The sequence below is a fragment of the Eleutherodactylus coqui genome, chromosome 13, assembly GCF_035609145.1.
Source record: "Eleutherodactylus coqui strain aEleCoq1 chromosome 13, aEleCoq1.hap1, whole genome shotgun sequence".
Taxonomy (NCBI): Eukaryota; Metazoa; Chordata; class Amphibia; order Anura; family Eleutherodactylidae; genus Eleutherodactylus; species Eleutherodactylus coqui.
The window spans coordinates 125,299,371-125,371,459 of NC_089849.1; the positions used below are offsets into that span (position 1 = coordinate 125,299,371).

Below are 72,089 nucleotides of genomic sequence, written 5' to 3' on the forward strand. Positions count from 1 at the left end.
CTGCCTGCTCGTCTCTAAAGATTCCGGCAGGGGGTGGGGAGCGGCGGGGGAAAGCGGGGAGGAACGGAGGGGAGATCTCTCTCTCCCTCTCTCCCCCCCGCTCCCCCTGCTTACCGCCGCAACTCACCTCTCACCTGCGCTGGCAGCCGAATCTTTAGAGACGAGCGGGCAGGTACTCGAATAAGGCACTACTCGCTCGAAAAGTTGTACAATCTAAGATAACATCTCTAAGCAACAATGTATGTTTATGTGAAAACAAGTTTATGAGGCATAAAGCCCGCCCTGCGTCATGTTACTATATAAGTTGTGACATATGTAATAAAGGTAGATTGCTTTGCACATAGTTCAGTCTGTGTCACTGCTTTCTCACGGTGGCCGCCATAACCACCTCTGGTTTTGAGCCCCATAGCATATTGACGGAATGATTGAATTTCCCTAACACTATCTATCTATCTATCTATCTATCTATCTATCTATCTATCTATCTATCTATCTATCTATCTATCTATCTATCTCCTATCTATCTATTTCTTATCTATTCTTCATCTATCTATCTTTCTATCATCTATCTTTCTATCTATCTATCTATCTATCTCATATCTATCTATCGATCCATCTATCTATCTATCTATCTATCTATCTATCTATCTATCTATCTCCTATCTATCTATCTATCTCCTATCTATCTATCTATTTCTTATCTATTCTTCATCTATCTATCTATCTATCTCATATCTATCTATCTATCTATCTATCTATCTATCTATCTATCTATCTCATATCTATCTATCTATCTATCTATCTATCTCATATCTATCTATCTCCTATCTATCTATCTATCTATCTATCTATCTATCTATCTATCTATCTATCTATCTATCTATCTATCTCCTATCTATCTCCTATCTATCTATCTATTTCTTATCTATTCTTCATCTATCTATCTTTCTATCTATCTATCTATCTCATATCTATCTATCTATCTATCTATCTCATATCTATCTATCTATCTCATATCTATCTATCTATCTCATATCTATCTATCTATCTCATATCTATCTATCTATCTCATATCTATCTATCTATCTATCTATCTATCTCATATCTATCTATCTATCTATCTATCTATCTATCTATCTCCTATCTATCTATCTATCTTCTATCTATCTATCTCCTATCTATCTATCTGATATCTATCTATTTTTTAATATATTTTTCTCATATCTATATACGTTCTATCTATTTATCTCATTTCTTTCCATCTCCTATTTATCTCATATCTATCTATCTATCTCATGTCTATATATGTATCTATCTCATATCTATCTCTTTTCTATCTAATTACTATCTATTTATTTTCTATATATCCTTCTCATATTTATATAAGATATATCAATCTATCTATCTTTATATCTATCTCATGTCTATGTATTTCATATCTATCGCGTATCTATCTATTTTTCTGTTTATCTTTCTCCTATCTATATAAGTTATAAATATGTGTCTTTCTATCTCATATCTATCTAATGTTTATCTCTCTTTTAGCTATCTAGTTCATATCTATCTATTTTTCTATATATCTTTCTCCTATTTATATAAGTTATATCTATTCATCTATCTATTTCATATCTATCTATCTATCTATCTCATATCTATCTATCTCATATCTATCTATCTCATATCTATCTATCTCATATCTATCTATCTCTGCCTATTTCCTCTATCTATCTGTATCGTTCTGTCTGTCATCTGATGTCTATCTATCTCATCTCCATCTATATCTCTTCTATCTATCTATTTCATACCTATGTTTCTAAATATCTTTCTCATATCTATATCAGCTTTATCTATATATAGCTATTTCTCATTTAACTATATCTCATCTATCTATTTCATGTCTTTTTATATATCTATCTGTCTCATGTCAATCTATCTCTCTTCCATCTATCTATTTTATATCTATCTATTTTTCTTTATATATTTCTCATATCTATATATGCTATATCTATGTTTATATCTATCTGTCTCTCTCATCTATCTATCTCATAACTATCTATTTATTTCATGTCTATCTTTCTTCTATCTATCAATTTCATATCTATTTATCTATATATCTATCTCATATCTATGTATTTCAGATCTATCTATCTCATTCCTATCTAACTGCATGTCTGTCTGTTTCATCTATCTATCTATCATATGTCCATCTATATCTCTTCTATTTTTATATCTATTTTTCTAAATATCTTTCTCATATCTATATAAGGTTTATCTATCTCTCTATTTCTCATCTATCTATCTATCTATTTCATGCCTATCTATATGTCTACCTATCTCTCATCTATCTATCTTTCTATCTCATATCTATCTTGTATATTTATCTCTCTTCTATATAAGTTATATCTATCTATATCATGTCTATTTATCTATCTATTTCATATATCTGTTTTTCTATATATCTTTCTCAGATCCATATATGTTATATCTATCGTCATATCTGTCTCTTTCATCTATCTATCTATCTATCTATCTATCTATCTATCTATCTATCTATCTATCTATCTATCTATCTATCAATCTTATGGCTATCTATCTATTTCTCTATATACCATTCTCATATCTCTATATTTTATATCTATCGATCTCATATCTATCTATCTTCATATCTATCTCCCTGTATATACTGTATATAATTGCACACGTTACATACAATTAATAGACGCATCAAAAACACATGCAGTTTTTAATAGTGTATGCAGTTTCTTAAAAACATAGATATGTGGTTTTTAAATACCTCATGCAGTTTTTTTAATGTGTTTTTCTTAATTTTGGTTCAAAAGTATAACAAAAAACATGAACACACCCTAAGGCCACTCTCACACATGCGTTCAGAAAATGCAGCTTGAAATTTTGGCATTTTTACAGCAATTTCGAGCGCGTTTTTGATCACATGGTACAGTTGTTGACAGCAGTTTTTTAAATGCACTTCATCATTTTGATGGATGAGGAGGTACATTAAAAAAAGTGAAAACACAAAAATATAATAAACTGCTCCTGAAAATCGTGGCGTTAAGAACATGAGCGCAGGTCTGAGCAGCCCCATTAAAATCAATGGGAGTGTTGGAAGCGGTTAGTACGGTACGTGCTCGGGGCGCCGTGCTAATATTTTTAAAAAGGGGTGTGAGAGTGGCCTAAGGGGCTACAAACAAGTTTTCATGTAGTGCTGGATTTAGACATGGGTATGGGAAAGGAGGGGGGAAGCCCTGAGTTGAAGTTTTGTACCTGGGCCCCTGAGCCTTTAGGTACGCCCCTGTTTACATAGTTATTATAGCGCCCCCTGTTACAATCCTGGGTATGATAAATGATGGGAGAGATCTCTGTACTGACCCCTGATATATCTATACATAGTTATTAGAGCGCCCCCTTGTTACAGTCCTGGGTATAATAGATGATGGGAGAGATCTTTGTACTGACCCCTGATATATCTATACATAGTTATTAGAGCGCCCCCCCCCCCCATGTTACAGTCCTGGGTATAATAGATGATGGGAGAGATCACTGTACTGACCTCTGATATATCTATACATAGTTATTAGAGCACCCCCTTGTTACAGTCCTGGGGATAATAGATGATGGGAGAGATCTCTGTACTGACCCCTGATATATCTATAGATAGTTATTAGAGCGCCCCCCCCTTGTTACAGTCCTGGGTATAATAGATGATGGGAGAGATCTTTGTACTGACCCCTGATATATCTATAGATAGTTATTAGAGCGCCCCCCCCTTGTTACAGTCCTGGGTATAATAGATGATGGCAGAGATCTCTGTACTGACCCCTGATATATCTATAGATAGTTATTAGAGCGCCCCCCCCTTGTTACAGTCCTGGGTATAATAGATGATGGGAGAGATCTTTGTACTGACCCCTGATATATCTATACATAGTTATTAGAGCACCCCATTGTTACAGTCCTGGGTATAATAGATGATAGGACTGATCTCTGTACTGACCCCTGATATATTATACATAGTTATTAGAGCGCCCCCTTGTTACAGTCCTGGGTATAATAGATGATGGGAGAGATCTCTGTACTGACCCCCTGATATATCTATACATAGTTATTAGAGCGCCCCCTTGTTACAGTCCTGGGTATAATAGATGATGGCAGAGATCTCTGTACTGACCCCTGATATATCTATAGATAGTTATTAGAGCGCCCCCCCCTTGTTACAGTCCTGGGTATAATAGATGATGGGAGAGATCTTTGTACTGACCCCTGATATATCTATACATAGTTATTAGAGAGCCCCCTTGTTACAGTCCTGGGTATAATAGATGATAGGACTGATCTCTGTACTGACCCCTGATATATTATACATAGTTATTAGAGCCTACCTCTCTGGCCTTCCTACCTCTCTGGCCGCTCTTTCAGTGTTTCCTTTGCTGGTTCTATCTCTGCTCCACTTCCTCTCGCTGTTGGGGTACCCCAGGGCTCGGTCCTTGGTCCCCTTCTCTTCTCTATCTATACTGCCCCAATTGGACGAACCATCCCCAAATCCGGCCTCCAATACCATCTCTACGCTGATGACACCCAACTATACACCTCCTCTCGTGAGATCTCTGGACCATTCCTCCAAAATATCACCGACTGTCTGTCCGCTGTCTCTAACACTATGTCCTTCCTTTTTCTCAAACTAAACCTCTCTAAGACTGACCTCCTTGTCTTTCCACCTTCTAACCGACCTCCCCTCAACATCTCCATTCCAGTGTCTGGCACCATCATAATCCCCAGACAGCATGCCCGATGCCTTGGGGTCACACTGGACTCTGACCTCTCCTTTACCCCCCACATCCAATCTCTGGCCCAAACATGTCACATGCACCTCAGAAATATTGCTAAAATACGTCCGTTCCTAACCACGGACACGCTAAAGACGCTCGTGGTTGCCCTCATCCACTCCCGGCTTGACTACTGCAACTCGCTACTCATCGGCCTCCCCCGCACTAGACTCGCTCCACTCCAATCCATACTAAATGCAGCAGCTAGACTCATTTTTCTATCCAGTCGTTATTCAGATGCCTCTGCATTATGCCAGTCGCTGCATTGGCTGCCCATCCGCTGCAGAACTAAATGTAAACTCCTCTACCTCACTCACAAAGCTCTGCATGGCGCTGCGCCACCATACATCGCCTCCCTACTGTCAGTACACCACCCAGCCCGCTCACTCCGATCAGCTAACACCCTCAGACTAAACACCCCTGTAATACGAACCTCACATGCTCGCCTACAGGACTTCACCAGAGCAGCACCCATCCTCTGGAATGCTCTACCCCAAGGCATCCGGACAATTCCCGATGCACGAAATTTCAGACGTGCCTTAAAAACGCACCTCTTCAGGGAAGCATACCAAATCCCCTGACCTAGTCCCTCGCCCCTCCCTATGGTGCTCCACCCTGTTTGCCTTCTAATAAATGATCTGTACATGAAATCCCCTATTGCCTGTGTTCCCCCCCCCCCCTGCACCTCCTGTACCTCCCCCAACCCATTTGTATCTAACCCAATGTACCTCACATTGTAATTGTTGTATTGTCTGCATTTATCCATGCCTGAAAGCGCTGCGGAATAAGTTGGCGCCATACAAATAAAGATTATTATTATTATTATTCTATGAGGTCTGTTGGTTAATATTAAGTCCAAAATGGCCGTCCCCCTAGTCAAGTCCTGTTCAAGTTGGGTGAGGTAATCATCTTTATTTATTGATAAAAAAACGTTTTAACTTTATGAGATCCGCAGGTTTCGGCTTCCCAGTTTATATCCGGATAGTTAAGTCCCCCATAATAATGACCTCTTTGTGATTTGCTGCTTCATCTACTTGCTTCAGTAATAGATTTTCGGTGGCTTCTGTTATATTTGGTGTCTATAAAAAAAACCCTAAACCTCAGACATTATTATTACTTCTAGTTCATCTACTTTATTGGCCCGACTTCTAGCATTAGTCCCCTTATTGGTCACCATACAGTTTAGAAGGTTTTGGTTATTTTTTTATATTACGTGTATCCTACTAACTGTTCTGTCAGTTCTAACTGTACTAACCCCTCCCACCACTCCACCCCCATTCCCATTACATAGTCACAGGTCTCTGTCTACAGTGTCCTCCCCCCAATCTCTGTGATTCCCCTTCCCCAGTTCCTAGATTAAACACTCCTCCAACCTTCTAGCCATCTTCTTCCCCAGCACAGCTGCCCCCTCCCCGTTGAGATGCCGCCAGTCCCTATGGTAGAGCCTGTAGCCGACAGCAGTCAGCCCAGTTCTTCAAGAACTCAAACCCCTCCTTCTTACAGTGCGAGCCCTGCATGACGCACCAGCGCGCATGCGCAGTACAGAGCATGATGCGCCGGCAGTGTCATATGACATAGCTGGCGGTGAGCGGGGCATGTATTCACGTTATACTTCCACTGTGCTACAGCGGAAATATAGCCTGTGTGTATTCCCACGGCAAATAGAACATGCCGCGGGGTATTTCACGCTGTGGAATTCCACAGCATGAACATTGAGCTATTAGGTTCAATAGAACCTAATCGCTGTGGTGTAAGGCCGCGGATTTCCCGCGGCGGATATCCATCCGTGGGCATTAGCCCTAACACAATGTATTAGCTAACAGATTACCATGACTTGTCATAAAACACAAATAAACACATACAGATAAAATATGGAAAGATGCACTCAGGAACTCGACTTATTCCAAGTCACACATTTTAGAAGCCGCACACCTGAGCAGACAGTCCGCGCACTCACTTGTGTTTGCTCCATATAGTATTTATCTGTAATACTTCTGCTGCTCCTCGGCTTAATCCTTTGCTGGATTGAAAATCATAAGATGGCACAGTTCATAACACAAGGTGTAGCAGGCGAAGGGGCAAGGAAGCTTGGGTGCACTCATTTCTTGCTGCTACATTAAAGGGGTTTTCCAGGGAAATACTATTGATGACCTATCTGTCCTCAGGATAGGTTATCAATAGTTAATCGGCCAAGGTCCGTTGCTCGGGATCCCCACCGATCAGCTGAGCGGCGCCTGCTGTCAGTCCCGCAATAACACAGAGGTTGGAGCGGGAGCCTCCATACCGACCTTGGTCTAGTGGCCGGCGCTTGTAACTGCAGGCAGGGATCCGGCCAATAAACTATTGATGACCTATCCTGAGGGTACGTTTTCGATAGCATTTCCTGGAAAACCCCTTTAACCTGATTTTTATATGAATTAATGGAGGGCCTGTTCACATCACAAGTCAGATTTCATCCAGGGGTTCTGTTCTGGTTAATGTCTATAATCCTGAAAATGGGATGCAGACAGAACCACTGGATGGAAGCTATTTGTGCCATTGTAGACCAATATGTTTCCGTTTCAGCAGGTTTCTGCTCATTTTTAGCATTCTGTTCTGGAAATTACTAACTCGTTGGACCATGTTAGTCTTTCTGGCACAGAATTTCGGAAATGACCGGAAACCTGGCAGAGAAGTTGTTTGTTCCTCCCAGGCCTCTTTAGTAATATCTAGGAGACCCCGGGCCTTATTCCATACAGTAATTCGAAGGGTGAAAACCCCGGTGGACGACTGTGGCCCCTCCCTTGTAGCGAGCAACAGGTATGTTACTAGGAAATGCCAATCTTTTTTAGCATTTGCTTTCAAGTTTTATTAAATCTGTCCAGCAGCCCATCTGTCTGAGGACGGTAAATGGAGGGCGCAATTGCTTTAGTTTTAATAACTGGCCTAGTTCCCTCATCACTCTCGACATGAAGGGGTCCGCTGGTTGGTAAGTATCTCTTTAGGAATTCTGACCTACTGACTAATGCCTTTACAATAACTTTGGAAGAAGTATTATACAAATAAATAGTCTCAGGGCAGTGAGTAGCATAATCCACTATTACTAAAATATGTTGGTGTCCCCAGGAGGACTTTACCAATGGATCAACTAGATCCATGTATATGCGTTCAAAAAGTACCTCAATAATAGGCATAGGTACAGGGAATTATGATAATGAGGCCTTGGACACTGTGGGCATGACTCGCAGTATTTCTTAACATCCCTATGTACGCCTGACCAAAAAACCCTCTATAATATCTTTTAGATGCTTTCTGGACCCCCAAACGGCCACTTAAAACATGACCATGAGCCAGATCCAGAATGGCCTTCAGACAATTGACTTTTTTATCGACCTGATACAGCAAACCAATTTCCAACACTATATACGGGAAAGTCATATTCACATTAGGTTCTACAAGTTCTACTCTTATATATTCCTTTGCCCTAACAAGGGTGGGATCTCTCAGTTGCTTTCTCACAGAGCCTCGACACCCCCAGGATCAGCCACAGAGATAAACGATCTATTTCCTCTTCTTCCATGGCTTCCCCCATTGTCGAGGCAGATAGTTCAGTTCGGTTTATCTGGGATGTCACAGGAACCTCATCCTTCGTTCCTCCATTGTTCTCCCACAAATTCCCAAAATGTGGAAAGTCTCCTCCCGAAATAACATCATACATCAGAACTGGTACTCCTCCTACTGTATGATGTGCCGTGCCCTGGGGACTGAATACATACAATGGTAGTAAGGTATTGGCAAGCAACGTCACAGTATAAAGATCCAATGTTCTGTATCAACAACCAGGCTGAGTCTGACCAGAGTCCCCATACTACAGGAATCCATTAACGCAGCAATATTTTGGTTATTGACCAACAGTTCCCATTAATGTCTCTGGAAAGCCTTGGTATAGGCTGCCATACATACCATCTGTGTGAACAGTCGTGCATTTCTCCACACCAATACAGTCATATTGCAAAGGTTCTGAGGTGATAGGACAGTCTAAGGGTAACACCCGAGGCTTTACTGAGTCTCCAACCTCATCCTCAGTACTTAATGACTTGTTAACCCCTTAGTGACCAAGCCTGTTTGCGCCTTAATGACAAGGCCAAGTTTGGAAATCTGCCATGTGTCACTTTAACATGGAATAACACCGTAAAGGTTTTTAATATCCAAGTGATTCGTTTTTTCGCCACATGTTGTACTTCATTTAGGTGGTAAAAATAGACCGATAGAATTTGTGTTTATTTATTAAAAGCGTCAAAATTGGGACAATTTTGAAAAAAACTGTCATTTTTTCACATTTTCAACTGCAATATCTCAAATATGTGCAAAAATAATATAGAATTTTTTGATAAGATGTATATTTCCATCTGTTTACATTGGACAAGTTGTTTTTTTAACCATTTAGGAGACGGACAAATTTAACAATAGTTATTAACATTTTGAGGAACATTTTATTTTCCGGCACCAAGCCAACATTGCAAAGGCTCCTAGGTGTCAGAATGATAGATCCCCCCACAAATGACCCCATGTTACAAACTTCACCCCTTACTATATTCACTGAGGGGTCAGGAGGATTTTAACCCTACAATTTCTTTTCAGGAATTAATGCAATTTAGAGGAGAAAAATTTAAAAATGTCATATTTTTGCAAATGTGTCATGTTAAAGACAGAATTTTTTTCCATAGTGCACATGAAAATGAGGATTTGCACTCAAATTAGATCCCCCTGTTTCTCCCGTGTTCAGAAACATACCCATTGTGGCCCTAATCTTATGTCTGGCTGAACAACAGGGCCCAAACCGAAAGGAGCAGCCGGGGGCTTTCAGAACAGACATTTTGCTTAAAGGTGTTTTAGGCCCCATTGCCCACTTGTAAAGCCCTTGAGCGGCCAAAACGATGGAGGACCCCCACAAATGACCCCATTTTGAAAACTAGACCCCTTAACGAATTCATCTAGGGGTGTACTGCGTATTTTGACGCCACAGTTTTGGAATGAATCGAAGCAAAGTAGAAGGAAAAAATTACAATTTTCATTTTTTGGCAACTGTGTCATTTTAAACTGTTTTTCTTTGTACAGCACACATAAAAATGAAGACTTTTACCCCAAAATATACCGTGTTCATAAACATACCCTTTGTGGCCCTAATCTTCTGTCTGGATGCACAACGGGGCCCTAACTGAACGGAGCATCAAACTTTAACTGTCTTTTAACTTTTACGTGATCGCCATTATCCATTAAATAACTGCAGTCACGTGACCGGGGACCACCCACTACGGCCGTCGGTCACTGCTCCAGGCTCTCGGCTACCTTTAGTAGCCAGAAGCAAGGAGATTTAAAATTTCCCGGGTCCTTCACAGCTTCTGCACTTGCGTCCGATATTTTGGCGATGGGTGCATGCGCCAAAGCTGGGGAAAGGTCTACGGATAAGGATCCCCTTCGGGGAACATTCGAGTGGCCTCAGTTAAGTAATTTCACCTCCCCCCACAGTTCGGATCTGTGATGGGAGGTGAAACTAGCTTTTTTTTAAACTTTTACTTGATCGCCGTTATCAATTGGATAACGGCGATCATGTGACCAATAACCGCGTGTTGCATCCCCCCATAAGATCTCCAGGCTCTCGGCTACATTTGGTAGCCAGGTGCGGGGAGATTTTTAATTACCCTGCTAATCTGCGACTTTTGCGCATGTGTCCACCAATTAGGTGACGGGCGCGTGCGCAGAAGCCGGAGTACGGTCCATGGATAAATCTGGGGACATTAGGTACCCAAATTCATCTCCTCTCACTGATATGATATGTGAGGGAAGATGAAACAAACTTTTTTTTTTTTTTTTTTTTTACAGTTTTCAACTTTTACATGATCACTATTATCCATTGGATAGCAGCGATCATGTGACCAGGAACCGCATACAGCGGCTCCCGGTGACAGCTCTCAGCTACTCATACTACCCGGGAGCAGGGAGTTTTAAAATTTCCCGGGCCTCCTGGCCCTCTGCGCGTTGCTTTATGACATCTGCCGCACAGGCGAAGATGCTTGTGTCAGGTCCTGCAGGACCGAAATGACGTGGGACATCGCGGAGGATGGGGGTGAGTATCCTCAGCTCCCCTTATGGATCTATAAGGGGAGCTGAAACTTTAACTTTTATTTACTTTACATTCACTTTAATGCAATCGCTGGTATCCGGTGGATACCAGTGATCTAGTGACCGGGGGAGGGGTCCCGCAGCCAGGGATAACAGCTCCAGGATTTCAGCTGCCTCCGGTAACCGACAGCATGGAGCTGTCACATCCAGAGCCTGCAGGGCTTTAATCCCGAGAGGAAGCATGCTTTTACATCCTCTGGGATTAAAGCCCAGCATGCCAAGACGTAAAAACACTATGGGCTGGTCACTAAGAGGTTAACCTTCCCCTATAGCCGGGCACAGTCTTACCACACATTCCCGAGGTCTTGGTCTACCGTGGGCCAGAGGCAAACTGCTGAGAGGGTCCAAACAGTCCTTCAGCTGCTGAATACGGTTCCACAAGATCTACGAGCAGCTAAGCCGTTTTAGGGTCTCCGTGACTGACCCATCTCTTCAGCACCGGCGGTAGTGCTGAGGTTGTGCATTTGTGACTGTGGTGGTCTGTACAAGTGGTAGGTCCACTGATGAACCCACTGGGCTCTAACCATTACCATCCCCCTCAAACAAGCCATCGTTCTGGGCTGAGTCCACCTCCAGATCAAAATAAACTTTCTGTACTTCTCCAGGCTGGTCTAGCGTGCTTCTGGCCAAACTTTACGGGATGCTATTGTGAAAGTAATCAATTAATGGTTTAAAAGCTTGTCATTCCTTGAGCCATATCGTCTCCGCAGTAGTTACCTGTCCTCCTTGTGATAGACGTCCTTGCGTTGTTCCTTCTTCTCTAGCTCACATAGCAGCTGGTGCCGCTCGTTCTTGGTATTAAAACAAAGAAATCCTATACCTCAGATGTGCTGGCGTTCTTCCCAGACAGTGCTCTTTGATATGGGAAATACTTTCTCAGAGATACGTTGTATTATATGTAGAGTATAAGCATATGATATGGGCATTTGCATTACCATTATAATCTATATCTGAGTTTACATGAAGAAGCATCCCTGAGCTTTCAACACATTTTCTCAAACTGTTCTTCCCCTTTTTTTCTGCTGCTTGCAATCCAATTTTAGGTATGGGGCATTCCGCTAGTAGTTCACTGTTCTGTACTTTCTTTCCCTCACTTCCTATGTTGCATTGCACTCTCTGGTCCAATCAGCAGGAGGCAGTATTTGAATGCCCACCCCTCTGTTTTCAAACATTCAGAGACATTCTGGCCAATTGGTTAGTAAATCCAAAGTCATGTGCATGCACCCAGAGACACCCATACTGTAACAGCAGAAGAGTCCGAGGTATGTGCCTATGCTCCTGATCTGTTTGTGGTCTCCATGGTTCTATTCTGTCTATGTTCCTCTCCTGACTCCTCTGACCTGTTCCATGCTCCACAGCTAGTCTTTATTTTGTCATGTCATCAGGGGCAAATTCAAAATTTTAAAAGGGGTATTTAAAGAGGGGAAATATGTACACCACAGCAAATGTTTTGACATTAAACCACACCTCTAATCAATACATAAACTGGGCCCTGGGACCAAGCTTATAACATAAATACAGCTCCAGAACCAAGCTAATTATGTAGGTACAGCTCCAGAACCAAGCTAATATAAAATGCTCTACTGTCATCACTGCTGCATCTAGCTGCCAACTGGTGAGTATTCTGGAAACTGCAACCTTGGGATCCTTCTGCGGTCCATACCTCCGTGCTGGGGTTAAGGCCTTATTCACATGAGCGTTTTTACTGAAGCATTGGTTTCCAATGTATGCATTTATTTAGATGAACGTTTTTTAGCTGCGTAAAAACGTCGCGCCTGGAGTTCTAGGACATCGGTGACCGAATACAGCAGCCAATTGTATACGCGGCCAGAAAAGATAGGTCCTGGCCTATCTTTTGGCCGATATACGCTGGCAGCTCCTATAGACTCCTATGGGAGCTACAAAAAAAAGGGAGAGGGAGGGAGTTTAGCTGCATGAAGCGCTGAGAAAACATTATGGCTGGCTCTAGGTAACCGTTAGAAACCATGCCGAGGATTTATGTCCACCAAGGGTTTCTTCAGCGGCTTATGTGATTGGACGAGAAAACGCTAATTTTGGCCTCAACTTGATCGTGGCTTTTTCCTGTTCACACGTTTTCATCTGCAATGCGGCCAGTGTGAAAATGCAATGAGCATGAAAATAAGGCCTACGGGTAAGACGATGGGGATGCCTTAAAACAGCGCGTGGTTTTACTTGTGCTATTCCCTGTGCAAATATGTGAAGAAATTGACAGTTTTTACCATTTTAATATTGTGGTGCCATGCTCTGGTGCCTCTTATATTAAGGTGCCAGCCATCAATGGCTTCTGTATTGTGTTACCAACTGGCGATGGCCCCATATCTGCTGTTAGCCAAAGATACCTAGCATCCAGCTAGCTGCTGACTCAGGTGCAGCACCCCAGAGGGATGACCCCGGACACTTGACTAGCATGCAGAGCTGGGAGGGATAAGTGTTGGCTTGTCACGGCAGCACTTATCAGGCTCTGGTCCCGGAGGGATGACATTCAGCCAAGGTCAGAGAAGGATTGCAGGCCAGCTTCAACACCCTGAGGATAGTGAATTGCAATAAATGGGCTGACGGGGGTAGTAGTAGTAATCACTTGTGATGCCACCGTTCCCACACAGCGGAAAAACAACACAGAGACTTGTGTATTGTACCTCAGGTCCCCAGGAACGGTTAGGGCCCAGTATAACTTTACTTAATGCATAAACTTTTACAAACAGGTATTCAAGGCAATGCAGGTACAATTCTCTTTAAGTGTTGACAGGCTAGAGCTCAGAGGTCAGGAAGGATACACAGGATGAAACCAGTCCTACAGTTCATGTTATCTGTATGGTACTGCTCCTGGACTGGGAGCCCTCCGGAGGAGGAAGGGGGATAGGGGTCACTCCGCAGACTCACTGGCAGACAATTATTTAAAGCAAAAGGCTTAGCATTAGCACCCTGCTTGGTGTATCTCAGTAGCATACCTCTGTGCGGTGATCCTGACTCTGGACGGCCGCAAAGGAAAAACCTGCAGTGTGAATTTGTACCTGTGCGATGGGTTCCTCTATACAGGACTATTGTAGATTGCTCTCACTCTAAGATTCTTGGGACTCACTCCATACACATCCAGACTTCACTTGCTACGGGATATCTCTCCTCTTCCTCCATCTTCACCTACATGGAAGCTGAAGGTGCTTCCATGTGGCTCTATGTTAGCACTCTCTCATAAACACAAGGTGTAAGACAGACCTCTTCCCGCTCTCAGGCACTAACATTTATACCTTCTGACACACCACATGACATGACAAACTTATACATGCAGGCAATGATTTTATTACTGTTAACCTCTCAAGCGCTGCAGCTGTGCAACACCCACACTGGTTATGACAGGACAAGATTTGCACAGTGCATCTACATAGAACAAAACATGTATGACATTTATGGAGGGGACCAGGATGGTGTTCTGGGCCACTAGACAGGGGCTACTCATGACTTACTATAGACAGGAACACAGAGCTCTTGGGGCCTCATTATGCCTGAAGAAGGATCCTGAGAGGTCAGGAAGCTGCTAGAACAGCATGTGTATTTGTTGGCTATTAAAAGCTCTCATATCTACAAGATTACTTGGTTTCTCTTGCTGGGAACAATCACACTTTGCTCTACTGGATAACACCAGACCAAACTTTTTTTCAGTGAACGTTAAATGTATACGTTACATATACATCACAAAAATGTAAAAAAGTATATAAAGGTACCGTATATACCGGCGTATAAGGCGACGGGGCGTATAAGACGACCCCCCAACTGTCACCTTATACGCCGGTATACAGTGGAGAAAAATAAATAAATTCATTACTCACCTCCCCCGGCGTTCTGTCGCGCTCCGGCAGGATGTCGCTCGCTCCGGCAGGCTGTCGCTCGCTCCTCGTCCCCGGCGCAGCATAGCTTTCTGAATGCGGGGCTTGAAATCCCCGCTTCCAGAAAGCTAATACACACGCCGGCAGCCATGACATCATTGAATGGCTGTGATTGGCTAAAGCACACGTGGCTTCAGCCAATCACACTATTCAATGACATCATTGAATGGGTGTGATTGCTAACACGTGCGCCTTCAGCCAATCACAGCCATTCAATGATGTCATTGAATAGTGTGATTGGCTGAAGCCACGTGTGCTTTAGCCAATCACAGCCATTCAATGCTGTCATGGCTGCCGGCGTGTGTATTAGCTTTCTGGAAGCGGGGATTTCAAGCCCCGCATTCAGAAAGCTATGCTGCGCCGGGGACGAGGAGCGAGCGACAGCCTGCCGGAGCGAGCGACATCCTGCCGGAGCGCGACAGAACGCCGTGGGAGGTGAGTAATAAATTTTTTTTTTTTTACACTTTTTTTTTTTTTGTATTACCGGCGCATAAGACGACCCCCGACTGCAGAGCAGATTTTTCGGGGTTCAAAAGTCGTCTTATACGCCGGTATATACGGTATGTAAAGGTGTGCCTCACTGCGATATACGAATTCATTTAAAAATGTATCTGTTAAGCATCCATTTGCCTGGGTTTTTACAAAAAAAAGTATACTAGTTTGCTGATATTGCTCTGTCTGTCTCACATATATGTTTTCTAGAGGGAGAAATATATTGTGCACTGTAGCATACCGTACAATACGTCAGGCTATAGGAAAACGGTAAAAAAAAAAAGTGTACGGTGTTTTTGCTGTTTTTCCATTTTTTCACAGTGTTCGCCATGGGGGTTGAATAATGTACTAACTTTTTACATGGGTCATTACAAACACAGGGATACCAAATTTGTGGTGATTTATTTTTATTTTTTTTACATACTAAGGGCAAAATCCAAAGAGCATTTTTTTGCACGCACTAGTAGAACCATTGATTCCCTATGATGTGTTCACATGTCTGTCTTCTACTGGCGCAAAATACTTGCACCTGCAAAAGCTAGGACATCTGTGCGCCGGGAAGGTCCGTGCTGCGCGTTAAGATTCCCCGCGGAAAGTCCCCTCATCACTGAACACTGTGACAGCACTGTCTCAGTGTTCAGTGATGATGGGATTCCCCGTGGGGGCAAAAGAATCCCCTGTCACTGCTGTGGCAAAGGACCGCATTGCCATTCCATTGCTTTCAATTCCATTGCACTAGCACCACCCCCATTGAAAGCAATGGGTACGGAGCTTCGGTCATGCACATTTTTAACATGTGTGCAGCACATTTTTTTGCACACATATATTTTTTACTATTCTTTAACACTTTTTTATATTGCCCCACGAGGGGACTTAAATGTAATACACTTGATCGTTCCTATAATACATTGCAATACTTCAGTATTTGCAGTGTATTGTACAGTCCTATAAGGCTCAGCCCAAGACTGAGCCTAATAAGCTACTATCGATGGCAGGCCTAGAGGCCATCTTTAAGCCTCCGGGTACCATGGCAACTCATCGAGACACCGAGATGACATTGCAAGAAGCTGATAGATGACAGAAGGAGGAACAGAAACGGAAAGGCTGTAGAGCGGATGAGATGACAATAATTAAGAGATTAAAAAGAAAATGGACAGTAAAAATATAAAGTTCAAGTAAAATGAAAGTATGTAAGTGTCTTATCTATATACCGTATATACTCAAGTATAAGCCCACCCGAATATAAGCCAAGGCACCTAAGTTTACCACAAAAAACTAGGAAAACCTAGGTGTCTCCAGTATAAGCCGGCACCCCCCGCAGTGACTTTCAGGGAAGGGCTTTAAATATAAGCCTTTCCCTGAAAATCATCCCTAGTTGTAGTAAAAAATAAAAAAAATCTATACTTACCTCTCCGCCACTGCCAGGTCTCAGGCGCGTCTAGCCACTTGGGTTCCGTTACTGTAATGAAGTTCTTTCAGCAGGTGGGGATTTAAGATCCCCGCCTGCTGAAAGGGTTGCGTCTGATTGGCTGAGCGCTCAGCCAATCACAGACAGCGCTCGACTATTTAGTGAATTCAATGAATGGCCGAGCACTGCCTGTGATTGGCTGAGCTCTGTGACCAATCACAGGCAGCGCTCAGCTGTCATTCAATGAATGGATGAGCGCTGCCTGTGATTGGCTAAGCGATTGTGATTGGCTGCCTGTGATTGGCTGTAATAAGGCCTTGCATGAATGCCCCAGATACAGTGGAAAACTGCAAAATTTAAAAAATGACAGTGTGAATATCTTATGATGTCATGAAGGACACAGAGGTTGGTAAAAATTGTTACAAAAATAAGTGGAAAAAATTACAGAATAAAATACAAATATATTACAAAAAAAAATAAAACAACTCGGCGCCCACGCCAAACTAAGCCGTGATCATAGCTGCCCTGTAATCCCAAATAACTTATATGGCAAAATTTCCAAAACCAAAATGGGGAACCCATTCCTGCAGTTTATTTTAGTTTCAATATATTCATTTTAAAAATAAAGTAAAAATTTTAAAAATCCTTTTTTTTGTACAGATTACTCTAATTAAACAAAAACTCTTATCTCTTCCGGTGATATTATATTTGTATCATCCCCTTTTTTTAACTCCGTCATTATAAAAACGCTCACTGTTGTCCTCATCCACTCCCGGCTCGATTATTGCAACTCGCTGCTGATCGGCCTCCCGCACCAGACTCTACCCTCTCCAATCCATCCTGAATGCGGCAGCCAGGCTCATCTGCCTGTCCAGCCGCTACTCGGACGCCTCTGCCCTGTGCCGGTCACTGCACTGGCTGCCCGGCAAATACAGAATTCAATTTAAACTCACTACCTTCATCCATAAAGCCCTCCACAGCACCGACCCGCCCTACATTGCCTCCCTCATCTAAATCTACCACCCAGTCCTAACTCTCTGCCCCACTAACTAAATCAGAGTAAGCACCCCTTTAACCTGAACCTCTCACTCCTGCCTCCAAGACTTCTCCAGAGCAGCACCAGTCCTCTGGAACACGCTACCCCCAAACTATCTGGGAAATCCCCAACACAAAACATCAGGTGTGCTCTAAATATGCACGTCTTCAGGGTGGCATATCACATCCCCTTAACCAAAACCCTCTGTACTCCACCTGATAACATGCTCCGTGCCCTGGTGTCTACAACTCCTGCTAGCCACCATCATCTGTCCCTTGCAGTCATAGATTCAGCCACTATACGGCTTAAGTCTGACCATTGTCTGTGTGTATAGCATCCCTCACCCTCCACCCCGCCATACCGTGCACCACTTCAGCCCTTTACCTTCTGTATCACCCCATTATCTGTAGTATGTAAGCTCGTTGGAGCCCCCCACCCCTACTGTCTCCATCAGCTGATTACTACATGTAAGGCCTCATGCACACGAACACACACAGAATCCCCCCGTGCCCGCCGCCTGCGACCCTGCGTACCTGTCAGAAGTCCTCTTCTTTCTTTATGCGGATGCGGCCCTGGCGCATATGCGCAGTACAGAGGACATCGCGCCGTCGCCTAGGTGATGACATGGAACTGCAACACGTCTGCAATGCTCATTGCAGAAGCACCGCGGGAGGGACAGTTTGCATTGACTTCAATGGAAGCCGTCCCTGCGTATCCGCTCTAAAAAATAGAGCACGTCGCAATTTTATTTTGGCACGAAGCGGCCACAAATAAAACCTGCTGGTGTGCGTGGAGAGAGGAAAGAATACCTCTGCAGCGCCACCTATTGGAAGGCAGCCTTCCTTTAAGCCAAAGTTAGACTTTTTATACAAGCCTTGTAACAATGACTGGGAATTAAAAGCCAAGCCAGAATGCATGTACAGTCATGGAGAGAGAGGAAGCTCCACACACGTCAGCAGGCACATTGTGCAGCGGATCGGCGGCGCCTGCTGACAGGAGCGGAATCCGCTGCTTAATGTGCATGAGGCCCAGCAGTGGTTTCTGTATCTTTGCTTCTTGTTTCTGTTCTCCCGTTTGTAAGCGCTGCGGAATATGTTGGCGCTATATAAATAAAGCTTACTACTATCTCATATATTGTTTGTGCCATTTGTCTGTCCTGTTAATACCCGCCCGGGAATAAATCCTTTTGCACTTGCAGACATGAATATAACCCCACCCGCCCGGCTGCTGCCCGCTGTTCCTATAGTCCTACATTACTAAAGCATTTGCCAGCGCCATCGTCCCCTCGGACATGCACATTTGCAAGTGCCTTTAGTTCTGCGTTTTTACAGATTGGTGTATTTTACCGTACTTTTTGCGTCCACAAGGCGTGTTTATTTGCGTGTGGCAAGCAAAGAAGCATCGAATGAAATGGCTAATTAGTCTTAAGTTCCACGCATCTCCTTGCATATTGCGCACACATTTGTGCAGGAAAATAGAGCAGACTGCGGTTTTTGCGCAACCAAAACATGCAGGAAAAATATATATATGTGAATGAATCCATTGAAATGAATCGGTTCTATTCTCTGCTAATCGTGTAAAGGAGCCCGCGGTCTGCACCACCTGCCGGGCTAGATATACATTGCACTTCCCCAGCTTCATTGCAGTTTTACTGGAAGGCAACTCCACGTGGAATCAGGTTGCTTCTCATTTGAATATGTTTTATGGATTTTATTCAGAATTTTAATTGAACTCTGCATATTAACCCCTTAATGTCCCAGAATGTACCTTTGCATCCTGTGCGTTCAGGGTTGGCATGGAGGGCCAACCCCGCTGTATACAATGCGGGTGCCGGCTGTTTCTTCCAGCCGCAATCAGCGTGAAATGTTGCTGTCTGTTCTGAGAGTGGCATTCAAATCCCCCAGCCGATTTTGGGGGTCACAAACATCCCTCAGTGATGAGATTGTGGGGTGCCTTTTAGTTGCCATGAAATCATTGGGAGTTGCACTTGTAATTTTGAGCATGGGCACTACACAGGGGGCGGCAAATAAATAAATCTACACCCAAATCCACAACATGTTAAAATACCCTAACAGTTCCAGACAGATTCCCCCTTCCCCGACAGGTTCGCTCCAGTAGTTCTGCTCACACTACGTCCCCTTCACTCTTAAAGAGGAACTGCATTTTCAGAAAACATTGGGTATGTTGTAGAGGCATCTCAAAAGTATTGATCATCGGTGGTCTCGCTGCTGAAGTCCCCGCTGATCTCCAGAATGAGGGGGCTGCGGTGCTCACCGGAGTGCTGTGCCCTCTCGGGTATGTTTGCTGGTTTTCAGCAGGAAATTTGTCAGCTGGAACACATTGCCCAAACTACTGGCATGATGTTATAGAGCTGGCAGAGCCGGGCGCACTGATATACAGTTTATAGGGAAAGATTCAGTAGAACTTGTGTTTTATTCATTTATATCTCTGGTCATTCTGAACTGAACAGTCCAGTGGGCGGAGCGGTCAGTGAGTGTACATTTAGGGGCAGCTGTCAATCACTGACAGCTCCGCCCACTGGACTGTTAAGCTCAGACTGTGCAGAGATATAAATGAATACACTACAGGTTCTAGTGAATGTTTCCCCATAAACTATATATCAGTCCGCTCGGCTCCTCCGGCTCTATAACATCATGCCTGCAGATTGATGATGTGCTCAAGTAAACAGATTCTCTTTAAATGTCTTCCTCCTGGTGCCAACACATTACTGCCAGCCAGTCTGTCCCCTTTACTGTCAGTTTCCCCACATAGTGCCAGCCACATCAACCTACTATTGCCAGTTTGCCAATGCCAGGAAGAGAAAGTTAAAAATGGTTGTGTCAGTATAAAAAAAAAGTTTTCTAACAGCAGCGCCTGTTAGAAAATTAAGAAGTGCACTGACCTCTCTTCAGCCCCCAAGGACACAGCCAAGCGGCTCCTGGCGGAAGTCCGGTGATCATTGCACCCAATCAGAGCTCACATGCCAGGCGCCATGATGCTGTAGCCTCTGATTGGCGGTAGTAGGGGCCACGGAAGCCACTCAGTTGTGTCCCAGCCGGCTGAAGAGAGGCAAATATACTTTTTTTAACTTTTTTTAAACAGGCCCAGCTATTAGAAACTTTTTCTTTTTTTGCAGTACCACAACCCATTCCAGCAGCTCCAGCCCAGTCTACTCAATACCCCCTTCAGAAATAGAAGAGAAAACAAACTATTGTGAAACGGGCAGCCAAATGCCGTTGAGTGGCATCACCAGCTGTGCCCATAGGTTCGACTTACATGGACTTTCCTCTATAAGCTCCTGTCTGCGTATACCTGGCCTCTGCAGAGCCCTGAGATTCTGCCACTAAAGCTTCAAAATATATTTGAGTATAAAATATCGAATGAAATGCAAATTTCCATTTACATGAAAGCAAACTTCAGGACTGCGCTTGAGGCCAAATATAATTACACCGAATCTTTAATATAGATTCGTTTTAAAGGGTGAATGCACCAGAATTAAAAGTAGAACCATATGCTTTATTGCTTTCAGGTTGCCATGCGGAGCCGGCAGGATTTTCACTCTCTTGTTTTACTTAAACGCGGCCATTGGGCGCCAAACATTCTTTTCATTTTAAGGCGTTAAAAGAAAATTTAAAGACTAATCTGCAGTTTGAAGAAAGAAGCCAATGACATTTACAAACAGCCAATATAGGCAATCGTTCAACACCTTTCCAGCAGTATAAAGAGCATTCGCTCAGCAGGGGGATATGCCGAAAGGAAGGAAATCTGAACTCCACCGAGAATCTGCGAGGGGATTGTATGTGAACACGGGTACAAAGGAAAAGGGCCGTTGTTTCCCATAGCAACTGGATTCCTTCTATTACATACATGTACTCTATATGACACCAACCCATTCTACAGGGGGGTAAACTGGGTGTACTCTATGCCGAGCACAATAATCTAAACCTGTCTCCAAACAGAGGAGGCGCAGACGTATTACAGATAGGAACTATGGAAACCAAAACCTCAGTGAGTGTGCGAGCCGTCTTGTAAGTGTGCCGTGTCTTAAGTGTGGGACTTTGGAAGAGAAACATTTAATTACTGCTTTTTTAAATTTTTTTATTTTTGCATATATATTTTCATCTAATGTATTTGTATGATCCCCATTTAATATGTGCATCATGATTGACAATACCGTCCGGTGTACATCTTGTGCCATGTATGCCATCCAGTCTACATCTTGTGCCATGTATGCGGTCCCCGGCTGCATACTGCTGTACGAGATGTGAGCAGGTTTAACATTTGGAAGCCCAGATCCAGGATCTAAATGGGCAGCTTCCAACACAGAGATTGATTAGCACCATGGGAAGGAGTTTGCTGCTCACTGAGTGCTTGCTGGGGTAGATGTGGGGGGTGGATGGTAATTTGGGAGAGCAGGGGGAGCAGGCAGCTAGCTGGGTGGAAGGAGGAGGGGTAGAGGGAAGAGAACAGGGAGGCTAGTCCTGAACTGGCACACCCCAACAAGTTTGCAAAGTTGGCAGATGAGGGGGCTGCCATTACAGGATTAGCATTGCAGTAGCACGACATGCCCTCTGAACGCCAGGAGGATGACTGCTCTAGTAAGAGGGGGACGGGAAGCACAGGGCAGGCTAGATAGGTCCTAGTGGTGGGGGACTCAATTATTAGTGGGACAGATAGGGCAATCTGCCATAAAGACTACGAATGTCAGTGTGTTGACTTCCTGGCACTTGAGTTACGCATCGCAGATTGTGTTGACAGATTACTGGGAGGGGCTGGTGAAGATCCAGCGGCCACGTTACACATTGGCACCAATGACAAAGTTAGAGGGAGGTGGAAGGTCCTTAAAAGGATTTCAGGGAACTAGGATGTAAGCTTAGAGCGAGCACCTCTAAAGTAGTAGTTTCTGAAGTACTACCTGTACCCCGTGTCACACCAGAAAGGCAGCTGGAGATTAGGGAGGTAACAAGTGGCTCCAGAGTTGGTGCAAGAAGGATGGGTTCGGGTTCCTGGAGAACTGGGTTGACTTTGCTGTTGGCTACAGGTTCTACCATAGGGACGGACTGCATCTTAATGGGGAGGGGGCAGCTGTGCTGGGGGAGAAGATGGCTAGAAGGTTGGAGGAGTGTTTAAACTAGGAACTGGGGGGAGGGGAACCAAAGAGATAGAGGGAAGACAATGTAGACAGAGACCTGGGAATAGGTAATGGGAATGGGGGTGGAGTGGTGGGAGGGGTTAGTACTGGTAGAACTGGCAGAACAGTTAGTAGGGATACACGTAATATAAAAAATAACCAAAACCTTCTAAACTGTTTGGCGACTAACACTAGAAGTCTGACCAATTGAGTAGATGAACTAGAGGAAGAATGTCTGAGGAAAACTACAACACCGTAGGAACAACAGAGACCTGGTTGGATGAAAGCTGTGACTGGGCAATAAACCTAGAGGGTTACAGTTTGTTCAGAAGCCCACATTATGGGATGATATATAGGAGGGAGATGAACATGTGGCGTCTTTATAGGTAGAGATCCATGGAGGGAAAAACAATCAAATACTCAGAGGAGTTTTCCATAGACACCAAATATAACAGAAGCCACTGAAGATCTATTACTGAGGGAAACAGATGAAGCCGCAAATCACAAGGAGGCCATTATTATGGTGGACTTTAAGCATCCGGATATAAACTGCGGATCTCATAAAAGGTAACACGTTTCTGTCAATAACTAATTACCTCACCCAACTTGTACAGGACCCGGCTAGGAGGATGGCCATCTTGGACTTAATATTCACCAACAGACCTGCCAGAACAACAGGGGTGCAGGTTGGGGACACCTGGGCAATAGTCCCAATAATAGATTTCCACAAGACCATTTTATCAGGGAGCTACTAAAATACTAAGCTTTAGGAAGGCAAAGTTCGATCAGCTCAGAGATGCCCTCAACTCAAAATAAGTCTACAAACAATAAATGAGAAATGTTTAAAAACTACTAAGTAGAGATGAGCGAACGTACTCGTCCGAGCTTGATGCTCGTTCGAGTATTAGCGTGTTCGAGATGCTCGTTACTCGTGACGAGTACCACGCGGTGTTCGGGTTACTTTCACTTTCATCTCTGAGACGTTAGCGCGCTTTTCTGGCCAATAGAAAGACAGGGAAGGCATTACAACTTCCCCCTGCGACGTTCAAGCCCTATACCACCCCCCCTGCAGTGAGTGGCTGGGGAGATCAGGTGTCACCCGAGTATAAAAATCGGCCCCTCCCGCGGCTCGCCACAGATGCATTCTGACAGAGATCAGGGACAGTGCTGCTGGTGCCGGAGCTGCTATAGGGAGAGTGTTAGGAGTATTTTAGGCTTCAAGAACCTCAACGGTCCTTCTTAGGGCCACATCTGACCGTGTGCAGTAGTGTGGAGGCTGCTTTTTGCAGTGTTGCACTTTTTTTTTTTTTTTTGGTATATCGGCCGTGCAGAGCATTGCGCCCTGCAGTAATTATACATAGTCCAGGGCCAGTAGTGGTGGTGAGGCAGGGACAGAAGACATATATTTATTGAATATAGGCAGTGGGCCTTTCCAAAAACATTTGGGGAAAAAAATCTATTTGGGCTGCCTGTGACTGTCCTCAGTGTACTGGGTCTGTGCTGGGTGTAGTTGTCCTCCTAATTCATATGCAGCCAGCTAAGTGTTACAGCAGGCTTGCGCAAAATTATTTCCTGGCTCTGCTGTGCGTTCGGTAAGCGAAGTCAGCCTCCAACCACAGGCCAATAAGCGGCACATTTAACTACAGCGTTCTGTTTCTGCACTACTGGTAATACACCATGCTGAGGGGTAGGGGTAGGCCTAGAGGACGAGGACGCGGAGGCCCAAGTCAGGGTGTGGGCACAGGCCGAGCCAGTGCGGTGGCCAGGGGTAGAGGCAGGGCCAGACCGAATAATCCACCAACTGTTTCCCAAAGCGTCCCCTCGCGCCATGCCACCCTGCAGAGGTCAAGGTGCTCTACGGTGTGGCAGTTTTTCACAGAGACGCCTGACGACCGACGAACAGTGGTGTGCAACCTTTGTCGCGCCAAGATCAGCTGGGGAGCCACCACCACCAGCATGCGCAGGCATATGATGGCCAAGCACCCCACAAGGTGGGACAAAGGCCGTTCACCGCCTCCGGTTTGCACCACTGCCTCTCCCCCTGTGCCCCAACCTGCCACTCAGATCCAACCCCCCTCTCAGGACACAGGCACGACCGTCTCCCAGCCTGCACCCACACCCTCACCTCCGCTGTCCTCGGCCCAATCCAGCAATGTCTCTCAGCGCAGCGTCAAGACGTCGCTAGCGCCACTGTTTGAGCGCAAGCGCAAGTACGCCGCCACACACCCGCACGCTCAAGCGTTAAACGTGCACATTGCCAAATTGATCAGCCTGGAGATGCTGCCCTATAGGCTTGTGGAAACGGAGGCTTTCAAAAGCATGATGGCGGCAGCGGCGGCCCCGCGCTACTCGGTTCCCAGTTGACACTACTTTTCCCGATGTGCCGTCCCAGCCCTGCACGACCACGTCTCCCGCAACATTGTACGCGCCCTCACCAACGCGGTTACTGCCAAGGTCCACTTAACAACGGACACGTGGACAAGCACAGGCGGGCAGGGCCACTATATCTCCCTGACGGCACATTGGGTGAATTTAGTGGAGGCTGGGACAGAGTCAGAGCCTGGGACCGCTCACGTCCTACCCACCCCCAGAATTGCGGGCCCCAGCTCGGTGCTGGTATCTGCGGCGGTGTATGCTTCCTCCACTAAACCACCCTCCTCCTCCTCCTCCTACGCAACCTCTGTCTCGCAATCAAGATGTGTCAGCAGCACGTCGCCAGCAGTCGGTGTCGCGCGACGTGGCAGCACAGCGGTGGGCAAGCGTCAGCAGGCCGTGCTGAAACTACTCAGCTTAGGAGAGAAGAACCACACAGCCCACAAACTGCTGCAGGGTCTGACAGAGCAGACCGACCGCTGGCTTGCGCCGCTGAGCCTCCAACCGGGCATGGTCATGTGTGACAACGGCCATAACCGGGTGGCGGCTCTGCAGCTCGGCAGCCTCACGCACGTGCCATGCCTTGCCCATGTCTTTAATTTGGTGGTTCAGCGCTTTCTGAAAAGCTACCCACACTTGTCATACCTGCTCGGAAAGGTGCGCCGGGTCAGCGCACATTTCCGCAACTCCAAGACGGACGCTGCCACCCTGCGGACCCTGCAACATCGGTTTAATCTGCCAGTGCACCGACTGCTGTGTGACGTGCACACACGGTGGAACTCTACGCTCCACATGTTGGCCAGGCTCTATGAGCAGCGTAGAACTATAGTGGAATACCAACTCCAACATGGGCGGCGTAGTGGGAGTCAGCCTCCTCAATTCTTTACAGAAGAGTGGGCCTGGTTGGCAGACATCTGCCAGGTCCTTGGAAACTTTGAGGAGTCTACCCAGATGCTGAGCGGGGATGCTGCAATCATTAGCGTCATCATTCCTCTGCTATGCCTCTTGAGAAGTTCCCTGCAAAGCATAAAGGCAGACGCTTTGCACTTGGAAACGGAGGCGGGGGAAGACAGTATGTCGCTGGATAGTCAGAGCACCCTCATGTCTATATCTCAGCGCGTTGAGGAGGAGGAGGGGGGGGGGAGCATGAGGAGGAGGGGGAAGAGACAGCTTGGCCCACTGCTGAGGGTACACATGCTGCTTGCCTGTCATCCTTTCAGCGTGTATGGCCGGAGGAGGAGGAGGGGGATCCTGAAAGTGATCTTCCTAGTGAGGACAGCCATGTGTTGCGTACATGTACCCTGGCACACATGGCTGACTTCATGTTAGGATGCCTTTCTCGTGACCCTCGCGTTACATGCATTCTGGCCACTACGGATTACTGGGTGTACAAACTGCTCGACCCACGGTATAAGGAGAACCTTTCCACTCTCATTCCCGAAGAGGAAAGGGGTTCGAGAATGATGCTATACCACAGGGCGCTGGTGGACAAACTGATGGTAAACTTCCCATCCGACAGCGCTAGTGGCAAAAGGCGCAGTTCCGAGGGCCAGGTAGCAGGGGAGGCGCAGAGATCAGGCAGCATGTACAGCGCAGGCAGGGGAACATTCTCCAAGGCCTTTGCCAGCTTTATGGCTCCCCAGCAAGACTGTGTCACCGCTCCCCAGTCAAGGCTGAGTTGGCGGGAGCACTGTAAAAGGATGGTGAGGGAGTACGTAGCCGATCGCACGACCGTCCTCGGTGACGCCTCTGCCCCCTACAACTACTGGGTGTCGAAACTGGACACATGGCCTGAACTCGCGCTGTATGCCCTGGAGGTGCTTGCTTGCCCTGCGGCTAGCGTCTTGTCAGAGAGGGTGTTTAGTGCGGCTGGGGGAATCATCACGGATAAGCGTACCCGCCTGTCAACCGACAGTGCCGACAGGCTTACACTCATCAAGATGAACAAAGCCTGGATTTCCCCAGACTTCTCTTCTTCACCAGCGGACAGCAGTGATACCTAAGCAATACGTAGGCTGCACCCGCGGATGGAAGCATTGTTCTCTATCACCATCAAAAACGTGGACCTTTTAGCTTCATCAATCTGTGTATAATATTCCTCCTCCTCCTCCTGAAACCTCACATAATCACGCCGAACGGGCAATTTTTCTTAGGGCCACAAGGCTCAGTAATATAATTTTTGTAAACAATTTTTATACATTTCAATTAAAGCGTTGAAACTTTCACCTGAACCAATTTTTATTTTAACTGGGCTGCCTCCAGGCCTAGTTACCAATTAAGCCACATTAACCAAAGCGATTAATGGGTTTCACCTGCCCTCTTGGTTGGGCATGGGCAATTTTTCTGAGGTACATTAGTACTGTTGGTACACCAATTTTTTGGGGCCCTCGCCTACAGTGTAATCCAATTAATTTTTTGCCCACCTGCATTACAGCTGACGTTACATCAGCTGTGCTGAGCACTGCAATGGGATATATTTATGTACCGCCGGTGGGTTCCAGGGAGCCACCCATGCTGTCGGTCCACACGGAGTTGTAACTACATGTGTCCACTTCTAAAGAAACCCAGTCTGACTGGGGCATGCAGTGTGGGCCGAAGCCCACCTGCATTTAACATGACATTACCTTTTATGTGCCGCCGGTGGCTTCCTGGCACCCACCCATGCTGTCGGTCCATAGGGACTTCACAATAGGGAGTTGTACCTGCCTGTGTCTATGAATTAAAAAGCCCGGTCAGGTTGGGGCATGCAGTGTGGGCCGAAGCCCACCTGCATTTAATTGGACGTTACCTCAGCTGTGATGGGCACTGCAATGAGATACATTAATGTACAGCCGGTGGGTTCCAGGGAGCCACCCATGCTGTGGGTGCACACGGAATTCCCATTGCGGAGTTGTACCTGCCTGTGACTATTTATAAAAAACCGCGGTCTGACTGGGGCATGCAGACACCTTGACAGAATGAATAGTGTGTGGCACATAGGTTCCCCATTGCTATGCCCACGTGTGCAGCTCCTGATGGCGGTGGCACAGGATTATATTTCTCATTGCTTCTGTACAGCATTGTGGGCTATCGCCCCTCCCCTTTTAAAGAGGGTCGCTGCCTAGCCGTGCCAACCCTCTGCAGTGTGTGCCTGCGGTTCCTCCTCATGGCAGACGCACTTATAAATAGACATGAGGGTGGTGTGGCATGAGGGCAGCTGAAGGCTGCGCAGGGACACTTTGGTGTGCGCTGTGGACACTGGGTCGTGCGGGGGGGGTTGGGCAGCATGTAACCCAGGAGAAGTGGCAGCGGAGTGTCATGCAGGCAGTGATTGTGCTTTGTTGGAGGTAGTGTGGTGCTTAGCTAAGGTATGCATTGCTAATGAGGGCTTTTCAGAAGTAAAAGTTTTTGGGAGGGGGGGGGGGGCCCACTCTTGCCGCTATTGTGGCTTAATAGTGGGACCTGGGAACTTGAGATGCAGCCCAACATGTAGCCGCTCGTCTGCCCTATCCGTTGCTGTGTCGTTCCCATCACTTTCTTGAATTGCCCCGATTTTCACAAATGGAAACCTTAGCGAGCATCGGCGATATACAAAAATGCTCGGGTCACCCATTGACTTCAATGGGGTTCGTTACTCGAAACGAACCCTCAAGCATCGCAATAATTTGGTCCCGAGTAACGAGCACCCGAGCATTTTGGTGCTCGCTCATCTCTACTACTAAGTTAAAGTCCGTCCCAGGATCCAGTTAGCAGTATGAAGCTTCGCTTAGACCATGGTACCAATGCTGCCATATACAAGTCTACTTCTCACGGTGTGGTCAGCTCTAGTTGTAGAGCGGCATTAAAGGATGGTAACGTTGTTACAAGTAAACCTCTACTTTGTAACATCACGCAGTTTAATCTATAGTCTATTACTTGTCCTTATAGTAGAACGCGTTCAGATTCAGAACTCCACTGACCAGACAGATCTACAACCTAGAAACATACTTGGCGCCATCAATCCTGACCGGGGTGCGGATCCTAACCTAATCTATAGATCAGCACAATACACAAATACGAAATGACACAGACACGCAAATAGCCAAATATCGGGTACAATAAAAGCTAGTAGAATATAGGGGGCTAAGCAGTAAAAGTGTTTGTGGGGGGAGGGGCAAAACAAAGCGCATTGTTACTGGGTCGGCAATCATGAGACATTTCTTCATCCTTTGTACAGTAGGTTGGCGGTCCGTGCGCTCCCCATATGCAGGCCTGCACCTGCCCTTTAACATGTCAGAGTATTGATCAGCGGGAGCGCCGCTGCTGCGACTCCTCATTGTAACACAAGCCAGCAGATGAGTAGAAGTGGTCTGAAAAGTTAGCACCCCTTTAAAACTTATGCCGGCTTGACAACAGTCCTGCATGGCTGAAGCATGTAAAAGTACTGATCAGTGGGGGTCCAACTGCTGAGACCCCCATCACTCGCAAGAATGACAGGGCACAGCACTCACCCAAGTGCTGTGCCCCCTTGGCCATAGTCGCTGGTTTTTGGCTCCTCTTGGCAGCTGAAGGCTTTCTCATAGGTGTATAGCGCCTTTATGTAGGCTGTCTTCAGCTGCCAGAAGCAGTCATGATGGATGAGGCGCACGGCACTCGGGTGAGTGCTGCAGCCCTGTCATTTTTGCAAGCAATGGAGGTCTCGACAGCGGGACCCCCACCGATCAATCCTTTTACAGGTCTCTACGACACGTAAAAAGTTTGCTGAAAGTGTAGTTACTCTTTAGAATCTGAAGCAATGTACTTTTCAGCCATGCAGGAATATTGATAAGCAGGTATACGTTTAAAGGGGCGCTGACAACGGGTTTTCAGCCACTGGCTTGTCTTAGTCTCATCGTTTCTGTAATATACTCAAATTAAAAATGTTGTTGCTTTACTGCTGTGAATCCAGTTTGAAGTCGCAGCCACTAGATGGTCTCCCATTCCAGCTTCTCTGCAAGTCACCATCTGTTAGGTACAGAGCTTCTAAAGTAACAGGAACATTTCCTTAGCAACAGGTTGAGGAGTTGCAGGGGCCTCCTGTGCACTCAGAGGCTGCAGGCTGACAGATCTGCAGACACAGGGATAATGATCTCCACAACATCTGCTTCTCCTGCTGTTACAGCATCTGTCTGTGCACAGTCGGATTACTCACCATTTAGCCAGAATGTCTTTGAATACCTGAATCATCCTGGAAAAGCAGAGAGGTGGGGGACATTCAGATATTGCCTTCCTACTGATTGGACTAAAGGGTGCAATGCAGCAGGAGAGGTAAGGGAAGGACAGTGAACACCTGGCAGAATGCTAGGCTCGCTACACACCCCTCCCTAAAAGTGGATTGCACACAGAAGAAAGATGAAGACCTAAAAAATCTGAATTTACAGACATGAAATGGTGCAAACCGCAGCAAACGAGCGGGTAAGGAAAAACCTGGTGCATCTGCAAAACTTGTTGAAAACTCAGGAACGCTGTGAATACAAGTGTAGCCATGCTCGTGTTTGCCTTATGCCTGCTGGACAAAGGCTCTGCATGGCTGAAACGTGCATTACTTTGCATTTTTAAAGGATGACGTAAATAAAGACTGCAGTTTATTCTACATACTTCTGCACCTTGGATGCAGCTATTCCTCCCAGTGCCAACTGCAGGGAGCCGGAATTGGAAGGGTCACTGAAAAATAGTTTTCTAATAAAACGTAACCCATTTTAATAAATGTAAAGGGTAACTAAAAACCTAAACTATTGATTGGTGGGAGACCAGGTGCCGAGACCCCCACAGTTGGTGCAACAGACAGAAGCGCTGTGTCCATCACTGCTTGGAGCAGCTTCACAGAAAGTCTATGGAGCCTGCATACCGCTCACAATGACAGCCAAAAGGACGGCACTTAGATGAGCACTTCGACCTAATCATTTTAGCGATCAGTGGGGGTCTCAGCTCCTGGACCCCGCTGATGAAATCTTCAGACATGTCAAAGTTTTGAAAAGGTTTAGTTATACGTCGAGATTATAGAACAAAACAATCCTCATTTAACACAGGGAGCTGAAGCTATAAAGCCCTAAAAGCCCTGACTCATCTAACCGTGGAGTAACCGCCATGAAAAAGAGCAATCCTGCTTGCCAACCTTGCCCTTGAAGCACCCATTTCCTAGTTGTACCCGAAACACTTTGATACTCCATAATTTTAGGCAGAAGGGACCAAAATCACTGCAGCTGATGACGATTATTGAACTAGGACACAAACGCAGGCTGAATGGTAACGGAAACCCTTGTTACCACATTCCAAAGTTGGAGGCGCAGGTACCGTATTTTTCGCCTTATAAGACGCACCCCTGTTTTAGAGCGGGAAAATAGGGGAAAAAAATCATTACTCACCTCCCCCGGCGTTCTGCGGCGCTGCTGCAGGCTGTCGCTCCCTCCTGGTCCCCGGCAGATCATTGCTTTCTGGACGCAGGGCTTGAAATCCCCGCCTCCAGAAAGCTAATACTGTGATTGGCTAACACACGCCATCAGCCAATCAATGACATCATTGAATGGCTGTGATTGGCTGAAGGCGCACGTGTTAGCCAATCACAGTATTAGCTTTCTGGAGGTGGGGATTTCAAGCCCTGCGTCCAGAAAGCAATGCTCTGCCGGGGACCAGGAGGGAGCGACAGCCTGCAGCAGCGCCGCAGAACGCCGGGGGAGGTGAGTAATGATTTTTTTTTTTTTTGACAGGAGGAGAAAAATCTTCTAACTGATCGCACATTTGTTTGTGCGATCGCGAAATGAACGCGCAATCGCGCTAAATAAAATCGCGTCCGCACGTTAAATTCACGATCGCGCTAAAAATGGCGATTGGAACGAATTTTCGGCAAATTCGCTCTATAAGACACAGGAACTTTCCCCCCCGCTTTGGAGGCTGAAAAAGTGCGTCTTATAAAGCGAAAAATACGGTAACTTCAAGAACAGTTCTTTTGCAGGTGATGGCTGTCTTTTCCTGTACGTTGCTTTACCTTCTGTCAGCAGTTGGCATCGTAAGCTCCGTTTCTCGGCCGGCTGTCCTGAAGTCATCAGCTTGTCTTAGGAGCTTCTTGTGGCATTATCTGCGTTCTAACACGCATGATCAGAGGTATCAGTATTATCTGCGCCCCCATACTTTACAGGGGATCACAACCCAGCTTGATCCTGGGCTTTTTAGCCTATGGGCTCTTCTACTCAATAGTGGGCCTCACATGCGTCTCCAGACCCCAGGAGCGCGGGTGCTGCATCTTCAATCAGCAGGTTACTGCATCGCTACCCCACTGTGCTGAATGTGTGGCTAACACACGGAACCCAAATATACCAACAGACTAGCTCTATATATGCAGAATAAAGCAGAGCCGTTTAACCCTTTAGCTGATGTACTAACTGGATGACCACAATATACAGCATCAACATGTCACACAGCAGGGTGTTTAGATCTCAGGGATGCCAGATGCCCGTCTCTGGGTGCCCCATGATGCCCCAGCAGGTACACGCCCCTACAGCTCCACTGACAATAATGCACAGTACATACCAGCCCAAGTTTAAACAAAATCAGTGTTTATTAATAAAACATTTTCTCAATGCATAAATATGCAGTACTGATGCCAGGAGTCTGCTGAGCCGTCCTTCCAGAATCCGATATAAAGCGCGACTGTACAGAATGCTACCTTAATGGTGCGCCACGCTTCTGATATCTCTAAGCCCACATTAATATTAACGTCTTACCATAAAAAGGTGTCACAATCAGGAGTCATGCATGTAGCGATATGTGCTGCAGGGCCAAAGTACTGTATTAGTACTACATATTACACATGTAATACAGACCAATGCTCTACAGCAACCACCTCTGCTGGTAATACACTGGCATGACAAGGCATCAGTAGGAGGCAGCAGCGAGTAACTCCGGACGGCAGACCTCATCAGCTGCTGCTTAAATAAGACAAACCATTCTCTCTAGCGGACGAGGCAGCGATGGCGAGCTGCTGGCGGTCAGATACGGGATTGAGGGGTGGGACAGGTCAGGGAAATGCTGGAAGTCAGCTGAGTAGGGTATGCTCTAGCGGTAGAGGAAGTCGGCCTGGATATTGGCCCCAATCTCTACCTCCCATTTGTCCCCGTTGTTTAACAGCTTCTCCTTGTTGTACAAGAGTTCCTCGTGCGTTTCTGTGCTAAACTCAAAATTCGGACCCTGCAAAAAAAAAAAAAAAACAGGTCACACACAACAGCGAACGGCACCTCCCTGTATACAGAACCATTATGGCTATTCCTTCCCCACTACAAAAAGTTACTAGAGTCCGTCTAGTTTGTGCTGCAGGTGGTCTACAAGGTCAGGGCGCTGGAAACCAGGCGGTTGCCCAGACTGACAATCCTTACAGTTACAGGCCTAGAGAGGACCATGGAAAGAGGCGGCGGAGCAACCCCAATATGTGCGGCTGCTACCAGCGCTTGTGCCCCGCATCCATGCTACATACCACAGGGGGCAATCTCCAGGATAGATGCCCTCAATTTACAGATTTGGCATTTCCAGAATTGTGATAAGGAATCTATATTAAGCACATCTATACGTATCCCGAAAACTACAACAAAATAGAAAAACTTTATTTTCCTGTTTTCCTCATTACACTAATTACAGCCAAGTAATCACACATCATGTCATTCCCAATGGTTTGTACTTTCTGGATGATCTTCCCTCATACAGGACTAATGAGCGGCCAACATGTCGACGTGAACAGCAGGTCAAAGATTTGCTTTACTGCAGCCATAGGAAGCTCTTGTATAGGAGGAGGTCGCTGCACAGGAGGGGGGAGGCCACTTATCCCCATCACCTTTTGTCAATAGCGTAAACCTGTTTTACCTGCCCAGCTCTGGAATATAGGGGTTACTTTATTGCAATTTCCCTCTGATTTTCCTGACTATTGCTGAGAATTGATGGCTGACTGCTCAGTGTGAGAACTGCAAGGCTTCAGGATCTGGTTTTCTTAGCAAATGAGAAATTGGGGGGGGGGGGGGGGAGGAGAAAAAAAACACACACAACAAAGACATAAATAGAAAGTGAAGTCAGTGTAATGGGTAAAGCAAGAGCCCTCTAGTGGTCAATGTGGGGAATTCCTGCATTTATGATGGACATTTAGGTCCATATGGTTCTTTGAGGAGTAAAGGGTGCAAGATCGTGGATTTTTCTACTATTATTCCATCCTTAGAGAAAAACCTTGAATGTTTGAAGCCACATCCATCGCAATGTAACATTAGTAATCTGGTAGCATGTGTCAGACGGCCACGCTAAAGCCTAAGCACTACGCAGGTAGCTTCAGACTACGCCGCTCTGCGCACTGGAGGAACTGGACCTTCTGGTAACGGACAGAACAGGGTCAATCACTTTTTAAGCTCCTTTTGTCCCTGACCACAAATGAGGATGATGCTACTATATACTACCAATCGGTATAGGAATCTCCGTTGTCTGTTCTTTATGCAGGGCCAAACGACTGGACAAATCTGCTACACAGTCAATCAGACGCTTCAGAAGGTTCCAGACCAGGCATCAGCTCTGGAGATCCTATCATTCGACAGAATTTTTTTTGTCAATGTACTGTAGGGGAATTTTGGGGGATTTTACAGTGCAAACCAGTTTGGCACTGCAGAATCTATGGACCCATTGAAGTCTATAGTGAGTGCAATGTCCAGAAGTCGATGTGCGTGTTTGTGGTCCTCTTTTTTCGGTCGGATTTACCTTAGTTTTACTATTTTCTATGGTTAATAAGTCACAAGTCGATAAAGTTCAACTTTTTTTTTTTTAGCACAACCACCATATGGATCCACTGGAAGATCCTAATTACACCAGGCACAAAATCCTAGCGGTGCCCCACTGCATAAACACATGGATCACTCACTTCCACTATAGCGTCCACGGGGCATGCCTCCTGGCAGAAGCCGCAGTAGATACACTTTGTCATGTCAATGTCATATCTTGTAGTCCGCCGGCTTCCGTCCGCACGGGGTTCAGCCTCAATGGTGATGGCCTTACATTAAAAAGAAAAAAAAGTTAGTTTACTAGATGTCAGATTCCCAAACCTACATGTGTGCATCCAGAAACAGCCATCGTCCAGGAACACTCGCACAAGTCTTGTGATCTGTATGTCGGCTTTACGAACGAGCACGCAGTACGCTAAAAAGGCTTCCGGGAATGTCGCACGAGGGTCCCAAGAGATTTCTAGCAATTCACTTTCCAATGACCACAGCCTCAAACAATATGGACAACCTTGAAGACTGTCGATGTAATAGTGGTCACATGACCGCTGGAACTACAGGGGGCAGGGAGACCCTAACAAAGTGGTCATGCAATTGTATCAATTCCCTCTTACCAATTACAATTACTAACCCTGTGAAACCTAGATCAAACATAGTATATTAAAGCCAAAACGTAGAATGGAAAGAGGAGCGCAGGTCCCAAATGAGGCCTTCCTTCTATTACATCGGGACACCTGAAATGGGCTCTCTACACCAGAAAGCGCCTTTAAACCAGTGAGACTGGGAGAATAATGTAATGAGTTTCATCAAAAAAACTAAACCAACAAGCCTATTATATGTAATTACAGGAGCATGTTAATTAAAAGGCTCCAGCCTTAAACTATTGAGGGATGTTTCAGCCATCAATAGTAATAGACTGTCGGGGGTTTGCCACCCAGAAGCTCCGCCAGACACCAGTTTGCTGGGCCAGAGCGCTCAAGCACAGAGCAGATTTCTGCAGGACACAGACAGCTCTGTTCGCACTGCAGTGGCCAGGCTTGGTATTACAGGCAAGGTTCTCATTAAATGACCTGTAATACCAAGCCTGGCCACTGCAGTGGGAACAGAGCTGTCTGCTTCCTGCAGAACAACCCCTTTAAGAACTCTTATACCATATATAGATGTAAAGGACATATTTGTAGTTTAAGGGTTTTGCATCTTTACCTGGGCAGGACATACTGCTTCACAGAGCTTGCATGCAATACAGCGTTCCTCTCCAGATGGGTATCTGCGCAATGCATGCTCCCCACGGAACCGTGGGCTCAATGGGCCCTTCTCAAAAGGGTAATTAATAGTAGCCGGCTCCCGGAACATGTAGCTCAAAGTCATTCCTAGGCCTGGGAGGGAAAGAAGGATGAAACTGGAGAACACAACTGCAAAAGAAAGCAGGAAAATGGTCCCTCGATGATAGATAAATGCGGTTTCACCAAGTCTCACCTCTAAGCAACTCTGTCCAAAGCAATGTCTGGGCAGCCCGGTCAGTCACAGACTTCAAGCTGGTATCTTCTTCTCTGGCATTCACATACTCTAATGGAGGCGCAAACAAAAATTACAGTTATCTATATTATGTTATATTATATGGCTCCATCAGAGGTACCATTTAAAAAGGCAAAAGATAAAGATCCCCCCACAGCCTCCTCTGTTAGTGACTGTTCGGACACTGGAGCGCCTCGGCCTATTTTAGTGACCAAAAAGGGAAGAAGGTGGATCCAGGAAACTACAGGCTTGTGAGCCTGACTTCTATATCAGGAAAGGTCTTTGAACAAATTATTAAACAGCATGTATGCAAGTACTTGGATGAGAATGGAGTAATTAACCAGAGCCGGCATGGGTTTATAACAAACAAGTCATGCCAGACGAATCTAATTTCAGTCTATGACAGAATCACCGACTGGGTTGATCAGGGAAATGCGGTGGATATAGTATATCTTGACCTTAGTAAAGCATTTGACAAAGTATCTCATACGAAACTTATTGAAAAAAGTGACCAAATCTGGGATTGACAAGGCAACTGTTAGGTGGATTCACAACTGGCTGAGTGATCGTACCCAAAGAGTGGTCATAAATGGCTGCACATCCAAGTGGAAGAATGTATCAAGTGGGGACCACAAGGCTCTGTCCTAGGCCCAGTGTTGGTCAACATTGTTATAAATGATCCGGAGGAGGGAATGGATAGGAAACTGATCAAATTTGCTGACAACACAAAGCTAGGAGGGATAGCTAACACTAGGGAAGAGAGAGAGAGGATTCAAAAAGATCTAGAAAAGCTTGAAAAGTGGTCGGCGACTAACAGAATAGTATTTAACAAGGAGAAATGCAAAGTCCTACAGCTGGGCAAGAAAAATGAAGAAAGCACATACAGAATGGGAGGAATTGGGCTAAGCAGCAGCACATGTGAAAAAGACTTGGGTATACTAATAGATCATAGACTGAACATGAGTCAGCAGTGTGATGCAGCAGCCAAAAAGGCAAACACAACTCTGGGATGTATTAAGAGAAGCATAGAGTCTAGATCACGTGAGGTCATTATCCCCTCTACTCTTAGTCAGACCTCATCTGGAATACTGTGTCCAGTTCTGGGCACCCCACTTTATACAAGACAGAGACAAACTGGAGCAAGTTCAGAGAAGAGTTACCAAGATGGTGAGCGGTCTGCAAATCATGTCCTATGAGGATCGGGTAAAGGATCTGGGAATGTTTAGCAGAAGAGAAGGCCGAGAGGAGACTTAATAGCGGTCTACAAATATCTGAAGGGCTGTCACAGTGCGGAGGGATCAGCTCTATTCTCATCTGTACAAGGAAAGACTAGAAGCAATGGGATGAAACTGAACGGGAGGAGACACAGATTAGATATTAGACAGTGAGGGGGATCAATGAGTGGAGCAGGTTGCCACAGGAGGTGGGGAGTTCTCCTTCAATGGAAGTGTTCAAACAAAGGCTGCACAAATATCTGTCTGGGATGATTTAGTGAATTCTGCACTGAGCAGGGGGTTGGACCTGATGACCATGGGGGTCCCTTCCAACTCTACCATTCTATGATTCGATGACCAGCGGGGGTCTTGGCCCCCAGATCCACATCAATCAATTCCACTGACATGTCACAGGTTGGGCCCTTTTGCACTGGCAAATATAAGTGCCTGCATTGGACTTCAGTTTACAATATGGCAAGGAAATTGGAGCTTGTTTAAAGCACCCTGAAATTACCCAGGCGGTGGTTGGCATGTAAAAGCCAGGAGTGCGGCATACGAGCGCTGCAGTCAGTAAGAAAAAAGCAGCAATGCAGGACAGCAAACTCTGGTGCAAGAGCTGGTATTAAAACATCCAAAGATGTGTCTTCATTGGCTCACATATCGTTAAAAGATAGCGACGTTTCGGCTACTCACTGTGGTCTTTGTCAAACTGCAGCCAGTAAGGGATCACAGCCCTTACATGCCACACTCGCGGCACAACTGCTGCCATCACTGAGCACTGATGCCAGTAGCATGGCACGGACCGCTGTGGCTATCGACTAGCTGCAGCGTTCACATGCTGATCACTTGGAAACAAGAGTGGTCAGGACTGCGGGGGCGCAAGCTCTGGATGGCTGGGGAGACCAGGAGGAGATTTCTGTTTTATACCAATGCCAGGGTTTTTCTTTAAACTCCAACAACCCCTTTAGCACATACGGATTATCAGAATTACCCCCACCTGTCTTTAGTTTTGTACGGCTAAAACAGAACTTGAATGAATCCTAACCCTTTTCTTCCATCAATCTCCCCACCAGGTACACCCCCGAGACACGAAGGAGGGCAATCCTAGGCGGTCACCACGGACCACCACAACCACAACTACCAGCAGGTGCAGGAGATCTGGCGAAAGCAAAAGGAAATTGTGCAAGCCTGGTGATCTATTTATCCTCCTGCCCAAACTCCCCAACCGCCTTCTGCTGACAACTAGATTGCTGCGCTTCCATGAACCCAGCATTATAAAGACCAGATCATCGCCCCCGATAAGCAAACGGCAGAATATTTACCCAAGGTGAAGCTCGATTTTACCAGACTTCCCTAAAGTCCAATGGAAACCGGCACAACACGAGGGCAGGCGTGGACGGAGGGGTTGCAAGTACAAAACGGTTTGAACTGGCTGGACTTCAGTTCCTCTTCAAGACACTGAAGGATGCTACAGCAGGGCTAAGGGCCAGCGAGACGGCTCTCCGGAGGGGCGCTCATCAGACCTTGTAACTTGTGTGATGTACATAAAGCTCTAGGCCGATGTCTGCAGGACGCTGCGTCCCCGCGGCTCCACCAGGGCTCCATACTACATACAAAGGTCCTACTGGAATCAATAGGTAGGATCACTGGATACCAAAACTCATTCCCTTTTTATGTTTTACTATTTTTAACATAAGATCTTTAAAATCTCCCATTTTCTGAGACCCGTCATTTATTGTTGAGCCAATGGGACGGCTTCCTGCCGGGACAGCTGTAGTTTATGGGTTTCATTACATACTACTTTTTGGATCACTTTAGTTTTCCTTCTCCTTTTAGAAGACAGGGTGCCCAAAAATCTGAAATTGTGACACTTGGCATTTACTGTGTGGGATGACTAATGGAACATCCTAATCGATCGGACACGGTGATACCAATTAGGTTATCTGCCTTTTTTAGGGAAAAGTTTATTTTTTTTAACTTTTTTTTTTCTATAGTCTACCACAAGCAGAGATCGTTCTACAGGAAAAGGACATTACAGCGTTGGACAAAGCGAGTTCACGCTCCTTCCAGCTTCATCAGCGATACAACCTGAGCTACAGCCGCTGTCAACTCTGGATTCCAAGTCAGAGAATAGAGATTCCCATCCGCCCCAGGAAAGGGGTTGCAGGGACTTTGTGTCAAGTTCTGTGATAAGGAAGGGTTAATAGTTACTCTCTAATTGTCACATAAAGGGTCTTTTTCCCCAGAAGCAGCGAGAATAGATGGGCACTTATTTGGTCACTTCTCTATGCAGTTTAACCCCGCAGATGCTGCAGTTATTGCTGACAGTGGCATCTAAATGTTTGAGCTTCTCTGTAAACATTTTTCCCCCTTACACAATGCAAGAAAATGCCAAAACAGCTGTTTTTAAAAATAACCATTTTCTGTTCGTCTCACTTCCCCAAAACAGGAATAAAAAGTAATCAAAAAGTCGTACAAAAGAAAAAAAAAGTGAAGCACATAAACAGGGTTGTCAGGTTGTCATTTTGTGGAAAGCCAGTGGGAGGCGCTAAAACAGTTAGAGCTAGTATAAGAGTTGTTATAAATAATATTATATATATACCCAAAAAAGTTCTAAACTGTATGGTGACTAATGCTAGAAGTGTGACCGATAAGGAGATCAGGAGGGGTATCATGTCTCCTTAGGGAGAGCACCTAGAAGGCGAGTGGAGACTTCTAAGGCCATGCATGCTCTTCTGAGATATATGCATACAAGGCAGATGGAACAATACCTCTGCAGCGCCACCTATTGGATGGCAGCATTCCTGCAAATTAATGTCCCACTCTTTACAATAATGATTGGGAATTGAAAACCAATCCAGAATCCATCCACAGACAGCTGTTTCGGGGTTTTTGCCCCTCAGTGTGCAGTAGGATTCTGGCTTGGCTGGTGAGAGGCCTGTGGCGTAGGTGTGGAAGGTTATCATCACCCCTTAAGGAGAGCACCTAGAAGACGATTTCAATGAGAAACACACTTGCAGTTACAAGTGCCAACCACTTCACAGAGGTCAGAGCCTTTTGTCCACCGCTGTGTATTTGAGGCGCTGTCAGCGGGCGCACAATCAGCTGCTCAGTTGGGATCCCGAGCGACGGACCACAATTGATCAAGTATTGCTGACCTATCTGGATTACCCCCTTTAAGGTCTTTATAGTGACGGGTCTGTTCCACTGGATTTGCACATAGCCAATGTGGTGCCAATATTCAAAAAGGGCTTGAAAAGTGACCCTGGAAACTACAGGCCGGTAAGTCTAACTTCTACTATGTGTAAAATGTTTGAAGGGTTTCTAAGAGATGCGATCTTGGAGGACCTCAAGGACAACAGCTGCATGACTCCGTATCAGCATGGATTTATGAGAGATCGTCCTGTCACACCAACCTGATCGGCTTCTACGAGAAGGCAAGTTCTAGACTGGACCGGGGAGTCACCAGATTTTGTGTATCTGGACTTTTCCAAAGTGTTTGATCTTGTGCCGCATAAAGGTTGGTATATAAAATGAGAACGCTTGGTCTGGGGGGGAATGTATGTAAGTGGGTAAGTAACAGGTCAGTGATAGGAGGCAGAGGGGGTTATAAATGGTACATACTCTGATGGGGGTCACTGTTACTAGTGGGGAACCACAGGGGGCAGTATTGGGCCCCATTCTTTTTAACATTTATTAGTTACCTGGTAGAAGGCGTGTGGAGTAATATTAGTATTTGCAGATGATACAAAACTATGTAAATATATAACAACATGAGAAGACAGAATGTGGGTACAAATGGATCTGGATAAGTTGGGGCAGTAAGGTGGTAAATGAGGGGTAACACTGATAAATGTGCGGTTCTGCACACAGGCAGGAAATCCATGTCACCATTACACACTAATGGGAAACCACTGGGGACACCGACATGGAGAAGGACTTGGGGGTTTTATAACTGTAAGCTTAACTGGAGCAACCAGTGTCAGGCAGCTGCTGCCAAGGCAGATAGGATCATGGGGGGCATCAGAGGAGGTCTAGGGGCGCATGATGAGAACATTATTCTTCCTCTTTACAAGTCACTGCTCAGACCACACATGGGATATTGTGGATAGTTTGGGGCAGCGGTAATCAAGGATATATCAGAGCTTGAGTGGGTACAAAGGGGGCAACTAAAGTAATAAAGGGAATGGGCGGACTACAATACCCAGAGAGGTCATCAAAACTGGGATTATTTAGCTTGGCAAAAATGATGGCTGAGGGCGACCTAATAACCATATATACATATATAAGGGGTCAATACAGAGATCTAGGACTGTAAGGCTGCCTGTCCACGGGCCGCAGGATACCGCCGCCCAGGAGCAGGAGCCAGCAGACGGATCTCTGCTGTTAGCCTATCTGACAGATAGGCTGACCGTGGAGAACTGCGGTAATTTTGCAGCATGCTGCGAATTGCCGCCAGCGAGCGTAGAATCGCAGCGATTCTCCGCTCGTGGACGGGGGTAAACGCTCTCCATAGCAACGCTATGAAGAGCTTTTACTGCGTTCCCCGCGGCCAGATTATCGCCACCGGGAACGCAATTCAAACCCGCTCGTGGACAGGCAGCCTAAGAAGAGGGCGCTCTAATAACTATGTATAGATATATCAGGGGTCCGTACAGAGATCTCTCCCATCATCTATTATACCCAGTACTGTAACAAGGGGGCGCTCTAATAACTATGTATAGATATATCAGGGGTCAGTACAGAGATCTCTCCCATCATCTATTATACCCAGGACTGTAACAAGGGGCGCTCTAATAACTATGTATAATATATCAGGGGTCAATACAGAGATCTCTCCCATCATCTATTATATGTAGGACTGTAACAAGGGGCGCTCTAATAACTATGTATAGATATATCAGGGGTCAGTACAGAGATCTCCCATCGTCTATTATACCCAGGACTGTAACAAGGGGGCGCTCTAATAACTATGTACAGCTATATCAGGGATCAGTACAGAGATCTCTGCCATCATCTATTATACCCAGGACTGTAACAAGGGGCGCTCTAATAACTATGTATAGATATATCAGGGGTCAGTACAGAGATCTCCCATCATCTATTATACCCAGGACTGTAACAAGGGGGCGCTCTAATAACTAGGTATAGATATATCAGGGGTCAGTACAGAGATCTCCCATCATCTGTTATATCCAGGACTGTAACAAGGGGGCGCTCTAATAACTATGTATAATATATCATAGGTCAGCACAGAGATCTCTCCCATCATCTATTATACCCAGGACTGTAACAAGGGGGCGCTCTAATAACTATGTATAATATATCATAGGTCAGCACAGAGATCTCTCCCATCATCTATTATACCCAGGACTGTAACAAGGGGGCGCTCTAATAACTATGTATAATATATCATAGGTCAGCACAGAGATCTCTCCCATCATCTATTTATACCCAGGACTGTAACAAGGGGGCGCTCTAATAACTATGTATAGATATATCAGGGGTCAGTACAGAGATCTCTCCCATCATCTATTTATACCCAGGACTGTAACAAGGGGCGCTCTAATAACTAGGTATAGATATATCAGGGATCAGTACAGAGATCTCCCTATCACTTGTTTATACCCAGGACTGTAACAAGGGGGCGCTCTAATAACTCTGTATAGATATATCAGGGGTCAGTACAGAGATCTCTCCCATCATCTATTATACCCAGGACCGTAACAAGGGGGCGCTCTAATAACTATGTATAGATATATCAGGGGTCAGCACAGAGATCTCTCCCATCATCTATTATACCCAGGACTGTAACAAGGGGGCGCTCTAATAACTATGTATAATATATCATAGGTCAGCACAGAGATCTCTCCCATCATCTATTATACCCAGGACTGTAACAAGGGGGCGCTCTAATAACTATGTATAATATATCATAGGTCAGCACAGAGATCTCTCCCATCATCTATTTATACCCAGGACTGTAACAAGGGGGCGCTCTAATAACTATGTATAGATATATCAGGGGTCAGTACAGAGATCTCTCCCATCATCTATTTATACCCAGGACTGTAACAAGGGGGCGCTCTAATAACTGTATAGATATATCAGGGGTCAATACAGAGATCTCTCCCATCATCTATTATACCCAGGACTGTAACAAGGGGCGCTCTAATAACTAGGTATAGATATATCAGGGATCAGTACAGAGATCTCCCCATCACTTGTTTATACCCAGGACTGTAACAAGGGGGCGCTCTAATAACTCTGTATAGATATATTAGGGGTCAGTACAGAGATCTCTCCCATCATCTATTATACCCAGGACCGTAACAAGGGGGCGCTCTAATAACTATGTATAGATATGGATTTAGTGCTGCAGACCTTTATATAATACAGGTAGTAACTTACTGAATGAATGCATCTGTGGCCCCAGGCTAAACGGTCTGATCTGTGCCTGAAAACACGAGGGACCTGGGGACAAAAACCAACACATATTATAATGCAGTGTGATATCCATCAGCCGCCCATAATGACTCCGGCCGGTGAGCCCGTGGGATTTCAGCCGTTTCTGTGTCCGGCCTCCTAGATTCCGATGTTGCAGAGTTTTGGACGGGACGCCTCTGTACTGCGGTAAGGTCACCGGCCGCCATATAAAGATCACCTCCTCTGCCCTACGGAGCCACCATGACGGCAGGGAGACAAACCAGCGCCCGTTACAGCCCAAACCGCAACTGTAGCTCAGCTGCCCCGGGGCCTGTATTCGTTCTGCCCCGGGGCCTGTATTCGTTCTGCCCCGGGGCCTGTATTCGTTCTGCCCCGGGGCCTGTATTCGTTCTGCCCCGGGGCCTGTATTCGTTCTGCCCCGGGGCCTGTATTCGTTCTGCAGCTCTCAGAACAGGCTTTATGAAAGATCACACTTATTATGTCCGATACCAGACGAAGGAAAATGCTGATAAAAGGCGAAGATGGCGCCGATATCAGCAGCAGGGTGTGAAGGGGACGCGGCAAGACCCTCGCAGGTAGAAGACCGGAAGGCCCGCAGCCAGGTGCCCCTTCAACCAGTCACAGTACAAGTGAGCTTCCCGTTTATGTCACAGTACTATAGAACGATAGGTGTGAAGCAGACCCCCGCCCTCCAGCGCAGCCCCCCCCCCCGCTGCGACACCCTCCACCCCAGCGCAGACCCCCGCCCTCCAGCGCAGCCCCCCCCCCCGCTGCGACCCCCCTCCACCCCAGCGCAGACACCCCCCGCCGGCCCTCCAGCGCAGACACCCCCCGCCGGCCCTCCAGCGCAGACACCCCCCGCCGGCCCTCCAGCGCAGACACCCCCCGCCGGCCCTCCAGCGCAGACACCCCCCGCCGGCCCTCCAGCGCAGACACCCCCCGCCGGCCCTCCAGCGCAGACACCCCCCGCCGGCCCTCCAGCGCAGACACCCCCGCACCCCCCGCCCTCTAGCGCAGACACCCCCCGCCGGCCCTCCAGCGCAGACATCCCCCGCCCTCTAGCGCAGACACCCCCCGCCGGCCCTCCAGTGCAGACATCCCCCGCCCTCTAGCGCAGACACCCCCCGCCGGCCCTCCAGCGCAGACACCCCCGCACCCCCCGCCCTCTAGCGCAGACACCCCCCGCCGGCCCTCCAGCGCAGACACCCCCGCACCCCGGCCCTCCAGCGCAGACACCCCCGCACCCGCCGCCCTGCAGCGCAGACACCCCCGCACCCGCCGCCCTCCAACGCAGACACCCCCCGCCAGCCCTCCAGCGCAGACATCCCCCGCCCTCTAGCGCAGACACCCCCCGCCGGCCCTCCAGCGCAGACACCCCACGCCCTCTAGCGCAGACATCCCCCGCCGGCCCTCCAGCACAGACACCCCCGCACCCCCCGCCCTCTAGCGCAGACACCCCCCGCCGGCCCTCCAGCGCAGACATCCCCCGCCCTCTAGCGCAGACACCCCCCGCCGGCCCTCCAGCGCAGACACCCCCGCACCCCCCGCCCTCTAGCGCAGACACCCCCGCACCCCGGCCCTCCAGCGCAGACACCCCCGCACCCCGGCCCTCCAGCGCAGACACCCCCGCACCCGCCGCCCTGCAGCGCAGACACCCCCGCACCCGCCGCCCTCCAACGCAGACACCCCCCGCCAGCCCTCCAGCGCAGACACCCCCCGCCCTCTAGCGCAGACACCCCCCGCCGGCCCTCCAGCGCAGACACCCCACGCCCTCTAGCGCAGACACCCCCCGCCAGCCCTCCAGCGCAGACACCCCCGCACCCCCAAGCCCTCTAGCGCAGCCCATCACCCCAATGTTAACGCACACGAAGCCACAAAACACTAGCCAGGAAGAAGACAATTTTTTCTCATTTCACGAAAAATAAAAAAAAATGTGGCGCCCGTCGTTCCTCGGTATATAGCGGTCGCTCTGAGAAGTCTAGTCATGTCGGCGTGAGCCGTCTGTGGGTCTGCGCACATTCTGGGACTTTGGGCTTTATCCTCTTGGCTGCCATCTTGTCTTTCTAGTTTAGCTATATAAGGTAAGACCAGCGGCGTTACGTGAGCCGCACATCACACCGTCTGCCGTCCTGTTCCCAGTGTGAAGAGCGGGGGGTGTACCGGACGGGCGGCTCCACGATTACCTTCAGACCGGCCATCTGGATTCATGTTTATTATCATCTGTGAAGCTGATGGGTGGCGCGGGCGGTGATGAAACATGGCAGCCACTTACAGGTCCCGGGTAATTGCTGCCAGCTGTCAGGGTCTCCGCTGTGTATTTACACTGTCATCCCGTCACCAGTCACACGCTCCGGGACAGACATGACTAGAGGTCTCCCATTACAGAGCGGACCCCCCCCCCGCACATTATACCACCAACCCTCCCTCCGCCGCTCGTCTAGGGCACATGTATGGTACTCGGACCCTCCTTCACATCTCCAAGTCCAGAACAGTGTAATCTTTAACCCTGTAACCCCCGATGACTCCACGGTGCGCTGAGAGGGGTCCGATCTTCTGTGTTGCTCATGTATTATGCAGTGGATTATTAGACCCCTTCATCTACCAACCTGTGATTGGTAAACACTACCACCGGCTTACCATTATGGGTGTAAACAGCTGGAATGAGCTGAAGCTACACTGCCGGGCGCGCCCACATAGCACGCTGCCGGCAGCGCCCACATAGCGCCCACATAGCACGCTGCCGGCAGCGCCCCCGCCAGTCACCTGACAGACACGAGGTGACGCACTAAGGAACAAGCAGAAGAGGAGCAAAGAGTAGAGTTAAGACGGTGAACTGCAACCATACCTGCTGTCCTGGCAGCGCTGTAGATGAGACGAGCGCCCAACATGCTGGCGGGATCTGCGGAGACAGGAGCACAGATTACAGGTGTTAGATCCCGGCAGTACGGACTCCAGGCCTCCACAATGGGAGCTGCCTTGTATGCCGGCCGTGTGACCCCGCAGCAGAGTCAGTATGTTACCCGCCTCCACAATGGGAGCTGCCTTGTATGCCGGCCGTGTGACCCCACAGCAGAGTCAGTATGTTACCCGCCTCCACATCGGGAGCTGCCTTGTATGCCGGCCGTGTGACCCCACAGCAGAGTCAGTATGTTACCCGCCTCCACATCAGGAGCTGCCTTGTATGCCGGCCGTGTGACCCCGCAGCAGAGTCAGTATGTTACCCGCCTCCACAATGGGAGCTGCCTTGTATGCCGGCCGTGTGACCCCACAGCAGAGTCAGTATGCTACCCGCCTCCACAATGGGAGCTGCCTTGTATGCCGGCCGTGTGACCCCGCAGCAGAGTCAGTATGTTACCCGCCTCCACAATGGGAGCTGCCTTGTATGCCGGCCGTGTGACCCCGCAGCAGAGTCAGTATGTTACCCGCCTCCACAATGGGAGCTGCCTTGTATGCCGGCCGTGTGACCCCGCAGCAGAGTCAGTATGTTACCCGCCTCCACAATGGGAGCTGCCTTGTATGCCGGCCGTGTGACCCCGCAGCAGAGTCAGTATGTTACCCGCCTCCACAATGGGAGCTGCCTTGTATGCCGGCCATGTGACCCCGCAGCAGAGTCAGTATGTTACCCGCCTCCACAATGGGAGCTGCCTTGTATTCCGGCAGTGTGACCCCACAGCAGAGTCAGTATGTTACCCGCCTCCACATCGGGAGCTGCCTTGTATGCCGGCCGTGTGACCCTGCAGCAGAGTCAGTATGTTACCCGCCTCCACATCGGGAGCTGCCTTGTATGCTGGCCGTGTGACCCCGCAGCAGAGTCAGTATGTTACCCGCCTCCACAATGGGAGCTGCCTTGTATGCCGGCCGTGTGACCCCGCAGCAGAGTCAGTATGTTACCCGCCTCCACATCGGGAGCTGCCTTGTATGCCGGCCGTGTGACCCCACAGCAGAGTCAGTATGTTTACCGCCTCCACAATGGGAGCTGCCTTGTATGCCGGCCGTGTGACCCCGCAGCAGAGTCAGTATGTTACCTGCCTCCACAATGGGAGCTGCCTTGTATGCCGGCCGTGTGACCCAGCAGAAGAGTCAGTATGTTACCCGCCTCCACATCGGGAGCTGCCTTGTATGCTGGCCGTGTGACCCCACAGCAGAGTCAGTATGTTACCCGCCTCCACAATGGGAGCTGCCTTGTATGCCGGCCGTGTGACCCCGCAGCAGAGTCAGTATGTTACCCGCCTCCACAATGGGAGCTGCCTTATATGCCGGCCGTGTGACCCCGCAGCAGAGTCAGTATGTTTCCCACCTCCACAATGGGAGCTGCCTTGTATGCCGGCCCTGTGACCCCGCAGCAGAGTCAGTATGTTTACCGCCTCCACATCGGGAGCTGCCTTGTATGCTGGCCGTGTGACCCCGCAGCAGAGTCAGTATGTTACCCGCCTCCACAATGGGAGCTGCCTTGTATTCCGGCAGTGTGACCCCACAGCAGAGTCAGTATGTTACCCGCCTCCACATCGGGAGCTGCCTTGTATGCCGGCCGTGTGACCCTGCAGCAGAGTCAGTATGTTACCCGCCTCCACAATGGGAGCTGCCTTGTATTCCGGCAGTGTGACCCCACAGCAGAGTCAGTATGTTACCCGCCTCCACATCGGGAGCTGCCTTGTATGCTGGCCGTGTGACCCCGCAGCAGAGTCAGTATGTTACCCGCCTCCACATCGGGAGCTGCCTTGTATGCCGTCCGTGTGACCCCGCAGCAGAGTCAGTATGTTACCCGCCTCCACATCGGGAGCTGCCTTGTATGCCGGCCGTGTGACCCAGCAGAAAAGTCAGTATGTTACCCGCCTCCACATCGGGAGCTGCCTTGTATGCTGGCCGTGTGACCCCACAGCAGAGTCAGTATGTTACCCGCCTCCACAATGGGAGCTGCCTTGTATGCCGGCCGTGTGACCCCGCAGCAGAGTCAGTATGTTACCCGCCTCCACAATGGGAGCTGCCTTGTATGCCGGCCGTGTGACCCCGCAGCAGAGTCAGTATGTTACCCGCCTCCACATCGGGAGCTGCCTTGTATGCTGGCCGTGTGACCCCGCAGCAGAGTCAGTATGTTACCTGCCTCCACAATGGGAGCTGCCTTGTATGCCGGCCGTGTGACCCCACAGCAGAGTCAGTATGTTACCCGCCTCCACAATGGGAGCTGCCTTGTATGCCGGCCGTGTGACCCCGCAGCAGAGTCAGTATGTTACCCGCCTCCACAATGGGAGCTGCCTTGTATGCCGGCCGTGTGACCCCACAGCAGAGTCAGTATGTTACCCGCCTCCATAATGGGAGCTGCCTTGTATGCCGGCCGTGTGACCCCACAGCAGAGTCAGTATGTTACCCGCCTCCACATCGGGAGCTGCCTTGTATGCCGGCCGTGTGACCCCCACAGCAGAGTCAGTATGTTACCCGCCTCCACAATGGGAGCTGCCTTGTATGCCGGCCGTGTGACCCCACAGCAGAGTCAGTATGTTACCCGCCTCCATAATGGGAGCTGCCTTGTATGCCGGCCGTGTGACCCCACAGCAGAGTCAGTATGTTACCCGCCTCCACATCGGGAGCTGCCTTGTATGCCGGCCGTGCGACCCCCACAGCAGAGTCAGTATGTTACCCGCCTCCACAATGGGAGCTGCCTTGTATGCCGGCCGTGTGACCCCACAGCAGAGTCAGTATGTTACCCGCCTCCACAATGGGAGCTGCCTTGTATGCTGGCCGTGTGACCCCCGCAGCAGAGTCAGTATGTTACCCGCCTCCACAATGGGAGCTGCCTTGTATGCCGGTCGTGTGACCCCGCAGCAGAGTCAGTATGTTACCCGCCTCCATAATGGGAGCTGCCTTGTATGCCGGCCCTGTGACCCCGCAGCAGAGTCAGTATGTTACCCGCCTCCACAATGGGAGCTGCCTTGTATGCCGGCCGTGTGACCCCGCAGCAGAGTCAGTATGTTACCCGCCTCCACAATGGGAGCTGCCTTGTATGCCGGCCGTGTGACCCCGCAGCAGAGTCAGTATGTTACCCGCCTCCACATCGGGAGCTGCCTTGTATGCCGGCCGTGTGACCCCCACAGCAGAGTCAGTATGTTACCCGCCTCCACAATGGGAGCTGCCTTGTGTGCCGGCCGTGTGACCCCGCAGCAGAGTCAGTATGTTACCCGCCTCCACAATGGGAGCTGCCTTGTATGCCGGCCCTGTGACCCCGCAGCAGAGTCAGTATGTTACCCGCCTCCACATCGGGAGCTGCCTTGTATGCCGGCCCTGTGACTCCGCAGCAGAGTCAGTATGTTACCCGCCTCCACATCGGGAGCTGCCTTGTATGCCGGCCGTGTGACCCCGCAGCAGAGTCAGTATGTTACCCGCCTCCACAATGGGAGCTGCCTTGTATGCCGGCCGTGTGACCCCGCAGAAGAGTCAGTATGTTTACTGCCTCCATAATGGGAGCTGCCTTGTATGCCGGCCGTGTGACCCTGCAGCAGAGTCAGTATGTTACCCGCCTCCACAATGGGAGCTGCCTTGTATGCCGGCCGTGTGACCCCGCAGCAGAGTCAGTATGTTACCCGCCTCCACATCGGGAGCTGCCTTGTATGCCGGCCGTGTGACCCCGCAGCAGAGTCAGTATGTTACCTGCCTCCACATCGGGAGCTGCCTTGTATGCCGGCCATGTGACCCCGCAGCAGAGTCAGTATGTTACCCGCCTCCATAATGGGAGCTGCCTTGTATGCCGGCCGTGTGACCCTGCAGCAGAGTCAGTATGTTACCCGCCTCCACAATGGGAGCTGCCTTGTATGCCGGCCGTGTGACCCCGCAGCAGAGTCAGTATGTTACCCGCCTCCATAATGGGAGCTGCCTTGTATGCCGGCCGTGTGACCCTGCAGCAGAGTCAGTATGTTACCCGCCTCCACAATGGGAGCTGCCTTGTATGCCGGCCGTGTGACCCCGCAGCAGAGTCAGTATGTTACCCGCCTCCACATCGGGAGCTGCCTTGTATGCCGGCCATGTGACCCCGCAGCAGAGTCAGTATGTTACCCGCCTCCATAATGGGAGCTGCCTTGTATGCCGGCCGTGTGACCCCCGCAGCAGAGTCAGTATGTTTACCGCCTCCACAATGGGAGCTGCCTTGTATGCCGGCCGTGTGACCCCCGCAGCAGAGTCAGTATGTTACCCGCCTCCACAATGGGTGCTGCCTTGTATGCCGGCCCTGTGACCCCCGCAGCAGAGTCAGTATGTTACCCGTCTCCACAATGGGAGCTGCCTTGTATGCCGGCCCTGTGACCCCCGCAGCAGAGTCAGTATGTTACCCGCCTCCACAATGGGAGCTGCCTTGTATGCCGGCCCTGTGACCCCGCAGCAGAGTCAGTATGTTACCCGCCTCCACAATGGGAGCTGCCTTGTATGCCGGCCCTGTGACCCCGCAGCAGAGTCAGTATGTTTCCTGCATCAGTTTGAATCCATATTAGAATGGAAAGAATAACTACAATGTTCGGAGCGCTTTGAGGGCCGGTCGTTGGTGAGCGACCAGCCGGGTCAGGGGCTTACAAACCGCCATCATTGTGGGGTTCTCTCATACAACGGTGCTGAGAGGAAAGACATGCAGCAGATGCAATCAGCTCACTGGCAGAAGGAGGCAAGTAACGGCAGGCGGCGCAGCGGCAAGGGAATACATGACTGGCGCGCCGTCTAACGCATCACATGCACAACTCATCCCTCCTGCGCACCGATGGGTGATAACAGCGGATGCCGAGTGCTGCGGAGGTCTGAGACACAGGACAGCGAGACTCCAGGGGCACAAATGTGACCACTGAGCAGTGAGATAGATGAACCCAGACCAGCCAAAGGCAATTGCTTCATGAGACTCAGATGCTTGACAGTCCGTCATCGCTCAGTCCGCAGTTAGGAAACTACACTTAAGAGGTTCAACTTCAACAAAGTTTATTAAACCCCATAATGGCCATAAATAAACCAAAGTAAGCAGTTGGGGCAAAATTTATGCTTAAAGGGGGTCGTCCCTTTTACTATTGAGGATCTCTCTTCAGTATAGGTCATCAATAGCAGATCGGAGGGAATCCACTGCTGGGGAACCCAAGAGCCGGTCCCTGTCAAAACGGAGCTGTCTTTGTTGTAGATGGCTCCGCATAGGGCGCAGTGGCCCCTGGCTGCTATTACACACTGAGTCCCACAGAAGTGAATGGGACTCGGCATGCAGTATCAGCCGGGGCTACAGGATGCAGTGTGATGCTACTTCCAGCAAAGGGCGCTCTGTTCTCACAGTAAGCAGTCTGGGGGATCAGCTGGCCGTCAGATCCCCGCTGCTCTGCTCCTGGTGACCTAGCATAGAGGTCATGAATGGTAAACATTGCGACAACCCCTTTAATCAAGAGAATTTCGACCTGGTCAGCAGTAAACCCCAGAGGAAATGAAAGGGGTGATCGGACCTTAAAATTACACATTGCTACGAAACAAGAAAAAAGCCCAATCCAGTACTCTCCTCTCAATTCCCCTGAGCGCCGCCTCTCATTGGCTGAAGGCAGCACTGGATTAACCAATCACAGCCATTTAATGGCATCAGCACTGCCATTCCAGCACTGGCTTTCATTGGCTGAAGTGGTGCTCAAATAACCAATCAGAGCATTAGCTTCCTGGAGGCGGGGTATTCAAGCCCCACCTCCAGGAAGAAATGCTCTGTTGGGTTAAAGGAGGACGAGGCAGCCTGCAGTGATGGAGACCGGTGCAGGGATTGGAACGCCAGCGGTAGGGATTGGTTTTTTTGTTGGTTTTTTTTTAATATGTAGCCTATAGGGTTTGGGAGGACCTTTATTTCAAGCCTCTCCCGAAAATCGGGGAAACACAGTATTAATGCTCAATAAAATATAAACCTATGTTATACCGCAGACGGACAAACACCAAGATTTATAACCCCAGTGTGCAGCGGTCCGTCCGTAAACATGGCGGCATCAGGACTGCTCTGATGTAATAGTCTGGTCACTGGAGTATCTATGGAGGACGGCCGATCCCAGATTCTTAGTAGAGACTGACCGATATCTAACATCTGGCTGTAGGACTACTGGAGCGTTACTATTAGGGGTTCTAGCCGAGGGACGAGCCTCCCCCTCCCCCCAGGGACCTGCTCAATACAGCACGAGCCGAGGGAGGAGTCCGATGCTGCCCGAGGAGCCGACCCCTCCCCCCAAGGACCTGCTCAATACAGCACGAGCCGAGGGAGGAGTCCGATGCTGCCCGACGAGCCTCCCCCCAGGGACATGCTCAATACAGCACGAGCTGAGGGAGGAGTCCGATGCTGCCCGAGGAGCCGACCCCTCCCCCCAGGGACATGCTCAATACAGCACGAGCTGAGGGAGGAGTCCGATGCTGCCCGAGGAGCCGACCCCTCCCCCCAAGGACATGCTCAGTACAGCACGAGCCGAGGGAGGAGTCCGATGCTGCCTGAGGAGCCAACCCCTCCCCCCAAGGACATGCTCAGTACAGCACGAGCCGAGGGAGGAGTCCGATTCTGCCCGACGAGCCTCCCCCTCCCCCCAGGGACCTGCTCAGTACAGCACGAGCCGAGGGAGGAGTCTGATGCTGCCCGACGAGCCTCCCCCTCCCCCCAGGGACCTGCTCAATACAGCACGAGCCGAGGGAGCAGTCTGATGCTGCCCGACGAGCCGACCCCTCCCCCCAGGGTCATGCTCAATACAGCACGAGCTGAGGGAGGAGTCTGATGCTGCCCGAAGAGCCTCCCCCCAAGGACCTGCTCAGTACAGCACGAGCCGAGGGAGGAGCCGACCCCTCCCCCCAGGGACATGCTCAGTACAGCACGAGCCGAAGGAGGAGTCTGATGCTGCCTGACGAGCCGACCCCTCCCCCCAGGGACCTGCTCAGTACAGCACAAGCCGAGGGAGGAGCCCGATGCTGCCCGACAAGCCGACCCCTCCCCCAGGGACATGCTCAGTACAGCACGAGCCGAAGGAGGAGTCCGATGCTGCCTGAGGAGCCGACCCCCCCCCCCCCCCCCCCCAAGGACATGCTCAATACAGCACGAGCCGAGGGAGGAGTCCGATGCTGCCCGACGAGCCTCCCCCTCCCCCCAGGGACCTGCTCAATACAGCACGTGCCGAGGGAGGAGCCCGATGCTGCCCGACAAGCCGACCCCTCCCCCAGGGACATGCTCAGTACAGCACGAGCCGAGGGAGGAGTCCGATGCTGCCTGAGGAGCCTCCCCCCAGGGACCTGCTCAATACAGTACGAGCCGAGGGAGGAGTCTGATGCTGCCCGACGAGCCAACCCCTCCCCCAGGGACCTGCTCAGTACAGCACGAGCCGAGCGAGGAGTCCGATGCTGCCTGAGGAGCCGACCCCTCCCCCCCCCCCCAAGGACATGCTCAATACAGCACGAGCCGAGGGAGGAGTCCGATGCTGCCTGAGGAGCCTCCCCCTCCCCCCAGGGACCTGCTCAGTACAGCACGAGCCGAGGGAGGAGTCCGATGCTGCCCGACGAGCCTCCCCCCAGGGACCTGCTCAATACAGCACGAGCCGAGGGAGGAGTCTGATGCTGCCCGAGGAGCCGACCCCTCCCCCCAGGGACATGCTCAATACAGCACGAGCCGAGGGAGGAGTCCGATGCTGCCCGACGAGCCGACCCCCTCCCCCCCAGGGACATGCTCAATACAGCACGAGCTGAGGGAGGAGTCTGATGCTGCCCGAGGAGCCGACCCCTCCCCCCAGGGACATGCTCAATACAGCACGAGCCGAGGGAGGAGTCCGATGCTGCCTGAGGAGCCTCCCCCTCCCCCCAGGGACCTGCTCAATACAGCACGAGCTGAGGGAGGAGTCTGATGCTGCCCGAGGAGCCGACCCCTCCCCCCAGGGACATGCTCAATACAGCACGAGCCGAGGGAGGAGTCCGATGCTGCCCGAAGAGCCTCCCCCTCCCCCCAAGGACCTGCTCAGTACAGCACGAGCCGAGGGAGGAGTCCGATGCTGCCTGAGGAGCCGACCCCTCCCCCCAGGGACCTGCTCAGTACAGAACGAGCCGAGGGAGGAGGCTGATGCTGCCCGAGGAGCCGACCCCTCCCCCCAGGGGCCTGCTCAGTACAGCACGAGCCGAGGGAGGAGTCTGATGCTGCCCGAGGAGCCGACCCCTCCCCCCAGGGGCCTGCTCAGTACAGCACGAGCCGAGGGAGGAGTCCGATGCTGCCTGAGGAGCCGACCTCTCCCCCAGGGGCCTGCTCAGTACAGCACGAGCCGAGGGAGGAGTCCGATGCTGCCCGAGGAGTCGACCCCTCCCCCCAGGGACCTGCTCAGTACAGCACGAGCCGAGGGAGGAGCCGACCCCTCCCCCCAGGGACATGCTCAGTACAGCACGAGCCGAGGGAGGAGTCTGATGCTGCCCGAGGAGCCGACCCCTCCCCCCAGGGACCTGCTCAGTACAGCACGAGCCGAGGGAGGAGCCGACCCCTCCCCCCAGGGACCTGCTCAGTACAGCACGAGCCGAAGGAGGTGTCTGATGCTGCCCGACGAGCCGACCCCTCCCCCCAGGGACCTGCTCAGTACAGCACGAGCCGAGGGAGGAGTCTGATGCTGCCCGACGAGCCGACCCCTCCCCCCAGGGACATGCTCAGTACAGCACGAGCCGACCCCTCCCCCCAGGGACCTGCTCAGTACAGTACGAGCCGAGGGAGGAGTCTGATGCTGCCCGAGGAGCCGACCCCTCCCCCCAGGGGCCTGCTCAGTACAGCACGAGCCAAGGGAGGAGTCCGATGCTGCCTGAGGAGCCGACCCCTCCCCCAGGGGCCTGCTCAGTACAGCACGAGCCGAGGGAGGAGTGCGATGCTGCCCGAGGAGTCGACCCCCTCCCCACAGGGACCTGCTCCGCACAGCACGAGCCGAGGGAGGAGCCGACCCCTCCCCCTAGGGACATGCTCAGTACAGCACGAGCCAAGGGAGGAGTCTGATGCTGCCCGAGGAGCCGACCCCTCCCCCCAGGGACCTGCTCAGTACAGCACGAGCCAAGGGAGGAGCCGACCCCTCCCCCAGGGACATGCTCAGTACAGCACGAGCCGAGGGAGGAGCCCGATGCTGCCTGACAAGCCGACCCCTCCCCCCAGGGACCTGCTCAATACAGCACGAGCCGAAGGAGGAGTCCGATGCTGCCTGAGGAGCCTCCCCCTCCCCCCAAGGACCTGCTCAATACAGCACGTGCCGAGGGAGGAGTCCGATGCTGCCCGAGGAGCCGACCCCTCCCCCCAGGGACATGCTCAGTACAGCACGTGCCGAGGGAGGAGTCCGATGCTGCCCGACGAGCCTCCCCCTCCCCCCAGGGACCTGCTCAATACAGCACGTGCCGAGGGAGGAGTCTGATGCTGCCCGAGGAGCCGACCCCTCCCCCCAGGGACCTGCTCAGTACAGCACGAGCTGAGGGAGGAGTCTGATGCTGCCCGAAGAGCCTCCCCCCAAGGACCTGCTCAGTACAGCACGAGCCGATGGAGGAGCCGACCCCTCCCCCCAGGGACCAGCTCAGTACAGCATGAGCCGAGGGAGGAGCCTGATGCTGCCTGAGGAGCCGACCCCTCCCCCAGGGACCTGCTCAGTACAGTATAAGCTAGGGGAGGACTCAGGCCCCTCAGCTAGCAGGTGTATAATGTGGGGTGGGGGTCAGCCATGTCTGTGGGTTTGCTCCGGGAGCTCAGTTATAGCGCCACAAGCCTTCGGTATGGCGGGTTCGCGACACGACAGAATATCTCTGCCTGTGAGGCAGACTTGGGGAATTCATGAATTGAGGTGCAAGGAGCCGCGTCACTTACTAAGCTGTGTGGGGTGTGCAGCGGGTGTCCTCGCCGCCTCCAGCCGAGGGTCACCAACCAATGAGAGCGCAGCCCAGTAAGGCTGGTGACAGAGGGACAATCCACAGAAAACTACCAAGGCAGCAATAACACACAAACTACAGACCACAACACGTGCGCAGGCGCACTAGCCAGAACCCGCCGACCGAGCATGCGCAGTGCACCCGACACAGTGAAAGAGCATGCGCAATAGCGTGTCCCTTTGCGTTCCACGGGGTAAAGTCATGACACAGTACTAGGACGGAGGCGGAGAAGACAGGGACTTTAGGATGGCCGGTGGCGGCAGAACGTTCTCGGTCTCTCTATACATCCCCGGTTAGGCGCCATAGTAGCCTCTCTCCCCAGTCACCCCTTACATGCTCACCTGCTAGCTGTCGCTGACCTTGCTGTGAGCGAGCGCCTATGGCCGGCAAGACCTCAACTATTGGTCGCCGCAGCTGTCACTCAAACTAAGGGCGGTTCTCATCGCTGTGTAACAGACCACGCCCTCCACCAATAGCCGCACAGAAACCTCCTGCCTCAAGCTGATTGGACGATATTTACTGAGCAGCTACTGGTCAGCGCAGTTGCCTGTCACAGAGCTCCCTTTCTGATTGGTTGTATGGAGAGGAGCGGTCATGTGACTTCGTACAAAGTTCAGATCTCGTGCGAGTTTCTCAGCCGTGTGACGGCGGCCTCAGAGCTCGTTCACGTGTATATGAAGGCCGTGAGGACTGCTCTCCGCCGGCCCCTCTGTAGTTCTGCCTGTCAGCCGTGGTTTAGGGCCTATGTCGGTCTCCTTGCAGTATTTTACCCACTTTATAACCAGAAGCCGTGCCGGCTCAGACCGTTTACGGCGGCGGGTGTGATGGGGTGCAGCGACGTGCGGCGCTGGGTGCGACGGTGTATCTCGCGGGCAGGCGCAGTGCGCCTTTTATTTCATATTCCCGCTGCGTGTCAGCGTGTCATACGCAGCGCGTACAGGTGTAGCGGGGCGCCGCCGAGCAGAGCGTGCTGCCATCCTGTGTGTAGCTGCCCGCCGGCGTGCACGGATCCACGATTCAGCACGTATCACGTACTCCACGGCTGACCCCCCCTGATGTCCCGTGTGGCCGCGCGGATGCGGGTGTCCGGACTACTTCCCCACCCGTTGCTCTCAGCGGACTACTTTTGGTGCTTCATACGGAGGCGGGACACGCTGCGAACGTGACAAATACGCAGGTGTGAATGAAGCTGCTGGAATGAACGGCGCTGCACTCTGCCCCTCCCCCCCAGCTGTCAGCGCTACAGCAGGGGAAGGGTTAAACCCTGCGCCCGTCCTCCATCATGAGATGGTCCTACGGCCCCCATATAGTGGGTGTGACACGGCGACGTCAGCCGGCTGTCCTCCTCGATGCCACAGTGCAGCCCCGCCCCTCATCTGAGCGCTCCGCCTCCCCGGTCTTATACTAAGGTTTTGCCCCCAAATATTCTCCTGTTCTACGCATCGAGCCGACTGGACGCCCAGACTCCATCACAGAAGGGCGGGGCCTCCATCACAGGGGGCGGGGCTTATGGTCGGAGGGTACAAGCGTCCTCAAGAATCCTGCAAACTCATGCTAGGGCTGAGTCTGAGGGAAGCAGGGTGTGTGCAGCGATGTCATTAGTGCCCAGCGATGTCATTAGTGCCCGCGCGGCGATGTCAGTAGTGCCCGCGCGGCGATGTCAGTAGTGCCCGCGCGGCGATGTCAGTAGTGCCCGCGCGGCGATGTCAGTAGTGCCCAGCGATGTCATTAGTGCCCGCGCGGCGATGTCAGTAGTGCCCGCGTGGCGATGTCAGTAGTGCCCGCGTGGCGATGTCAGTAGTGCCCAGCGATGTCAGTAGTGCCCAGCGATGTCAGTAGTGCCCGCGCGGCGTCAGTAGTGCCCGCGCGGCGATGTCAGTAGTGCCCGCGCGGCGATGTCAGTAGTGCCCGCGCGGCGATGTCAGTAGTGCCCGCGCGGCGATGTCAGTAGTGCCCGCGCGGCGATGTCAGTAGTGCCCGCGCGGCGATGTCAGTAGTGCCCGCGCGGCGATGTCAGTAGTGCCCGGCGATGTCATTAGTGCCCGGCGATGTCATTAGTGCCCGCGCAGCGATGTCAGTAGTGCCCAGCGATGTCATTAGTGCCCGCGTGGCGATGTCAGTAGTGCCCAGCGATGTCAGTAGTGCCCGCGTGGCGATGTCAGTAGTGCCCAGCGATGTCATTAGTGCCCGCGTAGTGATGTCAGTAGTGCCCAGCGATGTCATTAGTGCCCGCGTGGTGATGTCAGTAGTGCCCAGCGATGTCATTAGTGCCCGCGTGGTGATGTCAGTAGTGCCCGCGTGGTGATGTCAGTAGTGCCCAGCGATGTCAGTAGTGCCCGCGTGGTGATGTCAGTAGTGCCCAGCGATGTCATTAGTGCCCGCGCGGCGATGTCATTAGTGCCCGCGCGGCGATGTCATTAGTGCCCGCGCGGCGATGTCATTAGTGCCCGCGCGGCGATGTCATTAGTGCCCGCGCGGCGATGTCATTAGTGCCCGCGCGGCGATGTCATTAGTGCCCGCGCGGCGATGTCATTAGTGCCCGCGCGGCGATGTCATTAGTGCCCGCGCGGCGATGTCATTAGTGCCCGCGCGGCGATGTCATTAGTGCCCGCGCGGCGATGTCATTAGTGCCCGCGCGGCGATGTCATTAGTGCCCGCGCGGCGATGTCATTAGTGCCCGCGCGGCGATGTCATTAGTGCCCGGCGATGTCAGTAGTGCCCGGCGATGTCAGTAGTGCCCGGCGATGTCAGTAGTGCCCGGCGATGTCAGTAGTGCCCGCGCGGCGATGTCAGTAGTGCCCGCGCGGCGATGTCAGTAGTGCCCGCGCGGCGATGTCAGTAGTGCCCGCGCGGCGATGTCAGTAGTGCCCGCGCGGCGATGTCAGTAGTGCCCGCGCGGCGATGTCAGTAGTGCCCAGCGATGTCATTAGTGCCCGCGTGGCGATGTCATTAGTGCCCGCGTGGCGATGTCAGTAGTGCCCGCGTGGCGATGTCAGTAGTGCCCAGCGATGTCAGTAGTGCCCAGCGATGTCAGTAGTGCCCGCGCGGCGATGTCAGTAGTGCCCGCGCGGCGATGTCAGTAGTGCCCGGCGATGTCAGTAGTGCCCGGCGATGTCAGTAGTGCCCGGCGATGTCATTAGTGCCCGGCGATGTCATTAGTGCCCGGCGATGTCATTAGTGCCCGCGCGGCGATGTCAGTAGTGCCCAGCGATGTCATTAGTGCCCGCGTGGCGATGTCAGTAGTGCCCAGCGATGTCAGTAGTGCCCGCGTGGTGATGTCAGTAGTGCCCAGCGATGTCATTAGTGCCCGCGTAGTGATGTCAGTAGTGCCCAGCGATGTCATTAGTGCCCGCGTAGTGATGTCAGTAGTGCCCAGCGATGTCATTAGTGCCCGCGTGGTGATGTCAGTAGTGCCCAGCGATGTCATTAGTGCCCGCGTGGTGATGTCAGTAGTGCCCGCGTGGTGATGTCAGTAGTGCCCAGCGATGTCATTAGTGCCCGCGTGGTGATGTCAGTAGTGCCCGCGTGGTGATGTCAGTAGTGCCCAGCGATGTCATTAATGCCCGCGTGGCGATGTCAGTAGTGCCCGCGTGGTGATGTCAGTAGTGCCCAGCGATGTCATTAGTGCCCGCGCGGCGATGTCATTAGTGCCCGCGCGGCGATGTCATTAGTGCCCGCGCGGCGATGTCATTAGTGCCCGCGCGGCGATGTCATTAGTGCCCGCGCGGCGATGTCATTAGTGCCCGCGCGGCGATGTCAGTAGTGCCCGCGCGGCGATGTCATTAGTGCCCGCGCGGCGATGTCAGTAGTGCCCGCGCGGCGATGTCAGTAGTGCCCAGCGATGTCATTAGTGCCCGCGTGGTGATGTCAGTATTGCCCGCGTGGTGATGTCAGTAGTGCCCGCGTGGTGATGTCAGTAGTGCCCAGCGATGTCATTAGTGCCCGCGTAGTGATGTCAGTAGTGCCCAGCGATGTCATTAGTGCCCGCGTGGTGATGTCAGTAGTGCCCAGCGATGTCAGTAGTGCCCGCGTGGTGATGTCAGTAGTGCCCAGCAATGTCATTAGTGCCCGCGTGGTGATGTCAGTAGTGCCCAGCAATGTCATTAGTGCCCGCGTGGTGATGTCAGTAGTGCCCAGCGATGTCAGTAGTGCCCGCGTGGTGATGTCAGTAGTGCCCGCGTGGTGATGTCAGTAGTGCCCAGCGATGTCATTAGTGCCCGCGTGGTGATGTCAGTAGTGCCCAGCGATGTCATTAATGCCCGCGCGGCGATGTCAGTAGTGCCCGCGCGGCGATGTCAGTAGTGCCCGCGCGGCGATGTCAGTAGTGCCCGCGCGGCGATGTCAGTAGTGCCCGCGCGGCGATGTCAGTAGTGCCCGCGCGGCGATGTCAGTAGTGCCCGCGCGGCGATGTCAGTAGTGCCCGCGCGGCGATGTCAGTAGTGCCCGCGCGGCGATGTCAGTAGTGCCCGCGCGGCGATGTCAGTAGTGCCCGCGCGGCGATGTCAGTAGTGCCCGCGCGGCGATGTCAGTAGTGCCCGCGCGGCGATGTCAGTAGTGCCCGCGCGGCGATGTCAGTAGTGCCCAGCGATGTCAGTAGTGCCCAGCGATGTCAGTAGTGCCCAGCGATGTCAGTAGTGCCCGCGCGGCGATGTCAGTAGTGCCCGCGCGGCGATGTCAGTAGTGCCCGCGCGGCGATGTCAGTAGTGCCCGCGCGGCGATGTCAGTAGTGCCCGCGCGGCGATGTCAGTAGTGCCCGCGCGGCGATGTCAGTAGTGCCCGCGCGGCGATGTCAGTAGTGCCCGCGCGGCGATGTCAGTAGTGCCCGCGCGGCGATGTCAGTAGTGCCCGCGCGGCGATGTCAGTAGTGCCCGGCGATGTCATTAGTGCCCGCGCGGCGATGTCAGTAGTGCCCAGCGATGTCATTAGTGCCCGCGTGGCGATGTCAGTAGTGCCCAGCGATGTCAGTAGTGCCCGCGTGGTGATGTCAGTAGTGCCCGCGTGGTGATGTCAGTAGTGCCCGCGTAGTGATGTCAGTAGTGCCCAGCGATGTCATTAGTGCCCGCGTAGTGATGTCAGTAGTGCCCAGCGATGTCATTAGTGCCCGCGTGGTGATGTCAGTAGTGCCCAGCGATGTCAGTAGTGCCCGCGTGGTGATGTCAGTAGTGCCCAGCAATGTCATTAGTGCCCGCGTGGTGATGTCAGTAGTGCCCAGCGATGTCAGTAGTGCCCGCGTGGTGATGTCAGTAGTGCCCAGCAATGTCATTAGTGCCCGCGTGGCGATGTCAGTAGTGCCCAGCGATGTCATTAATGCCCGCGTGGCGATGTCAGTAGTGCCCGGCGATGTCAGTAGTGCCCGGCGATGTCAGTAGTGCCCGGCGATGTCAGTAGTGCCCGCGCGGCGATGTCAGTAGTGCCCGCGCGGCGATGTCAGTAGTGCCCGCGCGGCGATGTCAGTAGTGCCCGGCGATGTCAGTAGTGCCCGCGCGGCGATGTCGGTAGTGCCCGCGCGGCGATGTCGGTAGTGCCCGCGCGGCGATGTCGGTAGTGCCCGCGCGGCGATGTCGGTAGTGCCCGCGCGGCGATGTCGGTAGTGCCCGCGCGGCGATGCCGGTAGTGCCCACAACCACTCCGGCCGGCTAAGTGCTCATGTCCACGGGGAAAAGAAGAATTAAAATCCGCAGCGGATTTTAACTCTTCTCCTGCCCGCGGATCCGCACCCCATAGGGATGCATTGACCACCCGCGGGGTAGATAAATACCCGCGGATCGTCAATAAAAGTGATTTTAAAAAAAAAGGAGCATGGAAAAATCTGGACCATGCTCCATTTTCATGCGGGAGACAAAAAAAAAAATCGGGATTTACTCACAGGCTCCGGTTCTTCTCTTCGCCGCGGCGCCATCCTCTCTCAGCCGCGGCCGGATCATTTTGCTTCGGCCCGGCGCATGCGCGGGGCACGTCACCGACGTCATCGTGCACATCCGCCGAGCCGAAGAATGAAGATCCGGCCGCGACGAGAGAAGATGACGCCGCGGCGAAGAGAAGAAACGGAGCGGATGGGAGGTGAGTTTATTGTCATTTATTTCTATTTTCAGCGCTCATGTCCGCGGGGCAGGAGGGACCCGCTGCAGATTCTACATGTAGAATCCGTAGCGGGCCCGATTTTCCCCGTGGACATGAGGCCTAACTCTACTAGATGTGTTGGCAGCGGGGATCGGTAACCCTGTGAACCACAGCTTGCCCTCACCCTATGCCCATGCTTGTGCCCTCGTGGTGACTTCCTGCTGCACCATTATTAACGCTCACAACTTCAGCATCGTTGTGAGACCGGCGTTCTCACTGAGTGCGCACATTTGGGGTGTGGAAAAAAAAATGTAAGCCGGTGATGTCAGCTGTGTGTTCACTCTGTGTCTTGGCAGTATGCAGAAGACCGTCAGCGTGTGCGCCTGCTCCACCCGCCGTCACTGCGCCTGCTCCACCCGCCGTCACTGCGCCTGCTCCACCCGCCGTCACTGCGCTCTTTATGCACCAGCAGACTCACGGCCCACGCAGGACTCGATGCCCGTGTGTATATAAGTCTGAATACACCGATTAAGTCACGGGGATGTGAAGTCGGTCTGTAAATATAGGGACTGAACACACGGGAAAACATTCGTGTGGATGAGCCCCAGAGCAAGCAATAGTGTAGAGCGACTTACGGAGGAGAGTGCTGCCAGCGTGCGCTTTACTTGGCGAGAGGCCGCCACCCAGGAATAGCTAGTGGACTGTGACAGCTGCCTCCATATTGGCTGTCTGGAAAGACCACAGCCGTACGTCATCGGAAGGCAGAGGGCCAATACGCCATTTACGGACTGGTAACGTCCTTTCCTGTGCCCCGGGGTGACTACAGCCAGGGACAGGGCGAGCAGCACCCTGCGAGATGAGCTTGTTGGAGGAGACACTTCATCCTCCTTTCATTCGTAAGGATCTAATGGTGAGGCAGAGAATCCGAGCCGGTGTGGGGGCATAAATCACGTAGAAGGTGTGGAAAGACTTATAAGGCCATGCATGCTCCCCTGGAAATATGCAAATTAGAGATGGAACAATACCTCTGCAGGCCTATAATGTTAGTCAGGAGGGGGAGCATCTCTCCTCGACGAGAGAACCTAAATGATGAGAAAGGAGATATAGATGCTCCTCTGAGAAATATGTAAATAAGGAACACGGACCAATACCTCTGCAGCGCCACCTATTGGATGGCAGCATTCCTGCAAATCAATGTCTGATCCATACACAGACAGCTATTCTGCTGCTCACTGATGAGGGGTGTTAACCCGAAACAGCTGCCTGTGTATAGATTCTGGCTTGGTTTTCCATTCTCAATCAAAGTCCTAACCACTAAAAATGAACTCTTACTATATAAATGTAATATATTATGCTGTGCTCACTAATATATTATACTAATTTCTCTACAATCAGGTGTGAGTCTTGAATTCCAAATATATCATCAAGGAGCACAACAAAATGTCTAAATATATATGCGCTCCTCTCTGATAACCAATGAGAGGGATACAAACTACAAACCACTTAAGTGACCTCTGTTCATCAAAGGATCAACAGTCATCGTATATTTATCGCATCCGCCACAAACCCCAGTGGCCTCAGTTGCTATGGATACAGCAGTACTCAGTCTGGCGGTTTGTAGTTGGTTGTGAAGAGAGCTGCACACCTGTGTGGAGACTCCAATGAGTCACACCTCACAGATGTCCACATACATGGCTGGCGGTGCGTACTGACCAACAACAGTGAAGCATTGTCCTTCACCACTATCTTCACATCTCCTGAGCGTGACTAATTGTCAACCGTTGTCCAGTGTTGGAACTAACCGTCGCTGTCATGTAAACATGTCACCACAGAGGGTTCAACACCGCCGTGAAGCTAATGCAGCTTACATGACACAGCGACAGCCACCAGCTGAAGTTTGCAAATCTTGTGCAAAAAAGCAACCAGCGAACATGTCTCCTCAGCGAGCTGCAAAAGTTGGTAAATCACTGTTTGCAATGTTTTGGTAAATTATAAATCATGCCAATTGCTTACTATTTGCTCGGAAATATTTGTAACAACTCTAATTTCTTAGAGTACATATTAGTAAGTATCCCTTCAGAATGTTCACAAACTTAAATGTCTCAGTATCAGTGTTGCTATTTTGTACATTTAATGACGTTTTCTTATCCATAGAATCCTAGAATGGTAGAGTTGGAAGGGACCTCCAGGGTCATCGGGTCTAACCCCCTGCTCTGTGCGGGATCACTAAATCATCCCAGACTGATGTCTGTCCAGCCTTTGTTTGAAGACTTCCACTGAAGGAGAACTCCCCACCTCCCATGGTAACCTGTTCCACTCATTGATCCCCCTCACTGTCTAATATCTAATCTGTGTCTCCTCCCTTTCAGTTTCATCCCACTGCTTCTAGTCTTTCCTAGTTACATGCTTCACCCCTGATCACATGATGGTGATATCCTCACAGGTCTTATTTCATAGCAACTGAGAGATTGGAACTACAAGAAGATAAATTGCATTATCCCTATGTATTCTGGAAGAGCAAAGAATCACCACAAGCAGAAAGATTGCTGGGATTAGCCGGGTCCAGATGCTTTAAGGACATCGCCAGACCAAAGATTGGAGCTGCAAGAAGATAATAATTTGCATATTCCCTGTGCATTCTAGGAAGAGCAAAGAATCACTTCAAACTGGGAGATTGCTGGGATTAGCGGTCTAGCTGCTCGGAGGACATGATATGACAGCGAGCGGACGTGCACACTTAGTAGTATCTTATAGGTTTTATATCCACTAAAATTTTTGACTTTTAGAAGTTTGGAAGTGACATCAGCTGACAACATGGAAAAGGAGAGCAGCCATATGGTGAGCTGCAACCTATGCTATATGTTTACAGACCGACCAGAGGAACAGCCAAACTTCACCTGCCAGAAATGTAAGCTCATGTCTCTACTGCAGGAAAAGGTGCAGAGTCTTCAGGAGAGAATAGCTACATTGTAACTCATTAAGGAAGGTGAGGATTTCATTGACAGAGCAGAAGAAAGTCTTCAAAATGTTGAAGAAAAAGAAATGTCCAGAGTACATGCAGAAGCCGAGGAATGGAGGCATGTGACCCAAAGAAGCAGGAGGATCAGGAGTCAGCCAGCACCCATACTGCTCGGGAACCGGTACGACGTTATCACGCAGGGGGGCTGGTACTGGTTCCTGAGCAGAAGGAGAAAGCGGTACAGCAAGAAATGACTCTACCCACAAAGAGCAGAGGAGAAAGAGGTACAGCAAGAAATGACTCTACCCACAAAGAACAGAGCAGAGGAGAAAGAGGTACAGCAAGAAAATACTCTAACCACAAAGAGGCGAGGAGAAAGAGGTACAGCAAGAAATGACCATACCCACAAAGAACAGAGGACAAAGAGGTACAGCAAGAAAATACTCTAACCACAAAGAGGCGAGGAGAAAGAGGTACAGCAAGAAAATACTCTACACACAAAGAACAGAGCAGAGGAGAAAGAGGTACAACAAGAAATGACTCTACACACAAAGAACAGAGGAGAAAGAGGTACAGCAAGAAATGACTCTACACACAAAGAACAGAGCAGAGGAGAAAGAGGTACAGCAGGAAATGACTCTACCCACAAAGAACAGAGCAGAGGAGAAAGAGGTACAGCAGGAAATGACTGTACCCACAAAGAACAGAGCAGAGGAGAAAGAGGTACAGCAGGAAATGACTCTACCCACAAAGAACAGAGCAGAGGAGAAAGAGGTACAGCAAGAAATGACTCTACCCACAAAGAACATAGGAGAAAGAGGTACAACAAGAAATGACTCTATCGACAAAGAACAGAGGAGAAAGAGGTACAGCAAGAAATGACTCTACCCACAAAGACCAGATCAGAGGAGAAAGAGGTACAGCAAGAAATGACTCTACCCACAAAGAGCAGAGGAGAAAGAGGTACAGCAAGAAATGACTCTACCCACAAAGAACAGAGGAGAAAGAGGTACAGCAAGAAATGACTCTACCCACAAAGAGCAGAGGAGAAAGAGCTACAGCAAGAAATGACTCTACCCACAAAGAACAGAGCAGAGGAGAAAGAGGTGCAGCAAGAAATGACTCTATCCACAAAGAGGAGAGGAGAAAGAGGTACAACAGGAAATGACTCTACCCACAAAGAGCAGAGGAGAAAGAGGTACAGCAAGAAATGACTCTACACACAAAGAACAGAGGAGACAGAGGTACAACAAGAAATGACTCTACCCACAAAGTACAGAGAGGAGAAAGAGGTACAGCAAGAAATGACCATACCCACAAAGAACAAAGGAGAGGAGAAAGAGGTACAGCAAGAAATGACCATACCCACAAAGAACAAAGGAGAGGAGAAAGAGGTACAGCAAGAAATGACCATACCCACAAAGAACAGAGGAGACAGAGGTACAACAAGAAATGACTCTACCCACAAAGAGCAGAGGAGAAAGAGGTACAACAAGAAATGACTCTACCCACAAAGAGCAGAGGAGAAAGAGGTACAGCAAGAAATGACTCTACCCACAAAGAAAAATGTAATTAATTAATACATTTGAGAACCTCGTTATTAAAAGTGGAAAGAAAGAACAGAGACAAAAAATTCAGAAGGCAAATAGAGGAACAAGAGACCCCGATCACAAACTAACATGTTTCTACACAAATGCACAGAGCATGGGAAACAAATAAGGAGAATTGGAGCTCTTAACACAAGAAGAGAAATATGATGTCATCGGCATCCCGGACACTTGGTGGGATGATACACATGATTGGATACAAGGCTTGAGGGATACAATGTATTTATAAGAAACAGACCTAATAAAAGGGGAGTAAAAGAAATGAAAAAGGACGGTGGAGCAAGACCCAGTGAGGGTAGTGGAATATTTATGGAGTACACAGAGTTTTCAATGATTGAGTATTTTGAATGGTGGAGGTGCTGCCAACCAGATGACGCTCCACCAGTGTGGGCGTAAGTGTAGCGAAAAGGATGTGAAAAGAACTGGTATGGAGGCGCAACACTCTAAGCTACTAGAAGATGTAGATCAAAGTCCAATGTGTGATGGTGAAGCACTTCTTTTTTATTATTTTTTCAGAAATTAAAAACCATCAATGGAATACGCGTTTCGGGGAAGAACCCCTTCGTCAGTTCGGCTGGATAGGACTGTGTGATAAGTACAAATAGATAATGGAGGAGTGATTAACAAAGAAAGGGGAGGAGAGGGGGAAAAAAACAAAAAAACAAGCATAGATCAAACACCAAGAATAGCTATCCAAACCATAGTGTTTCCAGGCATGGGACCGCAGTCCATAATAATGATTTTAAAGTATTTTCTGTAACAGTTTTAGAACAAATACCCGCCCATGTAAGGAATAGATTTGAAATTTTGAGAAAACGAGAAATGTTTTGGATATTTAAACTGAACACGCTTATACCTATGGGCCTCAATGAGAGTTTGGAAAGCATTTTTGACAGTTGATTGGGTTTTATTTATTTATTTATTTATTTTTATTATTTTTTATTATTTTTATTATTTTTTTTTAATTTTATTTTTTTTTTTTTTCCCTCTCTTTCCTTCTTTCCCCAGACTAACATTGATCTGCAGGATTGCTGCATTCCAATAGGTGTCACTGTAGAGACATTGTTTAGTTTTTCCTTATTTGCCTTACCCCCAGCATAGTCCTCTTCTTACCCCACACCCCCCTCCCTTTACTAACCAAACAATAGGAATTACCTTGTACATGAATCCCCCTCCCAACTCCCTATTCCATCCATGCACCCTGTAACCACGCCCCCTTTTTAGTCAAGCCTATCAACATTGAATTATTTTTCCCGCCCTCTCTCTCAGGTATTTATACCCCTGACTTGTCCTCAGCTCCCTTGTTAAAGCATTTTTTTCTCCCCTGTCCTCCTGCACACAGGTAAGCAAACTTCTCTTTTATCCTATAACATAGATTTACACATCAATTCCTTTCCCTCCCCCTCCCCCCTTCCCCTTCCTTCCTAGTATGACTTTATCAGGAGAAAAAAAATCCCTCCAGTGCTCAGTTCATTCTAACTGCCCCCCTGCACTTAATTACCCTGCTAGAACCCTCTGCCATATATTATCCATACATCTTCCCTAATCTGACAATTCTTCATTTTCAGGACCTCCGACACATCCAATACATCTTTGGAATCGTGTCACCCCCCTAGGCATCCTGTTGGTGAGCCCCTTATCTCAATTTCTAATTAGTTTTATTCTCATTTTTGTTGGTTACATAAAGGTGTCCCTTCCCCCCCCCCTTTTTTTTTTTTTTCTTTTCTTCTCTTCCTAACTTTATCCCACACCATGAACCCAATGCTGTCAATGCACACCATTCTGAAGTAGCTTTCCAGTAGATTCCTTTTTTTTTTTATTTCTTTTTTTTTCTTCTCATTTTTACATACATATACACATTTATTTATGCACCCCCTCGGGTGTAGCAATCATATCATATTTCCCAATAGGCTGTACATGCATTTTAATTCTGTAGTCATCCCATTCAGCTGAAAGCAACCACACGATTTTGAGTCCATCCGCTCTCATATTGGTACTTTTAAGATTGGTATTTTACTCCGGATTGTCTTCATCCTATTGTAACAGATATTTGTTTTGTATAAATCTCATGTTAATTTACATGTACGGATGCTCATATTCTTTTATGTTTTTTGTCTCATATATATTTTATCACTGTTCAGATCGATGTTTTCATATATTTATTGTTCTTATTGACACATTTGTGAGACTTCATTATGTATATGAATTTTGTTCTTTTTTTTCCCCCTCTCCTCCCCTTTCTTTGTTAATCACTCCTCCATTATCTATTTGTACTTATCACACAGTCCTATCCAGCCGAACTGACGAAGGGGTTCTTCCCCGAAACGCGTATTCCATTGATGGTTTTTAATTTCTGAAAAAATAATAAAAAAGAAGTGCTTCACCATCACACATTGGACTTTGATCTACATCTTCTAGTAGCTTAGAGTGTTGCGCCTCCATACCAGTTCTTTTCACATCCTTTTCGCTAATAAAAGGGGAGGAGGTGTTGTGTTGTATGTTAGGAAAACATTCATCTCCACAGAGATTCAAGCTTCAGAGCTGGGAGTTCTGTAGAAACTGTTTGGGTAAGAATACAAGGAGAGAACAACAGAAAGGACACCATTGTAGGCATTTACTATAGGCCACCGGGACAAGCAGAAGATATCAGATGGCCAAGCTATCAAAATAGCCCAACATAGTGATCATGGGAGATTTTACCGATCCAGACATTTGTTGGGAATCTCTCTCAGGTAAAAGTAATGGATCCAACAAATTCTTATCTGCTCTTGCTAACAACTTTATCTTCTAAAACGTAGAAGAGAAAACAAGGGGATCTGCTATCTTGGACCTAATGCTTACCAACAGGGAGGAAATGGTTGAGGAAGTAAGGCTGCCTGTCCATGGGCATTGCGATATGCCGCGGCAGATCTCTGCCGCAGGAGCCGCCGCCGGGGAGCAGGAGCCAGCTGACGGATCTCCACGGTGAGACTATCTGACAGGCTCACCGCGGAGAATCGTGGCAATTAACACCATGCTTCGATTTGCCGGTCGTGAGTGGAGAATTCCTATGATTCTCCGCCCGTGGACAAGGGGGGTTGTGCTTTCTAGAGCAACGCTATGAAAAGCGTTCCCTGCGGCCAGATTATCGCAGCGGGGAATGCAGTGAAAATTTGCCCATGGACCGGAGCCCTAAGGGTGGCTGGGACCTTAGGAGGCAGGGATCATGCTATGCTTGAATTTGTTATAAAAAGGGGAGGAAGACCTGAGAAAACTCAGACCTCATGGCTGGATTTCAGAAAGGCAGATTTTAATGGACTCAGAAAGAGGGTTGGAAGAATCCAATGGCTGGATGATCTTAAGGACAGAAATGTCCAAGAAGGTTGGGAAATATTGTGAAATGAGAGTCCCAAAGCACAATTGTTAACAATCCCTAAAAGAAGGAAGAATGGGAAGCATTTAAAGAGACCCGGATGGATGAACACAGAACTTGTACACATGTTAAAAAGAAGGAAAACATGCTTAGCAAATGGAAAGAGGGGGGAATATCTAAAGAAGAATATAATGCCAAAAGCAATAAAAATGATTTCTGGGTATGTCAAAAGCAAAAGAAAAGTGAAAGATGCTGTTGGATGCTTACAGGATGAAAATAGTGAATTGGTTAAGAATGATGTTGGGAAGGCCGAACTTTTAAATTCCTATTTTATATCTGTTTTCTCTCAGAAAGTAGATGGAACATCAACTGATCTTCCCTGTGCTATTGGGGGAATAAGAGAATGCAGGCTATCTATAAGCAGAGAGATGGGGAGGCAACACTTAGCTAATTTACATGAATTCAAGTCTCAAGGTCCAGATAAATTACATCCTAGGATACTAAAGGAAGCAGCAGAGGTAATTGCTGAACCACTCGCCATAATCTTTGGCAATTCCTGGAGAACAGGAGAAGTCCCAGAAGATTGGAGAAGGGCTAATGTCCCTATCTTTAAAAAAGGGAAGAAGGTGGATCCAGGAAACTACAAGCTTTTATGGAATAAATTTTTTGTGGATCAAACCGAATGGTGGCCACTTTTTGAGGTTACTCCACTATAAGCGCAGCAAAGGATTTTTTTCTCTCTATTTTGTCTGAGATCCGTTTTTTCTTTGGAAACCCAGAGAAACCCTGGACTGCAGATTTCCAGTTATTTGGATCTTGGGGGAACCTCTATAAAGATATCATTATAGGAGCACCTGGATCTTTGGTGCAAGCGTGTGACTATGGTGACACGCTTGGCACCCGGTAAGTTAAATCCCACCTCTCCTTTCTTTATTCAAAAAATGTGCAAGGCGGTCTCCCTGATTTCTGTTTCT

At 49.6% G+C, this 72,089-nt stretch overlaps 1 protein-coding gene across 1 annotated transcript; it reads right to left on the reverse strand.

Moving 5' to 3' along the window:
• Nucleotides 1-32,873: 32,873 nt before the first annotated feature.
• On the reverse strand, nucleotides 32,874-57,216 carry NDUFS8 (NADH:ubiquinone oxidoreductase core subunit S8). The gene is made up of 7 exons (XM_066586206.1): nucleotides 57,076-57,216; nucleotides 47,104-47,157; nucleotides 44,223-44,285; nucleotides 36,559-36,648; nucleotides 36,286-36,458; nucleotides 35,226-35,354; nucleotides 32,874-33,526 (listed from the first exon to the last, which is right to left on the reverse strand). The coding sequence occupies exons 2-7, from the start codon at nucleotides 47,144-47,146 to the stop codon at nucleotides 33,395-33,397; spliced, it is 630 nt and encodes a 209-aa protein (XP_066442303.1). The 5' UTR covers nucleotides 47,147-47,157; nucleotides 57,076-57,216; the 3' UTR covers nucleotides 32,874-33,394.
• Nucleotides 57,217-72,089: the final 14,873 nt, after the last annotated feature.

Excerpts from the sequence above, each read along its gene's own strand:
- NDUFS8 (XM_066586206.1), bottom strand. The coding sequence starts at position 47,146 with ATGTTGGGCGCTCGTCTCATCTACAGCGCTGCCAGGACAGCAG. Across the intron at positions 36,649-44,222 it reads GCCACAGATGCATTCATTCA|AGTATGTGAATGCCAGAGAA; the intron begins GTAAGTTACTAC and ends CGCCTCCATTAG. Across the intron at positions 35,355-36,285 it reads AAGCAGTATGTCCTGCCCAG|GCCATCACCATTGAGGCTGA; the intron begins GTAAAGATGCAA and ends TTTTAATGTAAG.